This window comes from Diplotaxodon limnothrissa, linkage group LG7, assembly GCF_057381915.1.
Source record: "Diplotaxodon limnothrissa isolate DT_005_m linkage group LG7, D_limnothrissa_male_GT1.1, whole genome shotgun sequence".
In the NCBI taxonomy this organism is placed as follows: Eukaryota; Metazoa; Chordata; class Actinopteri; order Cichliformes; family Cichlidae; genus Diplotaxodon; species Diplotaxodon limnothrissa.
Genome location: NC_140602.1, coordinates 10,031,536 through 10,102,968, shown reverse-complemented (window position 1 = coordinate 10,102,968; position 71,433 = coordinate 10,031,536). Strand labels below are relative to the sequence as shown.

The following is a 71,433-nucleotide window of genomic DNA, read 5'->3' as shown; positions in this document are numbered from 1 at the left end:
GTGGTAGTAACAAGTGAGGTGCTTTTTAAGGCACTTTCAAGGCTTTGTGTAAAAATGTGTAAAAAGCAAAACTTCAGCAGCAGCAGTGTCAAGTAGTATTGCATTTTCTTCTGAGTGCACACAGCATGCTGTACTCATCAGCAGGAAATTGAAAATCGGACCAGCAGTTTAACCCTGAAGCTCATTCACATGAATCAACTGTTTTTTTAAAGCAAGGAACAAGTTTCTTTACTTGTAAATTACTGCAGGAAAAGTAAATGTCCAGTTTTAATTTAAAGTTAAATTAAGTTTCATCTAAAACTATGCTGATTTCCCCTCTTTTGTTTGTTCCGTGTGTTCAGCGCTGTCCACCAAATTAACTACTAAAATATTTTGTGTAACAATGATTAATCTCTTTATCACTCTAATGATTAGCCTTTTGTCTTTAACATGAGAAAATTTCCACCACCCTCTCTCCAGTAGCTCAAAATCTGAAATTTTATTTAGTATTTATTTATTTATTTATTGTCATTGTCAAGAACAATGAAATTGCGTTTGGGGCTTCCATACAACCCAAAAAAAAGAAGAAAATAATAAATACCCCTTAAAACCCAAGTGTACATATTTAACCCAGTGTGACTCCAATGCAATAAGACAATCCTTAGCAATAATGTTCGTAGAAATTCAGACAAAGACCTGAGAAACATGACAAAATACAACAATGCAACCCATTCAATATTATTGTACTGTGAGATATGATATCAGATATGATAGTTATCTATTTAAGAAAGAGGGGGGGGGGCAGGAGGGGGAAGAGAATAAAGATATGATGCACCAATGCAGACCAGTTCATTGCTATTAAGAAGTTGGATATGGTTATTGTCCGTGAGAGGGGGGCAGAGAGTTCAGGAGCCTCACAGCCTGTGGATACAGGCTGTTGGCCAGTCTGGATGTTCTGGCCTGTATAGACCTGTACCTTCTCCCTGAGGGCAGCAGATGGAAAAGGTGGCGCGCAGGGTGATGTTGGTCCCGCAGGATACTGTGCACCCTCCTCAGACAGCGAGTGGGGAAGATATTACTGATCTCTGGCAGACTTGTTCCAATAATTCTGCCAGCTTCTTTCACCACCCGCTGGAGTGCTTGCTGATCGGCCTTGGTGCAGCTGGGGAACCACACTAGAAATCCATACGTCAGAACGCTGCTGATGGCACAGTTGTAGAAGTTCAACATCAGAGATCTGGGAATGTGTGCGCTCCGCAGTCTCCTCAGGTAGTAGAGGCGCTGTTGGGCCTTCCGTACAACTGAGGTGATATGGTTGCCCCAGGACAGGTCCTCGGTCACAGTTACCCCCAAGAATTTAAAACTGCTCACCCTCTCCACCGCCTCACTGCCAATGAAGAGAGGCAGATGGTTGTTATGACCCCTCTTCCGGAAATCTACAATGATCTCCTTGGTCTTTTTGGTGTTTAAGACCAAGTTATTGTCGTGGCACCATGACTCTAGTTGTTGCACCTCTGTCCTATAGTTTGTCTCATCATTGTTGGATATAAGTCCGAGCACTGTAGTGTCATCTGCAAACTTAACAATGAGATTGGACGCGCAGGAGGAAATACAGTCATGGGTGAAGAGAGTGTATAGCAGAGGGCTCAGAACACACCCCTGAGGGGCACCGGTGTTGACCACAAGGGTGGAAGAGGTGTTCTTACCCACTCTGACACTCTGTCTACGGTTAGTGAGGAAGTCCACAATCCAGTTGCACAGAGAGGAGTTAAGTCCCAGTTGGTGGAGTTTGGGACGGAGTTTGTATGGCCGGATGGTATTAAAAGCCGAGCTGTAGTCTACAAAGAGGAGCCGTGCATAGGTGTTCCTGTGTTCCAAGTGCTTCAGTAATGTGTGCAGCACTGTGGCGATCGCATCCTCGGTTGACCGGTTCTCCCTGTATGCAAACTGGTGCGAGTCCAGGGATGGTGGAAAAGCAGCTCTGATGTGTTTAATGACCAGTCTCTCCAGGCATTTGGCGGGAATGGGGGTGAGTGCCACAGGTCTGAAATCGTTCAGACATGTGACATTTGACTGTTTTGGGATGGGAACGATGGTTGCTGCTTTGAAACAGGATGGTACCAGTGAACAGGACAGCGAGGTGTTATATATAGAGGTGAAGACGTCCGCCAGGTCCGCAGCACAGTCTTTTAGCACCCGGCCCAGCACTCCATCCGGCCCGGCCGCCTTCCTGGTGTTAATGCTCCGGAACACACGCCTCAGCTCATGAGTGCTCAGGACCGGAGCAGGGTCGGTTGAGGGGAGAGGGGACAGGACAGGGTCGGTGTTCTCCCTGTCAAAACGGGCATAAAAGAGATTTAGATCCTCAGCCAGAGTAGAACTGTCGGCTGAGGGTAGATATGCAACAAGTGATTGTATTTAAGCTGAACTCGTTAATGCAAGCACCAAAACACATGACTCCAAACATTAGACAGTAAAACCTCAAGCACACATCTTGACCTGTCGTGTTTCATAAATGGAAGCACTTTGAGCTTGCATGCTTGTGGTCATCGATGTTCACATCATTCTTTGGACTGTTTACATTTTGTCTCAAATATTTAAAAAAAAAAAAGAAGCAAAAAGCAAAGTTCACATTTGATTTGGAAATTGTATTTTTGAGCGGCAAAGAACAGTTAGGAACTTCAATGTATAACCCTCCATTTCCAAAGGCGTTGAGATGTTGTGCAAAATGTAATGATGTAATCATTTTTAAAGATATATAGTTAACTGAAAATGTCTGTAGGCACCAGTACATTAACAGTTCTGACAAACCATTATGTTGTAGTAAAATTATGCTGGTTCCACCATTTCAAATGAGAATATGTCCTGCACTTGTCTTCCCTTCCATGATTTAGTTAAAGTTAGTAGACAGTTGCTTGCCTAAAAGAAAAATGTCAGACTTTATATTTGTTTGTTAACTTTTAAGGGGCGACCGTGGCTCAGGGGGGTTGGGAAGCGTATCTGTAACCGGTAGGTCACCGGTTTGATCCCCAGCTCTCTCTGTCCTGGTCGTTGTGTCCTTGGGCAAGACACTTTACCGTCTACTGGTGTTGGCCAGAGGGGCTGATGCCACGATATGGCAGCCTTGCTTCTGTCAGTCTGCCCCAGGGCAGCTGTGGCTACAACTGTAGCTGCCTCCACCAGTGTGTGAATGTGAGAGTGAATTAATAGTGGAATTGTAAAGCGCTTTGGGTGTCTTGAAAAGCGCTATATAAATCCAATCCATTATTATTATTACTTTGGCGTACATGAACATTGTGATCCAAAGTGCATTTTATTCTTTATATGCTTTGCTTTAGTGTTTATGAAACTGTATGAACTAAACCCTGAGTACACTCGATCTTCATTCTGAATAAAACTGAACTGTTACTGTACCTTCATTACACATGCCAATTAGTGTAAAAATTCAAGATGTACTTTTACAGCTTAAACCATTTGAGGTTAATGCACAGTGAAGTTCCTCTTGCATTACATTGTTGGGATTTTACCTCATAACTTTGCCTTTAACGGGGTAAAACCAAGGGAACTGAGGAATATGCAAAGTGTGGACAGATATTCTTCTGGGTGTTTCTTAAGGTGGCCCGCGTGAATGGAATTGTCCCACTTCTTTTCTGTGACATCCATTCCACGCCTTCGCCAGTAACCGGCCAAGTCCGCCAAATTTCGTGGGTCACACAGTGGATCGTTGTTACAGTAGAACATCAGCACAGGAGCGGTGACGGGCGTATTCCAAAACACATCCAAGCCTATGTCAAAGTAGTCCACGGTGTGGCTTTTAAACTTGTCAAAGTAAAACATGGCTGTTTGCTTTACCAACCACTCACATTTTGGAAATACAGTTTTTCCCAAACCTGAGAAGAAAGAAGGAAAATAATTATCAATTTTGCAAGAAAAGGAAAACAAGAATTAGATAAAGTGTGAGTTAATGGTAACTCACCTATAGCCATGTGCTCAAGGGATCCTGCCACCATGCTATCATAAATCTGTCCTGTGATCCTTTTTGTGAATGCCTGATATTTATTTGTATCCTTCGACACATGCACAAGGAGCTGAGAGAAGGTATATCCACCGATTGAAAATGCATGAACAAGCAAGGGGCGGGACACGAAGCACTCGCTCTCCAGCAACTCCAGTAATGTCTTTCCATGTTCCAGACCCCAGCGGGGCCAAAGGAACCCTTGCACCTTTAAAAAAAAGGAGAAATTCAATCAGTCTTTCCGAAAATCATTTAAAAACATACACACACACTAAACTTTGAATATAAAACTGAGTGAATTCATTTTTCAAAGTAAGATCAATGCGCGACATTACAGTGCTCCCACAATGTCCTGGTGGGGTCCCCTCTACTGTTGCCTTTTTATGAGTTAGGTTTCCATTGCAATCTTAGTTTAATACAAACTTTCTTCACATTTATCTAATGCAGTTTCATTCTTATAGTGCTACTTCACAGATATAGACCTTAAAACACTTTACAGTTTAAAGAAAAGGAGCCTTTAATTTGACAATCTGAACGGTGATATTATGGCAACAGTTGTGGACGAAGAACTTCCTTTTAACAAGTTTAAACAACTTCCAACAGAGGGTGGGGGGAGTAATCTGATCACAAAAAGGGGGGACAAGGGGAGAGAGTAGGGAAAAGGAAATGATGTACAACAGTTTCATATAAATGCATCGTGAACAGAAAAGTGGGTATTATATCATGGGAAGTCCCCAACAGCTGAGCCTACAGCAGCATGATTTATGGATGATTCAGGGTCATCTGATCCACCCCAACTATAAACTTTTAAGCCTAATCTTCAAAGTACAGGTTGTCTCTCTCAACCTCAACCGCACAGAGGCTCGATAATGTAAGGCTCTGCCTTCTATTGTACTTTTAGTAATTCTGGGAAGCACAAGCTTGCACTCAGAGCACATACTTCTAGAAAGACTATTATTCATTAACTGCCCTGTGATGCATTTTAGCGATAAATACAAGAATAAAACACACGGTCATACTGTTTTAGCTGACTCAGAAGAGCAGCTATACAGTTAGTGTGAGAAACCGATTAAGTTTAACATATGCTCCAATTTCTCAGTCCCTGAATTCTTACCTCGCTCTCAAATACTAGCACGTCAAATCCTGTGTTGAAGTAGATGTCACAGTACTTAACCAGCGCTTGAGGACGTGAACCCAACCACGGTAACATCAGCAATAGAGGTTTGTGCCGTTCTGAGGTCCGGTTCTGGCATCCAGGGACTGCAAATGTTGCTTCATTCATGAAGAACGTGGCATTCTTACTTATGCGGTGGGCAGTAATGCCTCTGCTAAGAGCTACACTTGCAAACATGTCAGCAATTGTAGGGCTTTCATTTAAGAGAGAGAGGAGTATTCAAAAACGCAAGGCTACCTGGATAAAAGAGAAAGACACATGACACATGCATGAATTTGGAATAATAAAAAACAGAGAACCAGGAAGGTAGACACAGAAACCACAAAATAGGGAAAAACAAAGAAATACAAAGATCAAGAATAACTAAGAATGACAGAAATCAAAGCAATCATTTATAACCAATTCTGGTCCTATGTTTTGCCTATGGAAGTGTCCCTCCAGGGGGGCATGGACCCCTTAATGATCCTCTATCTAATCAAACGAGCCAAGGTGTGTAGGTCACAGTCAGCCAAGGTTTCAGGTGAATTCACTGTGAAACCCAGCCCCAACCTGTGATGTGATGTGATTTAGTGAGGTCAAGAAGACAGATGGTTTGAAAGAGGACTGAAAGAAGCCATGTCCACTGTGAACGATCATCTTTGAACAGAGGCGGTGGTTTATGACACCAACTGTCTGCCATCTATAATCCAGTTTTGAGATCCTTGCCCAGACGCCTTAACGCCCACTCACATCCTGGGCCTGTTGACCTCAGGAAATCACATGATAATGTGGGGCTAGTTTTCACAATGAGTTCACCCGAAACCTTGGCTGATTGTGACCAACACCCGTTTTTTACATCTTGGCTCGTGTGATTAGATCATTAGGGGTCAATGTCCCCCTGGGGGAATCTCCCATTGGGCTTAAGTCTGGGACTCTCCACCATTTGACCTTAGAACTGAAGAAGCTTCTCGGATGAGAGTTGAAACGTCTTCAAGCAAAAACATATTTATGTCACAACATATTTTTGCAAAGTATGTCTATAGGAAGGTCACAACCTCTCTGCAAGAGCATATGCACACAGCCACACACCATTAGCTGACAGGTTTTTTTATTTGCCAAAATTGGAGTACTTGGAGTACCTGTACATGTTTAGGCAAAATTTGAAAATATGAATATGTTAACTTTATATCTATATTATATATTATATTACATTTATATTAAATCTATACATATGTCATCAATTTCTTGATATATCACCAATGATGCTTCTATGCAGAAAAAAACAGTATAGGAATTTTATTTTTCTGCATTATATAGAATAAGTATAACTCCATATCAGACTTTAAAGGATCACTTATATTTTATCAACATGTAATAATGTTACTTATAATGTTATAAATCATATTGAACATGTTGGCACAAATTGTACAACTCTCCATAACTTATGAAAGCTGTTTCCCTGTTGTTTAGCTTGATTATTTCTTTCACTGAATCATGCAAAAGTTGCACACAAGTCAGGGATGTTATCTAGGACTGTTTTAGCCTATAGCAAGACGAAGCAAGGGAAATGGCGGAGACAGGAGTCCTATTTCACAATGTAATGGTAAATGGCCTGCATTTGTATAGCTCTTTTCTAGTCCCTAAGGACCCCAAAGCGCTTCACACTACATTCAGTCATTCACACACACATTCACACACTGGCGATGGCAAGCTACATTGTAGCCACAACTGCCCTGGTGCGCACTGACAGAGGCGAGGCTGCCGGACACTGGCGCCACCGGGCCCTCTGACCACCACCAGTAGGCAAACATGGGGTTAGTAAAATGTACTTTTGTATGATTATTTCTGTAGGAACCACCAAACTGAGGGGGCATGCCTCTAATCATGCATGCACATACATACTAAATGCAAAACAACTGCCCTACAACAAAATAAAGATTTTGTTACAATTTTCCTATCATTAATTGTAGCTGTTTTATTCCTCATGCATTAACTTGTGGTTAGCGATGGCTACTGATTATTCTGCTCAAAGTCGCAGGAAAACAAACATATACATGGATGCTTGCTTTGTGCTGGGGCCTGTTCTTCGTACCTCGCTAAGTAAGTTAGCTGGATTAGATTGTTGACGATTTCGCGTGATCTTGGATCGTTCGGTTCCCCGAAACTCATCCGGGACTTGCTGTCATAGCAACAGAGCCGTAAGCGTAAACCTGCTCGGGAGCAGGTTTACTTTATGTAAACAGGATTAGATCGCGGCCACGCAGGTATGTCCGCTTCATTTATACGAAAGCAACAGCGATATTCCACCACTGTTTCACCATAAATAAATAACATCAATGTAACTAAAGATAATGCAGCACTTGATCCTTTTATTGATGTCACACAGATACATACAGGTCATTTCCTAAAAAAGGGAAATGTACTATTAACATTCTATTACATGTATGTGATTATTACAGATGTAATTCATATTTCAGAGTAGTAATTGCAAATCACTTCGTGTAATCAAGATGAGAGACCACGGCTATAAAAGCGAAGGTGGATTTGGGAAGTCTGTCGCAGCCATGTCCTGTCCGTTTACGCGAGAAACCCATTGCGGAAGGTGCAAGATTGATAAGGAGAGTCCTCAGAATCCAGCGTATATTGCGGGACAGACAGGATCCTTTAGCTCAGCGCGACAGTGTGCTCATTGAGAGATATCGATATTCCCGTGAGGATATTATTTACTTAACCAACTTGTTGACGAGGGGGTGCAGGACCACCACCTGTCTTTTTTTTGCTCTGCCCTTTTCTTGGTTGCTGTTATGAACAAACAAATAGATTATTTCAGGGTCTCTTTCCAAGAGACGAAAAGCAATATAAGTGATAAATATTACCATTCTGTAGAATATTCTTATATTCCACTTTTACTTGTTCCCATGTTCTAGTGGGTCCTGTTGTGGCTCTAATGTGAAAGGGGATATAATATAACAATATAATATAATGTAATATAATATTGGATAATATAGTGTAATATAATAAATCTATGAATAAATAATAAAGTGACTGAATAGTGGTATTGTCATGCGCTTTGGGTGCCTTGAAAAGCGCTATATAAACCCACTCCATTATTATTGTTATTATTGAATTACTTACGAGTTTAATTTGTCAGCAACTTCCTGCCAGCCCTCTCTCCTTGCTTTTGCAGCCTTTGCAGTGTTCCCTTGCGTTTTAATTAAACTCTGAAACTCCTGAAATCCCTCAATCAAGAGTTCTTGCTCTGCTGCCGGAAAATACCGAGCGCGCCCCTTCGACATTTTCGCCGACCAATCAGCGGGTTGCCGATCAATGTTTCTACTATCGATGCGTAGCCCCTTTTACGACACCCAGTGATGTCACATTACTGCGTCCAGCTGTACTAATCGTCAACAACAGGTGTGTTCGGGGAACCGGATTAGCGAGCTCACGGTTAGCGCGATGGTTTGGTCTTGGATGTGTCATTTGATCTTGGATGTAGTGAGCGACGTACGAAGAACGGGCCCCTGTTCTTCAGCTGCAAAACAAACTTACTGGCAGCTCATACATTTTACCAGTTTAAGCTATTTCTCCTTGTAATTTTCCTTTTTATTTTTCTCAGAAAAAAGATTTCTCCGCTCACTGCTGCTACAAGAGCCGTTAAATTTGAGCTAAGCAAACAAAGCTAACTGTATAGAGCCCAAATGTCCCCAACCACCACCAAAACCCACCCACTCATTTGGCGTACAATTGTCTAGGTTTTTTTTGTTTGTTTTTTTAAATCCCCTTAAACATATGGGGTTAGCCTTTCTTTCACAGCCAGCTGAAACAAACAACAAACAAACAAATGCAATGCTAATTTAAGACCAAAATGAACTTACCGTCAAAGCATGGAAAGCTTTAGCTAGTTAAACCTAGTAGCTATTTTCTGTGGCAGAGTTACAAAAGTGCATCCAATTATATTGTAGTAATATGTAGTAGGTAAGAATAGGATGTTCCCAAACACCTAGTTTGCAACAAAAGATAAAAAAGAATAAATAAAAAAAAGTTAATATTAAGCTATATGGACATCTCCCAAGTGAGTCTGACGTGAGGACGGAATTGATCCCAGTGTGGGTATCTAAGTCCTCCTCTTAACTCCTCCTCCTTCTTCTTCGTGATTTTCTGTAACTGCATATTTTCCGCCACCTACTGTGCAGTCTGAAAATATCTGGACTGTCACCCACTGTAAATCATTCGCCTCTGCCTGTCTGAGCAATGTATTTCCAATATAACAACCCTATAGTAACTGAACTGCAAATTTACAGATTTAATTTGAGTGGTTCTTTTGCGACCTCCTGCGAACTGCGACCTGTTCAAGCATTTATGCAGTATTTTTGGTAAGTCCACCACCAAGTTCCAAGTTTTCCCCTTTTGTGAATAATACCAGGAAAATACTTATCCTGGAACCTGTGGATATCACTGATTAGTGGGCTTCCTGTATTTGGCTGATTTTTATATTTTTATAGCTGCTTCCATTTCGGCTTCTTCTGTCTTCCTTGACATAATCAATGAGCGAGTTTCACTCTTATTAAAAACCAGCCGATATATATATATATATATATATATATATATATATAATTTTTTTTTACTTTTATACACATCAGAATCAGAGAGACTTTATAATTACAAAGGGAACTTATTAATAAATTCCCTTTATGATTCCAGCTTTTCATGAAAAAAAATCTGTGCTTCCCTATGAACTTGAGTGACATCCCGTTCTTAATCCATGGAGTTTAATATGATTTTGGCACACCCTTTTCCCACAAGGTTTAAGAGTGTGTTTATGGGACTTTATGACCATTCTTCCAGAAACACATCTGTGAGGGCAGACAGGGATTTTGGATTTTGGCTCTAGTTGTTGACTGGAACACTGGAATTCAATTATTTAAATATAAATCATAGTATTTAGTATATCATTTAGTATATCATAGTATTTCCAAGGGACCTCTGACATTTTACACATCTTAATCAAATTTGTTCCACTGTTTCACGTTCAGAATTATTTTAAGATTTGTACTCATTTTAATGTATGTTTAATGAATGTTGGAGTTATTACAATTACAAAAACGAATGCTGAATAAACATTTCACTCAGTTCTTCTTTCAAAGACACTTGTGATGCCTGTCCTCAATGAACATGCTTTTAGATTTATGTTCTAAGAATTCACTTGAGTTTCCACAAAGGGATGCATGTGATTGTGGCATTGCCCTCATTACTTTGACCTCCTTTGTTGGTCCAATAACAGACAACTGAGGTGAAGTGTAAAGGTCATGTTTGTATACACATGTTAAGAGGGCATCACTGTATAATATTGTACTGTACATTTTGTCCCATCTTCATCTTTTTTTTAAAGTAAGGGAATTGCTTGCTTTTATCCTCCTCTTTGCTTGTGCAGCTTTGTTTATGAGTCTTGACATGACAGTCCTCATTCCCTGCAGGACCCCAGCCCCTGCTGACTTTGTCTTGTTGGAGGATGAGTTGTCTAAACAGAAACCAGTTGCTCAGTGAATTCAGATAGCGAGTGTGAGGCGGCAATCATTTGGCCATTACCCTTTCTGAGCTCATATGTTTGGCCTGTCATTGTTCCTTTCCAGCCCCTTTAGTCACGGCCGGGTTGATGCTTTCCTGTGTCCTCATCAGACACTGGGTTAATCACACCCCTGGGGAAGTTCCTATCTCCCATCTTTGACTGTCTAAATGATGTGGCATAGCCTTCGCTGTCATTCTGGCTGTACTTATCCAAGTGTAAACGCTTTATTATTATCTTTGGTGTTGCTAGTCACAGCCAGTGTGTGTGTCTTGGCACGTAGAACCATTATTTATGCCTTTGTGTTTTGTCCTAACGATATGTTTGGCGTATTTGTTTATGAGATGAAGTTAGGTTTGCATCCCAGCGACCAATCATTATGCATTTGGCAGAATTCCCATTCAATAGTAATGGTCAGTGAGAAGTTTATAAAACAGAAGTTTTGAGACGGCTGCAACATCTAGGCAAAGAGAGCATATAATGTGTGTCTGTGCCTCAAGCTTACTGTCCCCAAATATGTCCAAAGGTATGTGGATCAGTGTCTATTTTAGAAGCATCCATGGGAATTGAATTAGGCCATGAGGTTACTGGATTTCCCCCATTGGGTAAAAACAGCTCACGTGAACAATAAAAGGAGGAAAATAAAGGAATGTGAATAAGATAACACCATCACAGTTTCTCGCCGCAATAAGTGGTGGTAAAAATCCTTGGTCAAACAGTGCATGTACGAGATTCTCAGGTGTTCTGTGTTCGTATACAAGCAAGTAACTATGATCATGCGTTATAGATGTATGCTGTCAAAAAAGAATCTGCTTTTCAGTATATACTTTAGTTCAAATGTTTCTAGCTGAGCTGTTTACTTTTGCCACCAGTTGTAAATTACACACAAATCCATGTATTGATCTGCTCTGATATATTTTGCTTTTACATTTATTCTTCTCTTCTCCGAGGTTCTCACGTAACTAAAATAAAGGTGATATTCATAATGATGCAGCCTCAGATTTAGGAGAATCGAAGGCAGCAAACAGCCTCACTGTCAGATGAGTGCAGAAGCAGCGTGTGGGCATAGCGGGGGTTGTGTAGAGGAGGTGGGGTCTGTCCCGTGTGTCAGCAGCCCGATGGATAGAACAGGGGCATAGCAGAGTGAGTATGAAAGGACACGCCGTGCAATGCAGACAGAGACTGCAGACATGCAGCAGCACAGAGCGGCATATATGTTTAAAGAGGCTGCAGCAAAGAGGGCTATAGATGAGGTAAGGAAGCTAAAAAAGGAATGGCTGCCACACAGAGTTGCGTGGTCTAATGTCTCTTTTTTTAATGCTCTTGTTTAAGTGGGTTTTTGCATTTTAATGTTTGTACTGTGTGCACGTCACAAGACTTTATAGTCTAGCAGAGGGTTTCAGCACACCGCGTTCATATTCATCACACTGCCGTTATTTTCACCAACAATTTTTGATTTTCGCTGTGACCCACATGCAGCAGTTTAACTTTATCTATGTTAGAGATGTCCAAGACATATTTGAAGGCAGTTGGCATTACTTGTTTTTCCTACGTGTGATTGTTTTCTCCAGGTGTGTTAAGAATGACATCTTTGGAAACCTGATATTAGGGATTACTCAAACATGTGACTGCACAACAACTCCAAGTGACTCTGAGGTCAAGTTTGCCGACCCTCAACATGGTCTCTCTGTGGAATATTTATTTTCTCTTGCCTCTCTCTTTGCCTCACTCGCTTCGTGCCATAGCGTTAACTGGAGAAAATGTGAAAGAAACACAACAGCCAGACAGTGACAAGGCAGGGCAGTTTCTGAAACAGCTCTCGAGTAGACCTCATGTACCCGGTTCAGCACCAAGTGACCCCATGATTGCACCCGAGGATGATGACTTCCTGGGTTCCCCTTTAAGTTGGTCCTTATCATCATCTGAGGACACAGACAGACAAGGTGTGATTGGTGAATATGGCGATTTACTGGAGAGCGCTGAGACATCTCTTTTCTTTCCTAATGAGAAGGGACCCATACCCAGACCCACAAAGGGTGCTACAGTAGATACTGCCTCCACAGAGAGAATGCAAACAATGAAGTCCTCATCAGCAAGTGTACCACCCAAGCTTACCCATGAACAAACATTAAAGAATCAGCCAGCTGAGACCAACACCGCATCAGTTTTGTATCCTAGAGAGTCTGGAGAGAATCAGCCAACATTCCCAGGCTTTCAAAATCAGATGACTGATACTCACTTACCCTTTCTTCTCCCTGGCTCACTCCCATCACACACATCAGACCAGAACTCAACTTCATCACTGCCCACTGGACCGGGGCCAGACACTCTTGGATGGACCACAGGCATTTCTGTTACCACAAAGGGAAACAGAGATGGATTCATTGATATTACAGATCTTATTTTACAGAGAGAAACTGCCAGCATGGAGGCAAAAGAAGGTAAGAGTCCTTTAATTATTTACAGCATTCCTACTTTAAATCTAAAGCTGAAACTATGCCCTACAGTGCATTTCAGTTTCCTTGCATAACCTCCAAAAACTCAGAATCCACATGTCACTGCAGTGCTTATGATATGTATTCTGCTGGCAAACACAGTTCTTTTACATTCACAGAATGGGTTGCATCACTTTCTTCAAATGTCTCTCTTTGACTCAGTTCTCTGCCCTTGTCTTTCTCATTCAAGCCTTTTAGCACAGATTCTCCAGTTCAAACTTACACTCTCCTGTTAAAGTAAAACATTTTATTCACATTGCAGTCAGCCCGCACTCAAAGGTTACTGGATAATGCAGCATGCACACTATTTACTGTACACACACACAAATACTAGCATTTACTTGTCAAAGTAAATGTTGTGTCCACAAGCATATGAGGACTTGAAAGAAATTAATAAGGAATTTGCTTCCTCCTGTGTATGCATTTAACACCACACATTTTCAGTGTAACAACAAGTTTATTGAATAACTGCATCAAGATGGAGTACATATTAAATGTACTCTCATTTTTATTAGATTTCATAGACAGCAGAGCGAAAGCCCCGCACTTATAAGTGCTCTCTGTTCGCTGCATCTATACTGATTGCTTCACTACTAATGGAGGACCAGAAATAGGACACATTCCATTTATAACCAGTAGGTTCCCTGATTCCCTGATTGCCCTATACAGCTTATTTCATATACAGAATAAGAAACTCACATTTTTTGTTTGTTACAATGTTATCATCAGTCATAAACCTCTTTCGCATTCTTACAGATAACAACATCGCTTCACTAATGCAAATTTACTTATAGCCACACAAAATGAGAGCAGGCATGAGGTCAATACTGGCTAATCAGCACACATACAGTATCTCTCTTCCTCACTTTCACACAAACACATATGCACACAACCTACTGCTCATGCTCCCACTCTGTCTGTGACCCAGTTAGATTCCCAGTTACAAGCCCGTTCTGTTTTATTATGGATTAGCTTCACACACAGCAGATTACACCCTGCTCTCTTTTTAGAAAATGAAGATTGTGCGTAAAAATAAATTTGGCCTGTATCCAGAGGTTAGATTAGCACCAGTATGTTCATTTCTCGAGAAAAAAATGTCATTATTAAAGATAATATGACACATTACCACCACACAAAAAAATAATAAAAATACACAGGTGTATTAGGTGTGAAGCAAAGCCATGCTTTGAGCTTAATGCTAACACTAGCATTCTAACATGCTCATGATGACATGGATAAAGTGCTGATGACATTGACAGTATAAAACATGGATGTAGCTTACAGAGCATTAAACCTGCATTCTAATTAATGGCCACCAGAGGGCGGCCCTATAGAAGTCTATGGGAAAAACGACTCCTGACTTGACCTACCCTGCTGAGTTCACAGGCTCAGTCACTCATTTAGAGACATATTAAATTTTTAAAAACTAAGACATGTTTAATACTATGTTTTAAAAAACCATAGCGATGTCCATCTTTTACACTGTCTATGTATTACTATACCATCATATTTATGCAAGTTAGCATGTTTGCTCGTTTGCCAACGAAAAACTTTAAATTAAGTCTGTACTTAAATTTTCTACTTTTTGGTTTTCTTTTGACATAACCAATATGGTGTTCATGTGTTTTTTATATTCTTTACAGATGACTCCAAGAATGATTCAAAAGCCAGAAGCCCAAGCCGGCTAGATGGTAACATGGACACAATTGCCACAACCTGCAAAACATTAAATCATTCCTGGACACCTACCTACCCAGAGGATTTTACTCACAACAAGCCTCTGCACCCCTTTCTGGCTCTCACCCCTTCATTTTTGGTCCCTTTGTATTCAGACTGGAACTCTGCCCTGGCTACGTGGGGATTTGCATGGGAAGCACATATCTATGGCCTGGGCTCTGTCTTCACTGTATTTGGCCTAATCTCTGTAGTCTGCCTGTTAGGGCTGCCCCTGAGGTGTCCCCCAGGAAGCCCCTACTTCACAATGCTGCACTTGTTCATTTTGGCATTTGCAGGGATCCAAGCTTTCTGTTTGCTTTACGATGCTTACAGTTACCAAGATCGCCTTTCCCCTGTTGTCTCTCTGCTGCTCTCCGAACTGCCATTGCCATGTTTGATCTCAGCATTTTCCCTGGCCTTCCTCCTTCTTTCCTTTCGTTCATGCAAGCATCTTTCACTTTCACCTGTTATTTCTGCCTCCTTCTCAGCCTTGCCAAAGCCTTGCTTGTTGCTATGTTTGGCCCTGTTACATTTTATTATCTCTTTGGGATGTTTTGGGATTTTTCAGCTCTTTCACAGCCTCCCGACTGTCATCCTGCTCTTTCCTCAGGGTGTGTTCGTATGTCTCGCCACCTTTCTCTCATGCTCATACCTCATCTTCTACTGCTTGACACAAGTCAACAGTAGAAACATTTACAGGTTAAATGACAATGGAGAGAGTGGAGGATCTCCTGAGGTGATGCGACCTGCAATTTGCCCCTTTGCTAGTGTGAAGGACTGGGGTAGGGCAGCAGGAGCTGGAGTAGGAACTTCTTTGTGTTTGTTAGGGTGTGGAGGTCTTCAGCTTTATGGGATCCTGCATGCCCTTGGTTTGGGTGGGGTTGATGGCCATGGGTTTCAGCCTTGGCCATGGTGGGGCTACCAAGTAGGCTGCAGACTCTGTGAGATTGGGGTCTGCCTAGGTTTGTCTGTCATTGGCACACATCCTCTATTCTGTAGCAACTCTAACAAGACCATAGCACATCCTAGACCAGGATCTTGGTCCCGTCTATCCGGTGGCTCTCCTTCACGAATGCTCACCATAACCTCTCAGGATGGTGCAAATTCCCCCGTCCTTTCCCAGGGTAAGCAAGAAAAGCTGGTGGCCTGTGATGTTGTAGCCAAGGAGCAGTCAGAGGTTCTTCCTCTTTACTCAATTGTGGAATCTCCTGGAAATATACCAGACTGTGATCACAAACCTAGCCGAAGCAAAACTGTACTACCTCTCCCCACACCCCCAAACCCACCGCATAAACCTACAGCCTCACCTGAGACTCGCCTGTCATCACTGGATCATTTAAGTCTCGAGACTGACTCAACTGTGGATCTGCAGCCTCCATCTCCCATAGACTTGTCGCGCAGCATCGACCAAGCTCTGTTCAGCGAATCCCTGTTTTCTCATAGTATCTTTGGTTTCCCAAGACTCATACCTGTTTCCTCAAGCCTTTCCTTGAGCTCCCCAAGCCAAGGTACATCAAAGCAAGGGCCCAGCTCTGTGGGAAATACCCTTTACCGAACTTCTTCTTGTGGAGATGTAGATCAAGAGAACACCTTGTCCAACTCCAGGTATTCCCAACCTCAAGGCTGTATGACAGCTCGTAGAAATCAACCATTATCACCAGACCAATGTGATTGGAAAGGGAGTGTTACTGGTTCAACCCAGGGCCTTTGCAGCCATTCCAAAGAAACAGGAAAGCTGCGATCACATTCATGGGCCAACAGAGGGCAAAATTTTACTCAGAGCAGCCTCCCACGTGCAATCCCCCACCTGCCATACCACAGACGTTACCGAACCCTGAGCTTAGCTTGCCAGGACAGTCGGGGGTCTGACCGATTGGCAGGAACTAAACACCTGAGTGAAAGCAAACAGCTGGAATGGGATATGGCTGTACAAGCAGAGTTTGTCAGTGTGTGCAAACAAATTGATGCACTGAGTGTTTGCAGTGACACCATTGAATTGTAGAAAGCTAAAAAACAAAATAAAACTGGGTGTAACTGGAATACAAATTGTGTAGATTTAAGTCTATTCAGGTTAAATGGGGGAATTAAACCGTAGTCTATATGTCAAAAACGTTATATAGACCTAAAATATGAGCCAATATTTTTTGTAAATACTGTACTGTTGATATTGTATATTCAAACAAAAAAAAGTTTATAAGACTGTCTTCATTATGCTGTTTTCAGCAACCTATTTCTTCCTTGCAGTATTGCTTTATTTGAGCAACATTATAATTTTAGAATGTGTCCATTGAAATCATATGTAAAATCAAACATTTGTTTCTAAAAAAGGTAATATTTGTGGCAAAGAAGTTAGCCAAAAAGGAGTTCAAATTTTTTTTTTTTTGCTTTATTTTGTTTTAGTGAAAATCCAGGATTGTGTCGAGGAAATCTAGCAGCCATAGGACAAGCAAAAGTCACAAAAGTTAAAGTTTGCGTTGCTGATGCGTTCTGTGGTTTGTGAGACATACTTGAAAGGGCTTAACTTTCTCCGCTCCCCTTTCCCGATAGTGTGCTAAAAGAATTACAGTCTAAATATATAAACCTTCTGAGGTTTCTTTGAATTTTGAGTGTAAAAGCATTAATAGGGACAAGCTGGTGTTTTTTTGTTTTTCGTTTGTTTGTTTCCTTGAGTTGTTTCTGGGTGTTTTCTTTTAACAGTGGAATATCTTTGAAGAATGAAAACAACATCATTACATTGCATGAATTTAAAGTGGTAGCAAAACAGTTTTTAAATAGTATCAAACTGTTGTTTGAAAATTTTTCTTTATTCAAATACATATACATCCAGTATATGACACAAGTTACATTAAATGAAAGTTTGATTCCTAGGTTGACCAAAAAAAGATGTTATTTATGGCATTGTTTATAATTAAGATGTGTCAACTAGTAAGAAGTTTAATTAACTGGTGACAAATTGTTGGCAAAATTAAAAATTAATTGTTGATTTTTTTAAAAACTGAGTGATACATGTAATACGTCTCTAACCAAATATACTGAGTACCTCACAGAAAAAAGGAAAAATTAAATTCATTTAAAAGTGATATTTGTAAAGATCGTTAGAAATAAATAAATCAAAACTGGAATATTGGTTTTGTTCTACTGCAACACTAGATAATCCATCTACCTTTTTTTGTGCTTTATTATTATTTTTTTTAATACTGAGTCTGGGAAATAAAGACAAATAACCAACCATTCTATATCCTGCTGTGTTATTAATGATAACCTTTTGCAAAATAGCATTTTTGGAGAATACAGCATGTACTATAAAGCTAAGTGGAGCTTTGGTTGCATAGTGACAATAAAAATGAGAATGATGAAAGAAAACAGTGAATACTCTCCTTTAAATCAAGCAATAACATTAAAATAAGAGTAAAGTTCCAGGTGAGAGTGTAAATTGCTTTTTGAAGGCACTCCCTATTTGGAGTGCTCGTTTATAAATTAAGGCTGATGCTTTTCTTGTCCCTTCTATGACAGAGCAGCACAGAGCTCACCGACACGCATCAAAGAAATGACTTGAGTGACAAAGCTGTGCACTAAAAACATTATGAGAATTTTACTCTTCTGTGTTTATTAGCACACTTCACTTGTTATTGTTATATATATGAGAGAAAGAGAACTAAAAGTATGTGATTAAAGCTCTGTGCGCTGTTATTTACTTGATTTCCTGCAAAAAAAAAAGGGGGGGGGGAGTAAATGTAGTAAATGAGCAAGGAAATATATGGCTGTACTCTTCTCTATCAAGCTCGGCAGATATATCATGACAAGTTTGTTCCATACTTTTTCTTGTTGAAAGGGAACCACAGAATAGATAATAACAGGATTCCCTCTACACCTTGACCTGAGAGGGAGAACAACAGATTAAGAGTTTGTGACCATCCTCTAAAACTCTGTTCTTTGGCTCTATCCTTTTAGGCTCTTTGAACTTTAAGAGAGTTGTTTTGGGGTCAGAGCTGGGACACCAATGAACAGAAGGTCACAGAATAGTTTTGTTTAAACTTTAGAGTGTAGAAGTCACAGGAGCTTCATGCGTTGCATTCTGATCACATGCGCCCGGTGCATCTGCTCATAGCTGCTGGGGTCGGGACGTTGGGTCCCGATCGGGTGTTTCCTCTTCCACCTGTTTCAGTAAAACCGCTTCTCATGACTACATGTGGAATAGAAAAAAAAGAGGGAAAGCATAAACTTTACAGTTAGAAAAATAAATGAAGATGTTTTTTTTAAGAAAGGAGAAGATGGAGGTAATGATTACTTACATGGCACAAAAGAATATCTAATATGATAGCATGAGTAATAAAGAGAAAAAGATAAGAGAATTTTATACTGTTGAAGGTAAATTAATGGACACTTAACAATGAAGTATATCTAACAACAGCATGTTCACATACTGTCACTGGTATTAAAATGTTTAGACAACAGAAACAGGAAAAGAAAAAGACATACATGGAGAAAGAAGGGGTTGCAGCGGAGGGGTAAAGGTCACCTTAAACAAACAGTCAAACGTCAGACTTACGAGTGAAGCCCGTGGACGCCACCTTCCATCTGAGCCGACATGGTCCTCTTCTCAAACTTCAGTTCTCCAGAATACATCATTGACCTGGAGACAGATCACAGGAGGATACTTGGCGAAAGCCTTCACGTAACAAATCTCACACTAAACAGACGCACAGTTTGACACTTACCGTAAAATGGACAAACTTTTGGCTCCTATGTCCTGACAGCCATGTTGGATGCCAGCAATGAGGTAAGGAACAAACTTATGAATGGAGCCTTTGTCTTGTACTGACCCCGAAACACCTTGAGCTACCTTTACCTTATCTCCCTCACTGGGCACACAAACATAATTCACATGATTAACAAGGTAAGTTTTCCAGATTAAGTGTTTTCCAGTAAAAATCTCACCTAAAGTAGCGTTTCTGGCTGTTATTTTTCTCCATGGCATCTAAGGAGCCCATTCCTCTGTACTTTTTCAGGCGCACACCGTCGGAAAAGAAATATTCTCCTGGAGCTTCAGTAGTTGCCGCCAGCAATGATCCCATCATTACTGAGGAAGGAAAAAGACTGAATTGTTCAGTGACTAATCCAAGTATACACACAAATTTAATGCCTCCAGAAAATGAGAGAAAATTTCTTTCTTTTACCCGTAGATGCTCCCAGGGCAAGAGCTTTTACCACATGTCCAACAGTTTGAATGCCTCCATCAGCGATTACCGGCACTCCAAAACGTCTGGCATACTCCGCGACCTTGTACACTGATGTGCCCTGGGGCCGTCCACAGGCCATTACTGAGAAACAAGACCACAATGTGATGGTTGGGAGCAAAGTGTCCTCAATACAGTGAAATTCATACATTTTTATGTCCCATGATTAAGTATGATCGTACCTTCCTGTGTGATACAGATAGAGCCGCACCCCATTCCCACCCTCAGGGCATCCACACCGGCATCTATGAGGTTTTTGGCCTGAGCAGCTGTCACCACTAGAGAGAGACAGAGGCACAGAAAAGTGACAAAGAAAGGCACAAATGTAGAAGATGAATTCAAGAAGACAGTCCCGAGTAAAGAAATGGTGCTCACCATTTCCTCCAACCACTTGTAGTTCGGGATATTTATGCTTGATGTAGTTTATCGTGTTAATCTGATAGACTGAGTTTCCTTGAGAAGAGTCCTGTAATAATAATAATAATAAAACAAAATTATGGGAAAATGACTTAAGATCGGTCAAACACTCATACCAACTCTGTAGTTCCATTCATCCGGTGATTATTATGAGACCAATGACTTAGCTGACTATATGTGATCCAATAAAAAATTAGAATCAAATAACAGATCAAACAAAAGTTTAATTACAATACAATCAAAACTTACCAGGACAACAACATCGACTCCAGCCTGCACGAGGAGGTCCAGTCTGTATTTGTCGTCCTCCCTGGTACCGATGGCGGCTCCACACAGCAGCTGTTTACGAGAGTCCTTGGAAGCCAGAGGATAATCCCTGTTCTTCTTCAAGTCAGTCCTAGCGATAATGGCGACGAGCTCATCGTTGTCATTAACTATGGGGAGCTTACCTGGGAGAATGAGAAAGGAAAGGCCAAATATGCTACAATCACAATTATGATTGCTACCTATACGGCAGAGTTACTCTTTAAAGTTTTACCTTTTTTGCTACGTTGCAGTATATCGTTAGCTTCTTTTAGTGTGACTCCAGCTGGTGCAACAACTAGATCTTCTCTTTTTGTCATTGCCTGCATCAGAAAATAAACTGTGACCACACACACACTCGTTTGATATTATAATTCTTACTTTGAGTACTCCGGGAGAGTAGAAAAGTGTTATATAAGAATCAGTCCATTTACCGTTTACCAGATTATGTTCTCAAAAATATACAAATTCTTGCAGAATCGTCCACAACATTAATACACTCACTTCTTCAAGCGGTTGGTCATGGTCCTTCTCAGAAAGAAAATCGATATCCCTGGAGGTAACTATGCCGACCAGCTTGCTGCCCATCTTGCCAGTCTCTGTAATCGGGATCCCAGAGAAACCATGGCGTAACTTGGCCTCGAACACATCGCCTACTGTGTGACGGGGACTCATTACCACTGGATCTGTAATAAAGCCCTGCTCAAATTTCTAGCAAAAACAGAAACACGAATGTCGAGTGGGATTTAATTTCCATATCAGATGGCTGTTAGGGGCTTCATAGATCAAAAATGATTTCATCTGTTTAATTAGAGCACATGTGTGCAGTGACTTTTTCTGTCTCACCTTCACTTTGCGCACCTCATTGGCCTGGAACTCAGCAGTGGAGTTATGATGAATTATTCCAATCCCTCCCATCAGCTGAATCCAACCAATTAGAGACAGGAGTAAGTAAGTGAAGAAAAGCATCATTTGAGCAGTACCTACTCAGCTACTAAGTGTGATGTATATAACACTCTGCAGTGTTTGTACTCACTGCCATGGCGATGGCCATGGATGACTCCGTGACTGTATCCATAGGAGATGAAATGAGAGGCGTCTTCAGGGTAATCTTTCGTGTCAGGGCTGAAGTTAGATCCTTAAAAGTTCAATGCATTTGGAAACAAATTTATCACCTTATACTGCAACACTGAGGTCTACAACAAGCGTTTTAGCAAATTAAATAAGTATTTCTTAACTGGCTCATTTGCCCTGCAGTGAGCCAGTTTGGACGCATCAGAAGTGGAGTTGCTGTACTAACCGGGTGAGTGTTTAAAGGACCCAGGTGGCTTCCTCGAACACCTGCTCTCCAGCAATAACCCATGTGATCTAGTCATGAAATTAATTTAATGTTCCAGCAGAGTTCAAAAAGATGAACACAGTGCAAGTCAAATAAACAACCCCGTGCTCATGCACCTTTAACTAAGCAACACAACAAAGAGTTAGGGACTGATTACAGCAGCACCTTAATAACAGCAATATAAAATATAATGAGTTAAAGGACACTGTGTTTGAAGCACACTTAGCTCACTTTGCTCGTGGCAGTTTTCAAAGGAAACTATTCCTGTGTTGCCATTCACCAAAGCAGCAACCTCACAGGGATTATAGCAACTAGTGTTGTGACATAACCCATGTTGAAGAACCCTAATCCCAACTACATCACATCACATGAGCAGTACACTGAGAAAGTTTGAGCAGTAGGCTATGTTTAATATATTAGACAGTATGATGACACTTACCACCTCATCAGAAGTGAAATCTATGAAACCGGGGAGGATCAAGAAGTCACTGAAAGGGGAGAGGTGACAGAGAGATAAGATCATGACGACTATGAAGTACTGCACAAACTAAATTAGAAATCACTTTTCAGTGGGGTCACATCAGTCATTGCACTGGTCAGCGCGTCGATTTGATCTCAGCTCTCACTGATCACTACATCATCACATGAGTTGTTAGCACTCATGGGTTGGATGCCACCTATCTTCAAACTTGGCGCTCATTTTGATCTCAGCTACTCACCTGTAAAGTTTTGTGTGTGCATCTTCCACTGTTGCGATGCTACCGTGCTGACAAACTCAACACCACCTTTTTAGTGCTTCCTGCTATTGCAGGTGTCGCCAGGACCACTTTTTGCCATGAGGAAACACACAAAGACTTAACTGAAAAAACAAAACCAGCCTCACTGTGGCGACTGGTAAGCAGCATTTAATGTTAATAGTGACATTGACTGACCAGCAAAACACTTGTAAAGCTACCTCTTATAGTTGTGTATGTGAACTATATGTTTTGCAGTCACTCCTACACGGCAACATTTTATTTTATTTTATTAGCTGACAGTAAGCAGAAATAATCTGTCAGCAGCACACTGAAACGTTCTGCATTTATCCTCTGCACACTGATAAACCCTACACATAGGCCCCATTAAGGAAACTACCCTGACAGCCATTAAAGCACTGATATGTGCAGGACACACACACACACACACACACACACACACACACACACACACACACACACACACACACACACACACACACACACTCTGACAGACACTGCTTTTAATGTCTGTAGCACCACTCAAGACTCATCCTTGAAAGTAGTATTATGCGTAATAATCCCCCAAATAAAACCTGAGCAGATGTGTCATTGCTGATATTAATAAAGATTTAATGGAAGATATGACATAACAGTGTATATGTGTGTTTCTTTAGGTGCATGTGGATCTGTGTCAGCATGTAAGCAATGCCATGAATGTGTTTGTGTGTGTGAGGGTTGTTTTGGGGGTTTTGTTTTTTTCATTTTAAATTTAGCATTTCTTACTTGTACGTAAGTCCGTCACCGATAGCAAAAAGTTGTTGTGCTGTGAGTCCATCCTCAGGAACGTAACCCGTACCCCCGCTGATCAAGAAGTCAGCCATGCTGAAATTTAAAAACACACACACACTCATCGTGGAGCTGAGAATATGAGTTAGCCACCACCACATCTAAATACTGAGCGAAATACTGGTGTATCCCAATGAAAAGACAACAGCATTATAGACATATATATAGCTTTAAATTTACAATAATTTGTTCTTGTTGCAGATTTTATACACTTAAGTGAATATTTTATTATTCTGTCCATCACTTTAGCTGATTGAAAAAGGTGCACCTAAATTAGGAGAAAGTGTATTTTTACTAAAAATAAAGGTATGGTTGGTTAGTCAGCAGTTAAATTCTGAATCCATTTCAAAAAGCATGTGGCTCATCTGTCTCTGTTTCTTACAAACATACTGTAACTAGATCCTATTACAAATGTTGGAGAGAAGACAGGAAACGCAAACAAAAGAGAATCCGTCCTTGTCAATGGAAACTCCTTCTATACACCTATGACGGCAGTACAGTAGGTAAGAGGATTTGGTAGGCTGCCCAGGTAGCTGATAAATGAGCTTGTAATGAGCACAGCCAATGCAACTAGAAAGTGAAAACAGCTCAGTTGCTACTGGAAGTGTAATGTTTACAAGTTATACGGCTTCATATATCACATCTGCACATAGAAGCTTGTGATGTTGCAGCGTGCGAAGATTGCTAAGAGAGTGTGACACTGACCTCTCTGGTTCATACCCAGCTTGAATACGCGTAGCGCTGTATCGCTGGGCTGCTGTCTCATATCCATGTCCATGTAGCACAGGGTGGGCATATCCCCCATACGGGTGAGGTTGCTCCCCATCTCTGTTTGAGGGCCGTGCTGGTTCCATGTCTCCAACAATCCTTCGGTAGTCAATGAGGTAGCTGTCCCTTTCTCCATCTCCAAAGCGGTCATAAGCATGACCTTCCATCTCTATTAAATCCAGGGCTCTGACCTCCACGGTGCCCGACCACCTATCACGCACTCTTTAAGCACTTGTGACTTGTTTCATACACACAAATACAATCACACCTTCACGCTGCAAGTAAACAGTGGCCTCAGCAAACCCCGGGAGACACACTCTAACGCAGTCAATGCTTTGAGTGCATGTTCACACAAACACCTTTCAGACACACCTGATATGGGAGTAAGCTATCGTGCCGCTCGAGACTTGCAGATGACAAACCTGTAGGAAATAGAAGAAACAGCAACAAAAGATCCTAAACAAATTGTCCAAGGCTGAGTTTGTATTCCAGTTAGTTATCACTTATCCATGGAGGCCATTAAGGCCCTCAGACAGTGGATAGTCTTTTTTTGCCCACCTGTTGATGAAGGTCGCTATCGTGGCACAGCAAATTTAGATCTCCTGTATTCTCCCCAGCAAAAGGAACAAGCAGCCCCCGGGGAGGAGAGTCAAGCCTTGCGTAGGCAGCAGAGATTCATGCCCCTGGAGGTCCAAACTTGCTTGGTTATCCCTACGGCTGGGAGCTTCTCTCTACTCTATTCTCCTGATGCCTGCTGAGCTTAACTCTGTTTCTGACAGCAGACGTCACTCTCCCACAAAGAGGATTGGGAGCATTAATGCAGAATGGGGTGGGGTGAGATGGGTGTTGGGTGGAGTGTAGGTAGTAGTACCGAGGAAGAGAAGGATGGGTCAAGATGACACTTGAAAACACTTTCCTCACAGGAGATTACCATGTTGTGACGGTCTGTGTTCGTGTGTGTGTGTGTAGACAGAGCTGTGAATGAGACAAGGTCGAACCCCAGGATACGTACAAACTTCCTGTCTTTGAGAAATGAGACAGAGAATAACTTTTAAAGACGTAATGCTGTCTAATTAGTTTGTCACACTTAAATTTAGGAGTGGCTTGTATACCGTGGCACTATTATTTATCATGGCAGTATAACAACAGAGTTCTATAAATACTTTCTTATATTATGACGTTTTAATTAATAAAATTTAGCAGATCAACATCTTTGAAATGTCTGTTCTGGCTGCTGTGGGAGCTTTTTAATCTTAAATCGTTAAACTGTTTGGACTGTTCATTGAGAAACAGTAGGAACTTTGCTACCTACAGTGCTTTCAGTAACATCATCTACAGGTGACTGACTGACTGACTGCTTGTGACAGTTACAGAGGGATTGAACTAGAAAAGCCTCTTAGAATCTCTCTCTCTCTCTCTCTATCTATCTATCTATCTATCTACTGCAAGTCTCTCATTATCTCGCAGTTGCTCCCATTCTCCCACCAGATAAAGGAAAAAACAAACCCTCCAATGTATAATGAATGCAACAGAAATGTTGAAAAGCTAAGAAGCAAAACTTATTTTGCACAGAGATTTTTATTAAGCCTCATATTCATGACTTGTTCTTAAATTAGTATGGTTTAACAAAATGTCAATAAATGATATATGGACCAAAACATATGCATATAAGATATTTCTATATTAACTATCCAAAGCCTGAACCATGAAATAACTCCCAGAGAATACTGGTTTTTAAAAAAAAGGGACTGTTTATTGACAAATTATAAAACAATAAGAAGAAATTGGCACATTTGATTTTAAATTGTATCATATTTGCTAATTCTGTCATTTTTTTAGCAGTTAGTTTAGAAATTTTGGGTGCAGTCTATTTAGGTCTTTAGGGGGAAAAAAACACACTAATGAGGTTTCAAAAACTCAAAAAAATTCATGTATCAAATATAATACCAGTACATATTTTTCACAAAAGATTCAAGTTTGGTTTTAAAAGGGCAGGAAAGGTCTTTGACGCTTCTGTCCAAAAGATGCAGGAATGCAAAAGCTGCTTTGGAACTAGCCATCTATAGAAAATAAAAGAGAAACTATTAACTTGTTATACATGTTAAACCATATTTGACCTTTTTAATAAGAGCAAATCATACCAAGCCGCTCCACTAGTTCTGGATGATGTTTTTCAAGGGCATCAAAGAAGGCTGCTTTGACCTTCACCCCTCCTGAACGCAGTGTTCTTTCAAAGAGCTCCCTCATTTTATCTTGACTTGCCGGTTTAGCTCGAATCTTTGAATAGGCTTCAGGATGGACCAGGTCTCCAAGCTCTTCTGCTATCGCCAGCACTTCAGAAACTTCTTGGATTAACTGTGCCCTGTTTCTATCAACAAAGTCTGCTGCTTGTAAATGAAGAAAATGAAAGCATGTATTTAAAAATCATAGAATAAAAATTGTGAACGTGACTGTGAAATAATAAATAATACACACCTTTTTCATGTTCATTCATTTTTGTAGCAAAACTGCTGATATAATTCTGTTGGCAAAGGGAAATAAAACATACTTTTAGTTGTCAAAGGAGCTTGCAAAGAAAAGCGTCTGGACTTCTTTAAGTTGCTTGAAGACGTTTCACCTCTCATCCGAGAAGCTTCTTCAGTTCTAAGGTCAAATGGTGGAGAGTCCCAGATATAAACCTAGTGGGAGTGACCCCCCACAGAGGGACAAAAGGACCCCCTGATGATCCTCTAATCGCCTGAGCCAAGGTGTGAAACTGGGTGTGGGTCCCAATCAGCCAGAGTTTCGGGTGAGTTCATTGTGAAAACCTGCGAATAGCGGCCCCGCGGCCCCACCTTATTCGCATAAGGTGCCCCCCCCCCACCACCACCACCTTATGCAAATAAGGTGGGGCCACAGCATAAGGTGTGGCCACCTCAGGTTTCACAATGAACTCACCCGAAACTCTGGCTGATTGGGACCCACACCCAGTTTCACACCTTGGCTCAGGCGATTAGAGGATCATCAGGGGGTCCTTTTGTCCCTCTGTGGGGGGTCACTCCCACTAGGTTTATATCTGGGACTCTCCACCATTTGACCTTAGAACTGAAAAGCTTCTCGGATGAGAGGTGAAACGTCTTCAAGCAACTTAAAGAAGTCCAGACGCTTTTCTTTGCAAACTCCTTTGACTAGATGACCTGGATGACTGAGAACCTTCACAGACATACTTTTAGTTTATACTCAATAACTACAGCAGTACCATGATACGTTTTTAAAACAGAGTAGAAAGACATGCACAAATATTTGGCTGTTTAGAAATATTAATCCAACGACCATTAAGCAAAGAATACAGAATAAAACACGAGTGACAAACAAACAGTACACTGACTGCTAATGCGTAGTGAACATGTGTAGATGGAGTCCAGGCGGTTCTCATATTTCCTCTTTTTTCCGAGGTCGTCATTTAGGAACGTGGTGGGTAGCCGAAAACGTAATATGGTGACGATTTGTCACCTAGCGTAAAATGTTACGCTTTGGGAGTGAGAACATGTTGGAATCCCAGAACAGAGAGGTATAAAGTGCGCAGGACGTCTGATAAAACTGTTATTATGTATCAAAGGGAACCGTAAGGGCTCAGTTACAAGCACAGATTATCAAAGATGAGCAAACTAACTAGACTATCAGTACACTAACAAACTGATGCAAATCCCTGGGCATTTTCTTCCATGCGTTTTTTTTTAGCAGGGAACGAACCAGAGCAAGCTACATCTACTGCTTCCTCTTTCACTGGCAGGCTGCCCAGATAGCAAGGAAACATTGAAACAATGTTGAGTCAATATCAGGCGATGTCATTGAATCAACGTTGAAGTGTGACGTTGACCTAACGTCACTCTTGCACCCTTTTTTAACGTTGCCCTCGTGTTTATCGTGCAGACTCCTCCATGTTCACAACTTTTGCATAGATTATTCATAAGTTATATATTCTTGTCTTGTCTGCATTTTAACATGAACGTCTGTGCAACCGCGGTTCTGTGCAGGGTCCTCCATGTTCACAAACTGTTTGAAATCTTTTCCGATTTCAGAGATCACAGTCTCTAAATATCTTTTAGATTACTCATACTCGCTCTTCTGAGACCACAAATACAAATGCAACCCAAACTTCCTCAAGTTGTAGACAATCATGCGTCATTTTCTTTGTCATGTTCCTACGTGTGGGGGTTTTTAAAGGGAAAATGGCTTATGTTTTAAAAACGAAAAATGTATTAAAATGCTTGCGGCTACTCACCTTTTTGTCAAGATGTTCCACTTCCAGATTTGAAAGTTCAAACCAAAGCGGTGGCCAAGCTATGGACTTTCTAGCTTTCACTTTCCCATCTTTACTTACTGAGCAAGAGGGAGGATGGGGCGGGGCGAGGTTGGCAGCTTGGAAGGAAAATGTGTTTTTGTCTGCAGTAATTAAAGTGATAACTAAACTTCCTGACTGAACCTTAATTTCCAAAAAAGAGAGAAGCCTCTCGATACCACTGTCACTCCTTACAAAAGAAGCATAATGGTATAGTCCGCTCTAACTTTACAGCACCGTTAATTAATTCTGTATAGATGACTTAGTGCCACCATGTGGAAAAAGAAAGGAAATAAAAACAATGGAGAAAAAGGAAACTGTGAACTTATTTCTTTCAAACGAAAATTAAACAGAACAAAGCTTTTGCAGACCGGGATTGTCTGGCACATTACACAGCACTGTGGGATTCTGTTAACAGCTCACCATTTAACCTGGCAAGCTTCCCATTTTGCAATGGTCAGTTTGTGGAAAACACACAAGCCTTTAAATAGAGGAAGTATTTTGTAGGTTTTGTGAGTCAGAGTAAATTTTCATGTTGGTGGTGGTGGGGTGTTTTTGTATTGAAAGCTCACACAATGTTAGTGAGTTAAATAAATAGATGCTTATTAAAAACTGAAGGTAATATAAATGTGTTTGCTTGTTGCAAAATGATTTGTTTCGACATACACCAATAGCTGACTCAAAAATGTATGGCTTCTATGTGTTGTCTGTCAAAAGTGTTCTCACAAAGATTGTACCTCTGGCAATCCCGGCTACACATTTGTCATGACTGAGTTGTGTGATTCTGAGTGAGGCACAGGGTTGCTAGATCTTAAAATGAAAAATTTCCTTACCTGGATGATCGAGCATGCATCAAGACCTTTAAAAAATATAGGCAACTTCTGGCCTTTTGTAATAATATTAATTATGCATCAGTTCAAAGTACAGTCAGAAAGTGTGGAATCTATTGTTTTTGTGGATTTAATGAAAGCTACATTCTTAAAACACAGTAAATTTCTTAATTTCATTGCTCATACATACAATGATTCACAGTAATTATCACTGGTGAAATACACTTGGCATTGTGTGGTGTTCATTTCTAAACTTACTGATGTCTCTACCTGAAAAGAATTATAAATATTATAAATTTAGAAATTACAGATTTTTTTTAAAATCGTTTTTTTATTTTATTTTTACTGGAACCCCACTGATAACTACAGGGGCATCCAGAGTGTCATTAATGGCGAGTCAGAAATGTTCATGTAGTTGATGTAAAGACTCCTTCACGCTTGAGCTGCACCCTCACACACTCCTGTGATGGGTATTGTCAATACTCCCCTGGCGGATGGCGTGGTGACCCAAGTTTTCTGAATGCAATAACTCAAAAACGAGGTGGCATAATATTTTGAAATTCAAACTATAGTTGCAGCTACTAAAAATCTTGGAAGAGTTCTAATTTCAGTGACCTCGATGTCAAGGTCAGAGGTCAAGTTTTCTCATTCATACTATAATTTCACCAACCAAAAGTTCAAATCTAAGTAACTTTGAATGTGATGTCAAGGTCAGAGGTCAAATTTTCCAAAATCTTGTGAATCGGACCTGGAACATGTACATCTACTAGGAGGTTGATGGGTAGCACGAGTTTATTATCATTAACAGAGAGACAGATGATCATTTAAAGTAAAATCAGCAGAACATCTGTGTATAGAGTACAAAATAAGCAATTCTACTGAGTAGGCAAATACATATCAATTTTAGTTTTTATGTCTAAACATGTTGATAAAATACAGGTCCTTGTAAGAAGGTTTAACAGTAAAATATTAAAAAGCCCAATTAAAATGTTTTTTTAATGCAGACTATTAACGTCCAACACAATCCTTTGAAAGCACAAAGAACTAGTGCTTGCAAAGCACAATAGGACAATGATCTGTGTCACGCATTAAGCAAACCCCTTTCTTTAAGTAAACTGAGGAATATTCACTCATATCCCATGATGGCTTGCTGTTTCAGCTGGTGTTAATAGGTGTGGTGTGTTCTTGCTTGCTGGATTTTTATTTGTCTCTCACATCCCTCTTTCTTTTAGAGTGAAGATTCTTAGTAACAGGACAACAAAGACAGTCTGTCTAGGAAACCGGTGTCATTCACTTTGTATACAAATCTGTACAAAGGATCCTGATAAGGCTGTCCAACTCATCCCTAATAAATGGGATGATTATAGGATTGACACCATTGTCTCTTCTTTTTCTTCCTTCTTTCCTCTTTCTCTTCCTTTGAACTAGCCACCTACAGAAAATAAAGGAGAAACTATTAACTTGTTATACATGTTAAACCATATTTGACCTTTTTAATAAGAGCAAATCATACCAAGCCTCTCCACTAGTTCTGGATGATTTTTTTTAAGGGCATCAAAGAAGGCTGCTTTGACCCTCCACCCTCCTGAACGCAGTGTTCTTTGAAAGAGCTCCCTCATTTTATCTTGACTTGTCGGTTTAGCTCGAATATTTGAATAGGCTTCAGGATGGACCAGGTTTCCAAGCTCTTCTGCTATCGCCAGCACTTCAGAAACTTCTTTGATTAACGTTGCCCTGTTTTTATCAACAAAGTCTGCTGCTTATAAATGAAGAAAAAAGAAAGCATGTATTTAAAAATCATGAAATAAAAATTGTGAACGTGACTGTGAAATAATATATAATACACACCTTTTTCATTTTCAGTCAGATTTCTAGCAGAACTGCTCACATTATTCTGCTGCCAAAAGAAAAGAAAATTTATGTAGTCTCTTTTTTTTAACCATATCAGCACACAAACATCTGATTTGACTGTGAATCCTTTTGATTGTTTAGGATGATTTTTTTTATGTTTTATCTTTTTAATTTGACACAGCTTTTGGTTTGCCTACTTTGTTTCTGAGGGAGGTAAAAATTGGAAACATCCATCCTCTTTAGCACAAAATTTATTACATGTATTTATACATAACAATATTTACGTACAAATGTTTAAGTTGGTTTTGTTGTTCTCAAGTATCTTCTGATCAAAATGAGACTTGATTAAATGAAGTCACCCTGAGAACTGAGAGGCAAAGGACAAAGTCCAAATAAAAAATACCTGCAATGGGATGTCCACAGTATCATTTGATGCTGGCGGTCCTGAAAAAGAAAAATATATATGTCTGATGTTTCTTGTTAATAAGAAAGAAATGTGTATGAGAATAAACTAGGGCTGTCAGCGTTAACGCGTTAAAAAGGGATTTATCCGCATTAACGCATTAACCCTAACCCTAATCTGCGTTAAACCCTAGAATAAACATAAGTGACAAACCTGGCATCTCAGCAGTGAAACCAGATGGACGTGACATGTTGGAATCTTGATGACCAAGTTGCATATTCTAGACCAGAGAGATAAACAGAACGCAGAGAAGTCTGATAAAAGTCTTCACCATTAATTGCTATTATCAAGTTTTACTCTTGAACTAAAGCTTTACACTAATATCTATTTTTACAGTACATTGTGATTGTGAATCCTTCCTACTTGTGTCCAAGTGACATGTGGCATAATGTGAAAATCAACTAATAAGATCATTCATTCTGTCTAATGATGCAAAGTGTAATTAAAATGATCAAGAAACACTTGAGAAAGACTTGATAACATTTCTTTTCACTTTGTGAGAGGTAGATTTGTGAGTGCATATTAAATACCTGCATTTCAGTTCTTCCATCAACTTTATCATTTGACTCTGACTGTCCTGAAAAAAAAGAGAAATATCTGTATGATGTTCATTGTTAATAAGAAAGGAATAAGTCTGAGAATAAAGTGACAAACCGTACTGAAGAATCTACCTGGCATCTCATGATTAACACCGAGTGGACCACATGTGTCAGGATATTGATTACCATGTTGTGAATCCTAGGAAAGTAAACAGTACCCAAAGAAGTCTGATAAAAGTGCTCCCTCCAAAATTGAAATTGTTGACTACTTTATTAGTTCATTTCTGAAATTATAAATTGAGTTGCACCAATTTTTTCATGACTTGTCCGACTGCCTGGTGAATCCCCGCCCTGTGCTTTGAGAACACATCCTTAGTGATTTCATCACACTCTGAAACAAAACCATGGTCCATGTTTAAAAGGCATAATGTACGAAAAGTAGAGAGTTCATTAATTGTTAGTGGTTTCGTGCACATATAAAAATGGTCTGTTTAATACAGAGTGTTTAATACAGGTAGTGAACACATACCTCCAAAGTCTGGCCTCTGGGATGGATCTCCATCCCAGCACCTCTTCATGAGGCCAACCAGCTCTCTCAGCCCTTCTGCCTTTGTCTGGTCTATTTCTTTACAGGAAGGTCTGTCCCCCTTTGGGATCTTCAGTGCCAAAAGAGCTAGAGTAGCATCTGTGTGAAATACAATAAAGACTTTCATTAAAAAACATGAGCACAAACGAGAGAATGTTTTTATGGAAGTGCCTCACATTGTATTGATAATAGTTATATTAAATGTAAAACATAAAATATAAATGAATTTTTTTTTTTTTTTTTTTAAAGAAGGGCAAATATTTGACCAATAAACTGGAAACTTATAAGGAAAAACAAACATACAAACAAAGACAAATATATGGAAAATGATAAGTAACTGAAATCCATTCATTGTACCTGGAAAAGGCTTTTTCCCGCAAATAATAGACCACAGAAGAATACCATAGCTTTACAAGATAAAGAAAGAGAAGGAATTAACACAATGTGTTTAAGGTAAAATCTATAATCATACATAAATCCCCACAACTATTCTTTTAATGTTTACCTGTATATGTCGAATTTACGAACAGGCTTATATGATGGATCAAAAGACTCTGGAGGCATGTACTGACATGTGCCTCCTTTCACTGTGGACATTTCTTCAGAGCTCATCAGAGCACTGGTGGAAACCCTGGACAGACCAAAATCTGCCAGCTGCAAAATAATCAAGGAAAAAAATAAAATAACACAATTACATCAGTATAAACTAATGAGTTGAGTGGATAGCACTTTACCTTGGCATGAAGGTCACCATCCAGCAGTACATTGCTTGGCTTTAGGTCATGGTGCAAAATGTTCTTCTCATGGAGGAAGTTCATTCCTTGAGCGATTTCGTAGGCCAAGCGGAAGGCCAGAGGCCATGGTGGTGGACCTGACAAAGTCTCCAGCAGGGTCTGAACAGATCCTCTATCCATGAGCTCCATAACAATTCCCAACTGAATGTTCTGCCCTCCATTTGGTGGACATCCCCTATATATTCCATAAAGCCTCAGCACAGAACTGTGTAAGGAGACTTTGGCCATATGATTTGCCTCCTCACACAGTTCTATGTCCCTAGTGCTGGAAGGAAAATGCAAAAGGCTTTAGGAAAGGACTAGTTCATGTACTTGGAAGTATAAAAATTAAGAAATAGTTCTGTTCAAATTTTACCCAGCAGCATGTTGAAGTAGCTTAATGGCCACGTCACACCTCCACTTCTTGTGTCTAGCCTTGAAGACTTGACCAAATCCACCAGAGTCAATTAACTGCCAGTTCTCCAAGCTTTCGTTTCCAACTGATTCAATGTCAGGTCTCTGCAGTTCCATCACCTGCTGAACTCAGGTACAAAACCTTAAAACATAATAAAATGACACAGAGAAACTTTTATGAGTATTTTTACAACACCTTAGAAGTCTTTGTTGTTGCACTAACATGAAAGCAGCTGGAAGCAAGACACTGACACACATTTTCCACTTTCTAATAATACTGGTGCACTTCTCACAACATTTTTGAAATTGTGTATTCTGAATTTGCAGAAGCTAGAAAGAAAAAAAACTAGACTACACTGTTAGACTTTTCATCTCCACTTTAAGGCAACATACTGGCGTCACTGTTGCCAGCGTCATACCATGACGCCATGTTACAGTAGGTTACCGTTCTGCAGGATGATACCGTTTTTTGCTGTTGTGGTATAATACTCTTGGACAAATTATGGTAACGCACTGTAGCCTTTTTTACGGTATCTCACTGGCGACAGTGATGCCAGTGAGATACCGTTATGTCGTAAATTATGTCAACAAAGTAACATCATACTGTGATAAGAAATTGGTATTTCTTATCACAGAAATTGGTATTGGTGTATTGGTATAAACGGTACAGTGACATACTGTTTATTCACGATATGTCACTGTAAGCACGCTGCAAGGTAATAAACTGCAATATATTTACCAGTAACTTACCGTTATCACGCATCATCACATCAGTACCAAAAATATACATCTAGAGGATACCGTGTTCCTACAGGCAGTCATTTACTGTTTAACAGGTCGTAATTTACCGTAATTTCAGGAAACAGTAACATATTGTAAGAGACTGTTTAAAAAAAATAAAAAATGCATATATATATATATATATATATATATATATATATATATATATATATATATATATATACATATATATATATATATATATATATATATATATATATATATATATATATATATATATATATATAGAAAGCTCCTTACCATGCATGGAGGGTTTCACCCCAAGTCCAGCACCCTGAGGCTGTACGCTAAGCGGAAGGAAGGGGGCCGGGGACTGGTGAGTGTCAGCACCACAGTCCAGGATGAGACAACGAACATCCAAGAATACATTGGGAAGATGGCCCCAACTGACCGAGTGCTCAGTGAATACCTCAGGCAGCAGAAACCCAAGAAAGAGGAGGGAGACGAGGAACCATCATGGAAGGACAGAGCCCTGCACGGTATGTACCACCGGCAGATAGAGGAGGTGGCTGATATCCAGAAATCCTACCAGTGGCTGGACAAAGCTGGACTGAAAGACAGCACAGAGGCACTAATCATGGCAGCACAAGAACAAGCTCTGAGCACAAGATCCATAGAGGCTGGGGTCTATCACACCAGGCAAGACCCCAGGTGCAGGCTGTGTAAAGATGCCCCAGAGACAATCCAGCACATAACAGCAGGGTGCAAGATGCTAGCAGGCAAGGCATACATGGAACGCCATAACCAAGTGGCCGGCATAGTGTACAGGAACATCTGTGCGGAGTATAACCTGGAAGTCCCGAGGTCAAAATGGGAGATGCCCCCAAGGGTGGTGGAGAATGACCGAGCTAAGATCCTGTGGGACTTCCAGATACAGACGGACAAAATGGTGGTGGCTAACCAACCGGACATAGTGGTGGTAGACAAACAGAAGAAGACGGCCGTAGTGATCGATGTAGCGGTTCCGAATGACAGCAATATCAGGAAGAAGGAACACGAGAAGCTGGAGAAATACCAAGGGCTCAGAGAAGAGCTCGAGAGGATGTGGAGGGTGAAGGTAACGGTGGTCCCCGTGGTAATCGGAGCACTAGGTGCGGTGACTCCCAAGATAGGCGAGTGGCTCCAGCAGATCCCGGGAATAACATCGGAGATCTCTGTCCAGAAGAGCGCAGTCCTGGGAACAGCTAAGATACTGCGCAGGACCCTCAAGCTCCCAGGCCTCTGGTAGAGGACCCGAGCTTGAAGGATAAACCGCCCGCAGGGGCGTGCTGGGTGTTTTTTTTTTTTTTTTATATATACATATATCTATATACATAGATATATACATAGATATAGATATATAGATATAGGAAGCTGGCATTTCCCCCTCAACTGGCTGCCAATTAATATATTTGTGTCATACACACACACACACACACACACACACACACACACAGACAAAATATAATTCATGTGCTTTACATCACTTTTTATTTCAGGTCTGATTTTCCTCTGCAGAAATACACATTTCCAAAATCAAAAACTGAAAAGAACTGAAAACATATTTTGATTGAGGAAGCACTTGTTTTTACTAAACCATCTAACCCATGTATTTTCTTAGATGGTTGTACAAACAATAACGATATTATGTCATATCCATTTCATAACAGACGACATATGCTCAAGTGATGAGTTTTCTTAGTTATATTTTGTAGGGTCTTAAACCTACACTGTGAAGTGCCTTGGCAATCATTTTGTTGCCACCATACAAATAAACTAAATTGAAATGAATAGAACATCAAGCCCCACACTTCTGCCTCTATATACACTTTGTCCAAAATACTGGCTCACACCACCAAATCAATGTACAAAGCAGGGTCCACAAGGACATGGATGAGCATGTGTGATGTGAGGGAACTTGACTGACCTGCACTGAACCCTGACCTTGCTTTGTGGACTGAGGTCATTGATTTGTAGGGTGAGCCAATACGTGTGACAATAAAAGTGTAAGTAGCTGAAATAAATTTTAACAAATGGGTAAAAGAAGGAAAAAAAAAATCAAAACTGTTGCAAGATGACGAAAGAGCTTGTCTTCATTGTTGTTCGCCTCGTGTAGATTTCCAGAAAGCATGGGCCATGGATCGTCTGTGGAGACACAGGTAGCAACACATTGTTCACTTAAATTATACAAGAAATTAACTATAAATGGCAACAACAGTTACCTAATTTGAAGTTTTCCACTCAAATTCAGTAAGCCGCTGGAGGAAAGTTGTGACTGTTGAATGTTGAAGTTCTGGTAAGTGAAGGTGAGGTGTCTATGACGTGTTCAGCAGTCTGATGGCCTAGTCCGTTTTACCATATTATAATTGTACATAATTGGGAATTATTCTGCACATTAAACACACCTAACAAAGAGTCAGCCCAATTAAATTACCGGAGTTCCATCAACTGTATGGTTATTTTGGAGTTTATAGTTTGTGCTGCTGTTAAACTTTACAATATTGACTTCAGTATTTCTGCTGTTAGTGTAGCTAGACTACCATGTTGATCAGTAATATGTAATGTGAAATTTGATATTGTTACTTTGCTGGATTCACCGAGACGCATGTCCAACAACCTTGGTTTATAAAGGAAATTACATAAATGTGAGCTAAATAAACAGAGACTGGATACCTGTGTCCACGAAAAGCTCCTGTGCCAAACAGAAATTGTAATATGGTCTAATCAGCTCTATTTCATAAATGACTTCTTACCAAGCATAATCAGCCTTGGAGTGCCTGGCAGGTTGCTCTCTGCTACAAGGGACATACTGGTAGATGTTTCCTGCCAGATAAAGGACCAAGACATTTTATGTAACGGAAAAAAAACAGGACAGCAAGCAACAGCATTAAACCTAGAGCTGTATGAAAAAAGCTTACATCTGCTAAGACAAAGAGGGAGTCTTCATTTTCCTTTTAATACTTCATCATGACAAGTATGGCTGCTGTGCCAACCTTGTTGTTGGTCAAAACTTCCTCACTTTCTATCTGCTGGATGAGTGTCCTTATTCCAAGGTTCAATCTGAGCTTCTGGGTGGAGAAATAGTTAACAATCCTTCTGCCTTTGGTTATGAGGGCCTGACTTAAGCGCTCACTGATATCAATACCTGTGAGTTTGTGAAAGTGGTTCGAAAGACCTTTCTGAGTAAACAAGAATGGCCACTGCTCCTGAATTTCAGCTACTGAAAGTGAGGGACAACTGTTGATAAGCTGCCGCTGAGAAATATATGTGAGGCACATGAAGTCATCCACATCAGGTCTCTCCACAGCTCCAGGTACTTGTGAATTAAAAATTGTTAACACGATGTCTTTCTTTTCCTCTAAAAAGCTGACGTTTCCCCCTCAGGAAGTTCAACTGGCTGCCAATGAATACAGCCATAGCTATCCACAAGGCATCTAACTTTTTTAGGTGAGGTTGCATTACTGTTGGGACTGCAGTCTTCCTCATTCCTGGTTCTCTTTGTTTGACGAAGTCTATGTGTTGTATTATCTCGATTAACATGTTCAACTCTAGATTTGATGCTTCTTAGTAGTGAATAATGTCCACAATGATCTTAGCAACCTTTCACAAGATGCACGTTTAAGGTCTGTTGCCATCTGAAAAAAGAGAGATCATTGGAAAAGCTACTTTATATGGCTATTTCAACAAATATGTCCTCACTAAAAGATGAACCCTGCAGAATACCGACATCCAGGAACTTGACAGCTGAGGTAACCAGTGAACTTACAGAAGTTCTCCTCAGTGGTCTCCCTTCTTGTTCTGTGATTCCTAGGCATATGTGAATGAAAGGCAGAAAATGTTCTGAAAGTGGCAGGACAGTTCTCAGCTACACAAGAAAACCTATAGTTACCTACATGTTTGTGGCTTTTAACATGCAAACTGAACAATATAAATTTGTGTGCACGGAAGCCACAAAATTTACAAATACACATAGTTGCAAAAAGTTCAAAGACCAATTATCTTGACGCTTAAACTGGTTTAGCCTGACTAAGTCAGCACCCCGCACCGTACAGGTAGTACAAGCACACCTGAAAACACCGACCAGCTATCAGCTTTAAGCATTTGGGCGCAACCTCTGTAGTTTTTATCAAGTCTCATAAATCCATCGACAACTATTAACTAACTAGTCTTTTGAGTCTTCACAGTCATAACTATTGACATTTTGTTTTAGCACTTGAATGAAAATATCCTGGCAGGGTAGCTTAAAAGTCAAAACAAACAGTAATAATAATAATAATAATAATAATGCATTTATAATGCAATAAGAACGCATTTCTGACTTCTCTCGAATAAGTGAAAAAAACACTTACCTTCAGACTGATTAGCTGGTGTCAATCCAACTTTAATGTGTCCCATGTCAGTCAGTTTTAGGGAAAAAGTGTTAAGTTTAGATGTTTCATTTACTTTTGCGATACTCCCGCATGGACGAGAAATTTGGAGTCTAGCAGAGTTGTCACAAATAGCATACTATCTTCAGTTATAATTCCAATCAACGGTGCATTTAACCTGACTGAACTCCATCCAATTACCTCTGACTACTTCTAATGCGTCACATTGTACGTCAGGTGAAGGTGTGGTGTTGGCTATCACTCTCCCATTGAGATGTGTAACAAGTGCTACACACACCTGTCGCATAAAAACGCTTTAAAAACGTAACAATCGCTTTAAAAACACAACCCAACGCGCTAAACATGAACAAACATAAACACCCGTGTTACATTATCATGTATATCCAGGACATCTCTTTTGAACCAAGTGGTGCTACAAAGGAATTATTTCTTTAGGAGAGTGCATTTAATAGCAATCTGGCCTGCCATAAAATGCACCGCTAAAAATACAGTTTCTGCTTGTCCCAGAATTTATCAATTTTGAGAGTGAAGTTGTAGGACTGATGCTGGTTAGTGGTCTAGGTTTCATGGATGTGACACCTGAACTTGTGTAAAATGACCACCAGAGCATATTCAGAGACTTTTGGTTAGTTCACTAGAGGTGTCTTAAAAAGTACCACCTTATACAAAACAAACGAAGTTCCAGTATGAGAAAGAATAAGAAGAGAAAAAAGCAACACCCTGATACATGAAGTCATTTTTAAACATTACTCTAAATGTAACAATTAGTCTTTGTTTCTAGCCATACAAAAAATAAGTATACTTTAAGTTCATATCATGAAGTATACTTCAAGTATATTTCCCAAGTATACGTTACCTAGTACGTATACTACTAATGCTTCTTGGGACTATATTGGCCCCCGTTTTAGTACATAAAAGTATACTTGAAATTAACTTTTAGATGTACTTTTTGTTCACCATAAATGTACTATAATGTCCTTTCCAGTCTATAAGAGTATACTTAAAATATACTCTATTCTAGCACAATACTTACGTTACAAGTATACTATTAATTTACTTTTTAGTTTATATTTGAGATACTTCTGATTGAAACAGTAACTAAAAGGCAGTTGAAACTTATTTTTTTCACATGTAATAAAGCCCTTCATTCCTCAAACAGTCAGATAACAGCTCCAACTATCAGAAGGCTTCCTCTGCAGAGAACTACACTCATAGCTCAAGTACCAGAACTATATTGTAAACAGGTAAGAAAATGATTGGAGAGTTGAGGTTTATTCGCTATTGACACTTTTCACTCACGGTTTGAACAATTTCATTTTTTACCCCACTTACTCTGTTCAAAAGGTAAAAGACATTACACAACAATCTTTGACAGATTCTTGTTTTAAAACATCAATCATTTGTTTCATAGTTTTAATTTCACAGTTAAAGCACTGCAATGCATGCTGGGTATTTATTTGTACTTCAGGTATACTTCAGGTAAACTACATACTACATAGTATACTACTAGCACTACTATACTACAAGTATAGAATAAGTGTACTTATACTTTTCTGTATACTTCTAACTGTACTTAAAGTATGCTTAAATGTAATTTGGTCTAAAAAAATCAAGAAAATACATACAAAGTAAACGAAAGGTATACTTGCTTGTTTTCTAGTTTTTAAAATATACTTATAATATACTTGAATACTCTTTTTTGTAACAGTGAGACTGGTTGTTTGATGCAAGTGGAATGTAATAACATTTCACATTGTTTGAATAAACAAATACATTTATTATAATATGAGGTTCAATTCAAGAAATTCCATTTTAGTGTAGCTGCAACTTAATCCTTAAGTTAAAAATAATGCTGTATATTGTAGTTTATATACTCTCACAATGAATTGCATTTTATACACTCTGAATGAGGTTTTAAGTAATGACTCTTAGATCTACAGTAGAAAAGAACAGAAATCCAGATGGTGTAATAGTATAATTTCAGTAACATCACCAATTGTTACATTTGCTGTATTTTACAGCTGTTTCCATGAGTACAGTGAGTACCATAAAAATAATGTAATCTCATTGAATTTTCTCACAATGACATGCAAATTACAGTACTAAACTGCTAACATCCTTTAGAGTTTTTACTGTTGATTTTGCAGTACTACGCTATGGAAATTACTGCAAAGGCTAACAGTGTACACTCAGTTCTTCCAAACCTTTCATTCATTTGTCAAAATGACTTTTTTTCGTAAATACTCCAAAAAAGACAAAATTAATTGTGTTAATTGTGTAAACCAAATTGATAACAATGTTTAAATGTTTTATCAAGATACGAGAGGTATCTAGAAGTATAATCCTCATCTCTTCAAGTTTTCTGCATCTTGTCACTTACTTTAAATGTCTACTGTAGCATTTAAAGCACACCGTAAATGTAAAAGAAAATAACAATTACACAGAAAAGCACAAAACTAAAGTATGTAAATAGACTGTGAGTACAAAAAAAGATGTACTCTACAGACTATAACGGTGATAATCACTAGGCACTAGGAAGAAGAAGCGGGAGGGGGGGGGGCTGCTTCTACCCTCGGCAATCTTCTGTGTGTTCCTCTTCCTACTTCTCTGACAGACCGCTGTCCCCTCCACAAATTGTTTTAATTCCCTTCCGCTTTATCTTTTACAGTACCCATTTACATCGTTGATAATTAGTGTGTCTATTCCGCAAATGACGACAGTGAAATCATGTTAGCAAAAAGACCACAAAAACAAACGCAACTAAAACTTGTTCCAACTTCTAAACTGTAGGCACTCGTTTTCCAAAATGGCCATTTTTTTTTCAAACGTACTTTTTTTTTTTTTCAAACGTACGTTTGAAAAAAAAAATGCTTGGAATGAAATGACACCAATATTAATGAGCAATGAGAAATGCTCTTCCTGTTGTGAACAAGTTAAAAAAAATGTTCTGAAAAACTTTTCATTGCAAACTGGAGCTATCGTTTGATTTGGAGTTAAAGCATCTGTGAGGAAAGAGGATGAAAAGTAAAACGCTGGCTGCTACTCACCTCAAGCTGCTCCACACGCAGATCTAAGAAAAGCCAAAGCCTTGGTAAAAACGAAAAAAACAAACTTTCATTTTCATATCCTGGCACGCCCCGAACTGTAGTGAAGGGGCGGGGCTTACACGAAACATAATGAGCGAGCATTGACAGTATTACTGGTATGAACAGTTGCTTATAACTTTTTTGAGAGACAATATTTTGCTGAAAAAATGCTTTCTTTCGCCAAAAACAAAACAAAAACGCATGCACGTCTTTACACGTAAAGAAATCATGACCTTTAAGGCTTCAAACCACCGAAATAAAAAGTGTTTAAGTATTAAGTATTAGATTAAAGTTTCCATCATTACAAACTTTCCTTTTCTGGCATTGAATACAAACGGGAACTGCTTAAGCTTTCAGTTCCTATTTTAAGTGTTGCATACCTCAGTTTCCTGCAAAGAAGTAGTCCAAAGATACCCTCTTTTTTCCCAGTGTGAAAATGCAGAGTATCAGAGATTCCAAATATGGCAAGAATCGATCAGTCCTCTGACCGAGTATTTGAGGTGCGTTTATGGTGCTTTCTATACGATATGAAGAAGTAAGTAAAGTTTAGTGAGATACAATACTGTGCAAAAGCCTTTATATTTCTTTATATTTTGCTTCCAAGGAGCCAGACTTGAAGAGCTTTCAGACTTCTTAGGACATTAGGTCTTCTCCCTGACCATTTACAAGGACTTTTTCTACAATTCATTCAAGAATAACAAATACATGTTGCTATTGTGCAACATTTTTACACAAGTTAAAATGTTGTGTAAAAATCCAGGTCATTTTAGTAAGTTTAAATAATTAAATGGTATTAAGTATCTACTATTATAATAAAGTTAACTATTCGTAAAGATTTGGGATTACTATTGTTAAAAAAAAAAAGTTCTTAGTTCAAAAATTTAATCATGATGTTATTTATATAAATTAACAGTTAATTAATTAGCAATTAAAAATAGATGCATCCATCTGCAAAACACCCAGTAAAACAAGCAACTCACAATGGAGACATAATCAGAATCATAATATCTGAAGCTGTGCTGAAGCTAAATCTTGAGCTCATCAGTTGAATGATTACATGATTTATGACCTTCTTCTAATAAGCTCTCTCTGCCTCTCTTTTTCATCTTCTCTGCAGACAAAGCCAAAGCCAGATGAAGATGTTTTATTCATGGCTATTATTAATGTCAAACACAGTCCTGTAAAGGTGCAAAACAAACCATTGTTCTGCATCTGGAGCAATGGTGCTTGTGAACATGACACTACGGCTCTATGTCTGGTTTGCATATTCAGTCGTGTACACTCCCCCGTTTTTTTAAGAGAGCTGAGGAGTATTCACTCGCATCCCATGCTGCCTTGCTGTTTCAGCCGGCGTCGATAGGCGCGGTCTGTTCCTGCTCTCTGCATTTCCATCCCTCACTCCCCTCCCTCTTCCCCACCCACCTTCATTTACACTCATCTCAGTGAGGACCTCTCTCACCAGGGGCTGCTCTCTACGCTACATCTCTCCTCCTATCTGCATTTTCCTTCATTCTCTACCCTTGTAGAGACTGTCTATAACATCCTCCTTCTTTTGCATCCCTCTTTGCCCTTGTCTCATGCTGATGACATATGAGGCTGGGGATTAATGTAAAGGGAAGCCCTCTGCGCTGGATCCGAGAGCTGAGGTGAACGTCTGTTTTTCCATCACAGTGGAAGAGTGCTATAGACTGGGGAGCATCACTTATGCCAGCAGGTTACATCCCCTGGAGCAGCAACGGGACAGCCTCGGGAGAAAACAGCTGCACTGAAGCCCCACGTGCATGGCTGGATGTGCTTTGTGTTGATAGATAGTACACTGAAAAAGGTAGGAAGAGGGCAGCAACAGAGGGGAGAGTAGTATTTAGCAAGACGCAAACCTCCAAATAACGGTTTTGGGGGAGGTGGGTGTGGGATTCACGGGGAGTGTTTTAAATGTGAAAGGAGGAGTTGGGGTCTGCTCTACTCTGCTCTCAGCTCAAAGAACTGGAAGAAGGAGGACCGCACAGACTGAAGAGTCAGAGCGAGAGAGAGAGAGAGAGAGAGACTGGAGAGACTCCAGTCTCCAGAGACCACAGAATTGCAATTGAAGAGACTGTCTGCAGCACAGGGGGGGTGGTTATAAGGACACAAAGTGAGGGAACCAATCAAAGGTCTTCAGATCTTCATTTGGACAGTGTGAGCTTACTTTGTGAGTGAAGACTCAGATTAAGAGGACATCGAAGCAGGTCCCTTTAGGAAATTGGAGGCATTCCCTTTGCGCACAAATCTATAGGAGGATCCAAATATGGCTGTCCAACTCATCCCTGAATCAGCCGTGTGTTTGCTTATGGTGAGTCTCAGAGGAGTACGGGACTGACACCACTGTCTATTCTTTATTCCTTTTGCTGTTTTCTCTTTCTTTCACTGGCATGCTTTCTCTCACCATTCTCCTCATGGCGCGTGCCCATGCTGCCACTGCCATCTCATTAAAAAGGACGCTGCTTGTTTGCCCCTCCCCTTTACTACCATCTACGGTCCTTTTATCATTTGATAACTTCCTTGTGAGAGGCATAGCTCACTAAAGAAATGTGTGTATTTTCCACCCAAGTGAGAAAACTCTCGCTTTTGTCCTCCACGTGTTCCACTACTGCACTGGTCAAGTGTGGGAGAAATGGCTCACACACTGCAGATGTGAGGGTGCGGTGTTGATCGTGGTGCCTCTGGATGTTGGAGACAGTTTAATTTAGTATATATATGTGTCCTATGATTAAGCCCGCGAGCAACGACCTAAGGTTTATGCCTTCAGTGCAAGCAGATAAGTTGCTAAACTGAAGTGTTTTCTGTTTTGTGCAAGGTCAGCATGTGAACACTGCCAGTATACAACACTGAATCAAATCAATTTCATATTATAGAGCGAACAGTTTTGCTGCAACCCATGGGATTTCTAGGATCTTGTTAGTGTTGAACCCAGTCTTTTATTGGCATGAAACAGACTGGCTTGGTTCACGTGGTTCAGATCTGGCCATAGAGAGTGATGCAATAGAAATACATAACATAAGCTAAAAATCCAGTAAACTCCATTTGGTCCTCTGTCCAGCCTAACTGTGAAACAATGGCGCTGCAGCTTTGCTGCATGTGTTCATCCTATGATAACCACCAATGAATGACCGTAAAATCTGTATGGAGGGTGACTTCTTATAAAAGAGTCTGTTCTGCTCATTTTCATTCTATAGTGTTGGCATTCTGCAGTCCCAGGGGGAGTCATGCATCGCTGCACTACCTGCTATCTCCACCTGTCATGGCTGTCTGTTACTATGGCAATAGGCCATGCAGTCCACTTGAAAGAGAGGTGGTCGTAAAAAAGGACGAGGGCAGGAGGAAAGTGCAAAATATGATGGACAGGCAAAGGATGGAAGGGGCAAAGCATGAGGATTTGAAAAGAAGATGAAACAAATTAGCCATGGAAAAGTCAAAGTAAGCGATATACTGCAAGAAATATAATTACCCTGATGATGGTTTCCATCAAAATGGGATTTGGGGCTTTGGGGACATAACTTCAGGCATCATCAGATCTGAAGCAGAGAATTTGTGTCCTTTGACTCCACATTTTACGCTATTTTGCTGCAAGTATGCATTAGCATAGAAGGTGTTCCATTATAAGTGTTCCTGCTGTCATAAATGACAGGCACAAAAAGCGTTGCTGCCATCCCAGTTTCACAGCCTCTCTCACATTTGTCCTTGATGTCCTACATCCACAGTCTTCTCACCTTTTAGATCTACTCCCCACAAGCTTACCAAAATAAGCTCACCTTGACATGTATACCACTTGCTCTTTTGGCATTTTCTTTGAAAAATATTTATTGATGACTGTAAAGCTGATCAAACATATGGACTAACGTGTCTTAACTCTGATATTTGAAATTTTCCTATATCTCATTTCAGAGCTCAGTTCACAAAATCTGTGACATTTGCATTCATGCTGTGAACCCATCTTATTTATTAATGGGAGTTTAGCAGCTATGTGTGTGTCTGCATGCTCTTGTGTGGCGTGAGCCGAAATATTAATATTGATCATGCTTCCTGGCTCTCTGTGTATTAATATTTTAGGTGGTTAGGTGATTATCTGCTGCAGTAATTACTGGCAATGCTGTAAATTATTTCCACAGACAGCACAACAAACAAGTCACATCAGAAACAGCAAAGTCAGACAGATCCAATAGATTGACTGAATTAAATCTATAAAATGTTATGGCTAGGAGGAGAAATGTGCAGGGCTTCATCTTCTTGGTTTGTTTTATAAATATAGAACTAAACTCTGGGATATCTTTTACTAGATGCATGTATGTGCATAGACAGTGCTTGCTTCTAATGAGCATTAGTTTTAGAGTAGAATGAAAAGAATCAATGGCATGACTGATTCCAGCTAAGATATCCAGAGAAATGCTGCCAACTAGTACTGGAATAGGTCATAAACTACATTGTATGTAAAGGCATTAACAGGAATTTGTCTGTGAGCTTCATTCCTAGCCTAAATGGGAAATACTGGTTCACAAAGCTAGTTACTATTTTGAGCCCACACGTGCACATGTTCTTACGCTTCCCAGTAATGTGTTTATCCACAACTGCACGCTTGTTTTTGTACTTTAAATCAGAATTGGCACAAGCACTAGTCTTTGCCACAACACATACACTGAGCTGATTAGCTCTGCTCTGGCTCTCTCGCTCAGAGAACCCCCCACCCCCCAGCCCCTCCAAGCTCTCGGAGATGATGGAGAGGTGCAGAATTAAATCCGAAATAGAATCAAACAACTATAGTGTTGCCTTTTAATTAGCGTAGGAGAAAAATAAGAGCAATAATTAAAGACTAAATCCACCCTCATCGTAAGCGCCAGTCTCAAGGTTTAGGTTTTGATGCAGCTAATCCCGGATTTATCATAAATTCCATGTGATAAAGTGTCACATGGAATTTTACTTCATGAAGAAAATGAGGCTGACAAAAATGGGAGCACAGTTTGCCCCAGTGTGTTCTGCTCTGATTCATTCATTTTAATTTTAGAGCTCTCCCGAAAGAGTGGTTGTCTTTTTCCATATGCAGGGGCAGCTGATCAATATGCATGTTGCTATCTGTTACACTGGACCTCACAAAACCCAGCAGCAAGAAACCAGGGCAAACTAGTATCTTGACACACAGACAACCTAAATGGATTATCTTCCTAATGCTGGAGGGGTCTGCTCTGCATACAGTGAGGAAACAGCAGATCACTTTTTTTCAATGTCCACAGCTGCATATATGTGTTAGAGGTTTTCTGATTCTTGCAGGGGACAGTAAACATCTATAAAAGCTGCACATCTGTTTTTTAAACGGTAAATTCATGTTGATAACTTCATAATGCAGCTTTTATTTATAGTCAGGTAAGTGTCTAACTAGGGACCTGTAGCTACACAAAAAGAGAAACTCCAAAGCACAGACCTCATGTCGCCCTTCATGTTGGTGCCCATGTGTCTTCATTACTGTCCTTCATTCAATTATCCTCTCACTGAGGATGGAGGCCAGATGACCTAGTGTGATCAAGCCAGGGGATTCATTCAGCAATAATCAAATCACTGCTCGATGATGTGATGTATCAAGTGGGTGTGTGTACGTGCAGTTTAACTGCAGTGTCCATTCAATATAATTATTTATCCCTGCAAAAACCTGCAATTAAACGCGTGTACACTGTGGGTTTTTGGAAATTATTTTTCCCAGCACTGGATTACTAGGTCGCACTTTCCATTTTTGACGCAGGCAACAACAGAAGAGCAAGTGTACAAATGGAGGAGGGCTGAAGAGCATGGGGGAGGGTTAGCAGAATGACATCATACTGAGATAATTGATTACTGCCCTGCAACAAAGGCAGAGGGGCATAACATTTGGTGTGTGTATGTGTGTTTCTGTATGTGGCCAAAATGTCAACACAACTGCTTGTATCTCTGGTACACCTGGTTGGGAAATGCACAATAGTTAGCAGTTAATGAAGTACAATTCTGCAGTTTCTGTGCATTTTGTAAGAAAATAAGCTTGACATAATTTTAAAACTACCTACAATCCACACAAAGGTGCTTGTTTGTAAAAGCACACATAACTATAAACCACACAAAGACACATACTGTCATAATGCTGCGAAGACAGAAAGTAATGTCCCAATGAACAAATTTATAACCTGCACAGATTTGAAGTTCTTATTGGTGATTAGTATGAACAAGAGGCAGAGGCACAGATGGCATCCCATTACTGCTATTCTTTTTTATTGATGCCTCACTATCTTCCACTTTATATTCCTGTCTGCACGCTGTAGGCTACTCTTGCCTACTTTTCCTGCACCACTTTATTTTTGCTTATTTGTTTAGTTCTAGTTTGTCTGTAATAATATAAGAATTTGTCCTTTTACAGCCGCAGTCTGGCTGCAGAACAGTCATGCTTGAGTGATGTTAGGAACCAGTACTGCTGATGTCAGCTAACTAAATCTCTGGAGTTGCTGCAGGAAACACTGCAAGAAACAGTTTTACTCTAAGTTGGATCAAAAAGCCCCTTTCAAACCTCTTTACACCACTGGTGCTACTTTTCGCTGTATTTATACTTATTATTCTTTTGGAAGTGCAAACACTGGATTAAAGTTGGTTGTTTTAAAAGCCTATTTTGCCCGTAAATAAATGTAAGCAAATCATTTGTGCACAAAATTTGATGATCATAAAACTGCAGTTTGTTGATAAGTGTCATCACCATAAACACCATCAACATATGACAAATTACTTAATTAATTTTGGACTTAGCCAATGTTTCATTTCTTCAGAGCAAATCATCTTAAACTGGAATACAATTTGACATTTTGTAACATATTTAACTTCCAATTAAAAATAAAATAAACTTCAATAATAAAGACAGGAACAATTTCAATTCACTATTTTTTTTTCTTATAAGTAAAATGACCAGAATTAAAGTGTGTGTATCTCTTCCTCATATGCACAGAGGTACACAGTAAGCACAAGGTTTTCAGGTAGTTTGTGGCCTTAAGATTACACTTAGCCTTCAGTGCCCAACATGAAGTAGTAAAAAGTGAGCAAATCTGATGGAGTGGAAGAAAAATACCATCCAAGAGGAGAAATGTTTCTTAAAAATGTAAGTCCAACAATCACATTTTGGGTTAACCTAGGTTTATTGTCCTCTGATGAAGGTATTTATTTATTAATTTTATTATTTGTTGTCTTTAGCCAACTGCTTTACTTACATTAGCGGCTAACATGAGTTACAAGCTAACTATCCTTTTGTTGCTGGGTAAGCAGGATAATCTGTTTTGAGTGTATCTGTCAAAAACAGCTGTTAAAAAAGATAAGATTAAACTATAGAAGAGTTAAATATGCAGTAAACTAAACTGGTACTGCGTGGAGCTTTGAATTTATACTGTGCAACTAATCACAGTATTGGCTGATTAAGATCAAAAGAGCATCAGAAATGTCTTCTTCAGAGTGGATTTGGCTGTGATCTTTGTGGAATAATTAATTTTCAGATGTGTTTTCCCCCCCCCTTTTTTGGGTTTGCTTATTTTTGCTTTACTTACTAGCTAAGAATTTAATTATTGTAGAATGAGAAAAGGGGGAGGGTAGAGAGAAGCAAACAAGAGAAACAGTTCAAATCTCAGAACATGCATAAATGTATAAAGGTTGGTGTTTGTGTGCCAGTGGCTAAAGCGTGTAATTAAATCTTCTGAACTGTTTACAGTCTCTTTAAGGACTATTGATGAGCTGCAGAAATTAACTGACTTCGCCATAGTTTCAATTAGCATTAGTAGTGGTCTTTGTTTCTAGCCAGAGGAAGGTCTCAGGTGTGACTGTTGGAAGTGTTTGCAGTAACAGCGTGGTGTTTGCACTGCATCTTAATGTATGCTGCAGCCTCTCAGTGATGTGTGACCGCATTTCTTGAGAACCTAATGGCTGCCAGGTTATCAGCTGAGCTTAGCTGGTGCAGGTAATGTGAGTGAGGGGTTAAGGAAACTGCCATTAATGAGCACCAGCATGCACCCGGCAGATGCTCATCACAGTCTGCCAATCCTTCCCTGTGCTGTGGCTCCCTGCCTTCACCCTGATGCTTGTTAAAGCTCTCTGTCTCGTTGTCAGGCTACCTCTTCAGGTGCATATCTGTGCAGTGAAATTATCCAGGCTTTCTAATTATGGGTTACTGCAGTGCATAGAACGAATATGGGATGAAACGTGTACATTGATTTATATACTCACTCATGACATAACATGTGGTCTCTTGAATAAATATTTAAGAGCAAACAAAATGCTTAGATCCTGCATCAGTTTTAAGAGATTCCCCTTTTGGCTATTGTTGACTTGCAGGATATTGCTTTCAGTAAAGTGCATATAAGATATCCATCTGATGGCTGCCCTCCTTTAAGAGGTCAGGATGCTGTGGAAAAGATCAGGGCAGATAAATGAGAGATTTCTGTTTGTACTGGTGCATCGAGACACAATAAGCTCAGTATGGAGCGTAGGGCGTGAACCGTGAGATAAAGGTAAAGTGAGCTGGATTTGAATGTTTCATTTTTTGCTTATTTGCATGTCAGTTTCAATAAAGTGAATGCATAAATAATTTTCCAGGGCAGTGGCAGTGTCACATTCACAAGGTGCCACCTGTCATGTGAGCCAGGATGCAGGTTTAGGGGAGGGGCAGCAGGATGGCACAAGAGGCGGGGAGTAACAGAGGCACCAGGCGGTCTGATTGGCTCACCATCTGTCTCTGGGACCGAGCAGATGTCTGACTAGAAAGACCAATCTCGATTTGCTTCCAAGTTCACTTTCTCTCCCTTTGTGTGGGTGTGTGTGTGTCTGCTGCTGTGAATGTGACTGCCGTGGGTCATGGATGTGTATATTTGTGTGTGTGTGTGTGTGTGTGTGTGTGTGTGTGTGTGTGTGTGTGTGTGTGCTACAACGTGCATGCATCTGACATTTCACACTCTGGTTGACACAGGTCCCAGAGGGGCTGATTGTCTTCCATATGGAGTGAGTTAACATAGAACAGGCCCTTGTCATAATGAAGAGCTGTCCTGTTAGCAGCACTTACAAGGTAGGCATGAAGAGAAAATATGACGGGTGAGTCACTTTGTCATACATGTGCAAAGTAACTCACCTGTCACATTTTCTCATCGTGCCTACCTTGTACGTGCAAGGTTATGTTAGGTAAACTCAGGGAATATTTTTGCAGCTTCCTTTTTTCTGCTCCAAAAGATAAGGAATCATTTGAAGAGCCCTTTGTGTAAAATGAGAGATATATCGTCTTCATCTGGGTCAAATTATACATGCCAATCCTATGGAAAGTCAGCAAAACACCCTACATTAATAAAGCAACAACCCTGAAGAAGGCAGGGTTTAGCTACTATAGAACAGTGATGGTTGTTGGGCAGGACACAGATCAGAATTGTTCTAAAAACCACACTTAGTCATGGTTTCAGTATATTTATTTATAACAAAAAGCAGTTGTCTACCAGTGAAGTCCTTCAATTATATTCAGTTGATCCAGTAATAACAGAAGGCTTGATTAGCTCCATTTTTGTACTCAGCAGCCAGGTTTATCTCATAATTCTCTTCTGTCCGTTGTTGCCGTGATACATCGGTTGCAGCAATATTGGAAACAGAGATACTGGTCCATCGTTTATAGAGATAAAGTCGCAAGGTTTGTCATCCAGGAGACTGAATTGTGTTCTGTTTGACACTGTGTTTCCACTCACTTGCAACTTTTTCTCACTGGTTTAGTTTAAACACCAAAAACCTCTCGGTTAAATTTAGGAAAAGGTGCATGGGCATTTAAAAAGTTTTAAAATGCTCCTGCACCTCATTAGCACAGCATGTTGGTCCTTGCATGTTTGTGTGTTTAAATGCGTTGCAAAGGGTTGTGCACTTTAAAAGTGTCCATACAAGCGTTCTGGTGACCATGTCAAGAACGTGTTTTGGGTAACTGTGAGACTTCTTTGGCAAAATGGCTGTATTTGCTGCCTAAAACTGGTTGTTTTTGCATACCAGGAAACAGTTAATTCACAGTTTCACTAACAAATCAACTTTTTTCTTTGTACCTCTTAAATTTCTCTCTTAATGTCAGAGTGCCTCTTATTTGAGGTTTTTTTTTTACCGTTCTTCTGGGTCCTCTCCATCTTTTAGCCATGTCTTGACCCACTTAGCCCACCTGAACCGCATCAACATTTCTAACAAAATGTGGCATGACAATGTTACTGAAAAGCAGTGACTTTAAAATAATCAACGACAGCATCTGTTTGCTTTTTAATGTAAAACGTTAACTGTTTGGTTGTGTATATGCCAAACTTCATGTTGCCCATGATGAACTCACAGTAGCTGTGGAGATGTTTGTCTCCTTGTTTAATAATATTTTCCTGCTGGCTGCTCAAATTGGCGAATGGTAGCTGCGGTCCTCCTGGCCTACTGCTTTAACTTTGCTTTAAAGAAAAGAAAAAAAAAGAAAAAAATGGGTGTATGGGCAGTGAAACCAGGAACAAATCACCAACATCCTGTTTTCAGCAAGAAATAGAAGACTTTCTGAGACTTGAGAAACTCTTTGCTTTGTGTGTACTGCAGTTTATCTATGTGTCAGTGTTCAGTTCTTAAAATATTCCATGACAGTCAGATGTAACTGAATCAGCACACCCCATCAGACTGACTTTGCTGCGTCTTTCTTTTTTGTCTCTCGCTTCCACAGACATATGACCTTGGTTGTCCTAGCAACAGTCATCTTATCCAACGCTTTTTGAAAAAAATCTTTATTTCTCTACGATTAATTTCCAGTGGAGATGTTTGTGATGTAGAATATATTCAAAACAAAACCTATGTAAACTTGAGGATCATGTTTATGTTTCATGTCAAGGCTTACCCAGTATAGCAGGGTAACAAACAGGATATCCATTTAAGGCACCATTAACAATGACTGGTCTCATTTGAGTGGGTATTTGAATAAGGTTTTGAATGTGTTTCAGACGGTTTAATTATAAGGTGGGAAGTTGAAATGCGAAATGTCATTTCTTCCCGCCGTGCATTTATTGCAATATGTTGAAATATGTTAATGTTAAAAAATATGTTATGTTAAAATGCTCAGTGCCACCAGGTATGTGTTCTTGCTTTTCTGTGAGGAGCAACTGCATGTGTAGTTCAGTTAAGAGAAGTAACGGAACAGCTATAGAAAAGCAGAAAGTGCAATTTCAGTGCATGATCTTCCTGTGTGAAAAATGATGTAAACTGCAGAACTAGGTGTTGAGAAATATTAGCAGAAGAACAAACACACATGCTGCAACAAAATTAGTCAAGACTGTGTTACAGAGTTTCACATATGACCGACAAAATCTTTGATTTAACTCCCTGTGACCCTTAGAAATGTCATGATTTAGGTGTGATGTTCATTAACTCACTGGGTGTTTTTTTTTTGTAATGATATGGTAATAGCTTACAGTACAAAAAGTGCCTGTGTGTATATGTGTCTGTATGGCTTTAACTCTTAAACAATGAAAGCAAGACTTTTGTTTAACCCACTGAGTTAAAGCTGAAAGTCTGCACGTCAATAACATTTTGATTGTGTGATTTCATATCCACTGTGGTCGTTTAAAGAGGCAAGATTGTCAATTTATCCAGATATTTATGGACCTGAATGCATTTTACAGCTAATTCTCCATGGAGCAGGGGTAAAATGAAAAAGATGAAATAGCAGAGCAGAGCAAGACAAAGAGGGCCAAGCTATAAACCTTTCGTTTTTCTGCCTCTAGAGGGAGATAAAGACATGATAAAGCCTGTTTGAAAGTCTCACCTTTACTCCAACGTACCTCATGTCATTGTTGCCAAATAGCTCAGTGTTTGTCTTATCTGTCCATAAAACTTGCATGCATTTTGTATGCATTTGACATGTCCATGTGGGCATCTGCAGATTTCTGCATATTGATGTATATTTCACTTAACTGTGGACAGTGACCCTGGTGTTCATGCACTAGTTCCAGTTCAAGGCAGGTATGAGCCTTAGTGGTTCCAGGGTTCTTCCTGAAGATCCTAACCAATTCCCGCTCATCGGAGGGTAACAGTTTAGGTCTTCTTCCAGGCCTTGGCAAAATGATGGCTTCTACTTACATATAGTGTTTTTAACTGATGATCTTGTATAAATCTGTGAGTTTCCTTGTTAGATCCTCACTGAGTTCCTTGGACTTTCCAATTGTTCCGAGTGTTAGTCAGTCTAATGAGTGCTGTCAAACAAAACCATTTTATGTTGGCAAAAAGGACCTACCAGCTGTAGTCAATCATGATCACTAATGAGAAGTTAATAGGTTCAGCAACAATTATTAAATGTTTTTAATGAAGTTAACATATTCAGGTATGAAAACCATTGAAGATGTATGCTGTACAATCATTTCCACCCTGGCCAAATGCAAAGTTATGACCACAACTATATATCTAATATAAGATCTATGATCATTTGTGCTTTTAAAATTGTACCGTGCATTTTGCAGTTCTTAATGCATCCAGGAGCCTGCAGGAAGTGTTGTATTCTGGTCATTTGAGCACACCTGTCATTACATGCAAATTCAGCCGGTCAGAGAGCATTAAGTCAATAGTAACGTTTTATTATTGCAAATTATTGTAAAAGGTGTGTACCCATGAGCTAGTTCATGTTTGTGCGCACACACAAAGAGAGTAAAAACAGTGTATAAATGAGGTTCATAATAGGCTGTCATTCTGCTATGGCTAAATCAGGATTATGTAAGCAAGTTACAAAAATATGAAACTATAATAAACTAAACTTACAAGATGTGTAATTAGATTATGATTACACTGTTAATGACTGTCTTTGTAAGGGAAATTTTATTTGACCAACAGAGGATGCATTTTATTTGCTTAAACAATTTGCATAAAGGAAACAAGAGTATTTTTGAAATTTAAAAAATTGTGGCTGCATCCATTTTTAAGTGAACATTTATTTATGTTTATCTGTTTTGTAATTTAGTTAATTACGGTTCTTATTACAACGATGTCCGGTAATTTGTATTCAGTTCATTTCAAACTAATGCACAATTTCCACCCAGAGCTATTAGCTGAAAACTTAAGACCCAGTCCTGCTGATCAGTGACTGATATCAACACTGACTGACGTTAACCAGCCTAATTCCCTCAGTCATGTATAATATTTAATACATATATATATTATTTAGTACTGAGGGAATGTATTACCCAACAGGCACACTGATGACGGGGTGAAGGATGAATTTACTTACTGTATGGATTCCTAATGGTTGTAAAATAGTGTATTAGTAGTAGTGTATGTGCAGTATATGTAAATTCTTACATTCATCTTAAAAGTTGTCAGACTTGCCAGAAACCTGCTCCAAACTTTGTTCGTTAAAGGTCGACATACACATTAACATATATAGTATAGGAATCTTTCTCCCTGAGGAAAGATATGTAATTTTTTACTTTAATCATGATTACAGCTTTAGCAGTAATAAACTTTTTCAAACAGTTTGCTATTTGATGTGTCATCAAATACAAGCCTAATGCTTAGCTTTCAACCTCTTTTTATAAAGAGGGCGCATTTTATTTGAATATAGGAACTGCCAGCATGTTTTATTAGAGTTTCTTCAGTAGAGGGCAGTGTTTGATTGCAGGTGAATAATGCATCACTCCTGGTACCTGCTATACTGAGTTTCTGGCCATGCTTTGGGCATGTGTTTGAGTGTACAGCGTGTGTCAGGAATATCGAAATAGGTCACATTTCTGTGAGTGTCTTTGCCTGCAAAAGGAGTCATCATGGCAAAACTGCAAAGCCGCACACTTCCTCTGAATAAGAAAAGGCTTTTCATGAACCGGTATGAGTAATGGTGACACATGAATGTAGATGATGAGTCTGTATAAGCAAAGCCTGACACACAAACACCAAATTAACTGCGGTCAACTCTCCACCATGCTGTCACTCTCTGTGTATCTCTCGCTCTCTCTGCAAGGCTCGGTGTGCTGTCTGCAGAGAATGCTGGTTGCCCGTGACGACGGTTGCTAGGAAACCGTTTTGGAATGACTTCATAGCATCGGGCATGCTCATGCCATGGCTCACGATGAATAAAATCAATTCACTTTCCTTCTTACCCAAATGTGCATTTAAATAAGGGGGAAATATTGTTTGGCACCGATAACACTTCATCAGCACGCACATATGTGGTGGATAGAAAGTGTTTTCACATTAGCACATCTATGGAGGAGAAGATTCTAGGCTCCTGTGAGATGTCTTGTGGAAAAAAACGTGAATATAGTCCAGCTGATGCCTATGTTGTTCTTGTACAACACATTTCCAATCAGTGGTCCCACAGAAGCTGCTTTTTTTTCCGTGCATAAAACTTGGAGAAATGAGGCTGATTGAATATTTTCACCCTCTTTGTCTCTCGCTGCTATTCTCTTATGCCCACACTCCCTCAATCCCGTATGTCCTTCGCCTACAAACCCCTGCTCACATTACCCTCTCCCATCCATCTTTCTCCCTCCTAATTCTCTGTCTCTCTGCAGTAGTGAGATAAGATGTTCGTCCCTCTGAGCTGTGGTGAGGTGTGAGAGAAGAGAAGGGGTTTCCCCCTCTTCCTTTAACTACCTCCAAGGACTGCAGGCCAATGAGGGCAACCACACATATCAAATGTATGCGTCTGTGCATGTTGGTGCAGGGTAGTTTCTGTTTGTGTGTGGGTGTGGGTGACTGCGGATATGTGTGTGTAAGGGCATATCAATGTGCAAGTGCAGCATGTTTCTAGGGATTGCTGTTTAATGAACTTTAGATTAGATGTCAGACATATTCCCTCTGGCAACAATCAACCTGGCGCTCTTAAACATGGCCAGAACCCTTGGCACACCCCAATATATAACAGTAAATCTCAACCTTGGCCATGACTGGTGACTCTAAATAGCAAAAACCAATTGCACTAACATCTTGTTGAAAGCAGAGACTAACGCCTCAGTTCTCAGATGTAAAGTGTGTATGAGTGCGTGTGTTTTGTGATGATTTTACTCTATTTCAATGCTTAAATAATTCCTGGACTAATCCTTTTACACCAAACGTTTACCAAGAGTGAACAGTTTAAATATTTAATGATGATTATGTGGTTAGTAGATTAATGCAGTAATCAACACTTCATTGGCTTACTATTTTAATCCCTCAGACACATACCACATAGATTTGTCAATATTAATTTACGAGATTGCTTTTTTGCCTCTTTTGAGGCTTAATGTGGAGGCAGAAATAAGAGTGGAAGGGTAAAATTCAAGGGATGATACTGATTTTTCTATCCTAGGATTATCAAGCATAGAAGCTGTTGACTGAAATTTACACCCAACATGTGAAAACCTGGAGCAGCGGGTCCCAGTCTGCCAGTTTTTCCATCAGACCTCCCACAGTATTGACAGTGATTGTTAACAGGGACACATCTTATCTCTCCAACTCCCTACTGAGCCGATTCTGTTAGTCTGTGTAGACAAGAAGTCCCTGTCCACCTTATGAGAGTCAGCAGCAGCTTACTCTCTTTTGGCATTGATTTAGCTGTTGTTGTGTGACAGGGTCACACATTGACTTATAGGGTCTTCTGTTGTCAGCCAGATGCCCGGACACACAGTGAATAATGATAAATATGACTCCTTTTTTCTTTCCTTCCACTGTTTCTCTCTGTTTTGTTGTCCCATTCTGCCATGGGGCTGCCAGTCTCTTGTTTAGTGTAGTCACCTGGCTTGCTGTACCAGATAGGTTTTGATATATCCTACTATGCAAAAGTCTTGGCTCATCCTTCATTTCTTATATCTTGTTTTCTTCCAAGCAGCCAGACTTTCTTGTAATCTTTTAAAGTGGTCTTGAGCAATAGTTTTCTTCTCTGAAGGTCTTGCAAAGTTTTTTCCTGGCCACTGGCTGTTTTGTTTTTTTTAATATTTATTTAATTTAGTCCAGTCCTCAGACCTGACCATTTTCACAGTATTGTGATCTTTGTTTGCTGAGTCACTTAACACTGACCTATGAATCTCGCAAGTATATAAAAGGCATCTAACCAAAGAGATGAAACTGTGTTGTGTCTACACATAGCAGAGAAAAGAATATTTTAAATGGAATCTTCAGGCACTTCGTTCCTAGCAGCCTGATGCAAAAATCTGTTCCCACTGAATACATAAAAACAGATATAAAGTAGTATTTTTGCACCAACAAGATAATTCCAAAAGAGCTATTAGCTGAAAGCTGCTTGCTGGGCAGTGTGTATTTAAAAAATATGAGGTAAATGGACAATTTGAGGACAAAAGAAGAAGTGCCCTGTGTAAAAAGCTCTCTGCAGCAGATTAACGGTATCTAAAAGCCACATTCTCAAGAAATAGGCAGAAATCCAGTAAAGACCTGGTAGTTGAGCTGAGAGATACAGCTAAAGCTTCAGTTAATTCATCTACTGTTTGCTTAAGTCTCATCGCAAATGGTCTCAGTGGAAGGGTGGCTGTCAAAAAGCAATTCTTAAGGAAAAGAAACAGGTATAAAAGGTACAGGTAGTGGATCTTATCAAAACGGATGGCATTGTGAATGCAGAAAAGTGTTTTTGCTGCACTTGCGGAAAAGTATCTGATTATGTGCTACCATGAAATACCTTCTAGAAAGTGTCTGATTGGCATTGGGTTCATTTTAAAGCATGGCAGTGAACGTTAGATTATATGTTGATGCAGTAAAAGCATACCTTGATGAAAACACACACCGAGACAATGAAACGCTATCATTCATAGATTGGCCTTTTCAGAGCCCGGACTTCAACATTACTGAAGAAGTGCTGTCATGCCATCAGGGAACAGAGCAATAAGCAGCCAACGTCCAAAGAAGAGCTCTGAATGTCCTTCAAGAAGCCTGGAGAACTATTCCTGAAGACTACTTAAATAAATGAGGTTACCTAAGAGAGTTTAGGCTATATTGCATAATAAAGGTGTTCATATTAAATACACACTGCGGGTCTCAATAAAGTGCTGCACTTTGTGAAAGGTGACTCAAGTCACCTTTGCACAGTGCTGTAGTTCTGCAGATATTCCCTGGTTGAATTTCCACTATTGGATATTTTAAAAAAATCAAACTAAATAATCAAACTAAAAAAGTGGTGTCTGGCTAATTTATCAGAAGAGCACTGAAACGTCCAGAGTGGCAGATGGAACAACAGATTAAACGACAAAAAAGACATCAGGTTGAAGCATGAGTTGGAGAGCCTCTACAAGGAAAAAAACTCAATAAAAAAAACCAAACCTCGTTTATGCTTTCTTTTTCTTTTTTCTTTTCTTTGTTTTGATGTAGTTTAATTGGTAATCATTGCAATTAATTCCTTTGTTTCCCCATGAAGTTACAGTCTCTAATTACCTCAGCCGATTGGCCGTCTGCTTTTTGCAGTGTAATTGCAGCTCTCAATAGAAACACAAACAGCCAGAAGAAAATTACACACCATTTTCACATTTGTCCATGATGTGACCCTCATATGTTCACTCAGTGGAAATGCTGTTGTCTGTACTGGAAAGTGTGAAATTTACAACGAGGGTTAAACGCAGAAGAATATAAAAAAGCAAGCGTGCGAGAACCTAGAGGCGCCAGAACAATAAAGCTGCACACTCGGACCAAAGTGTGTCTGCTCACATCAGAGTGATGGAAAAAGTCACCAGGGATTAATTTTGGGGTTCAGCTGGGGCGACGGGGACAGGAGTGAAGTGGAGGAGAGGAGAGTAGATGAAGGGGGATGGGGAAAGGATGGAGGCAGTGGGGATGGGTTTAAGGAAAGTGTGCATTATTGAAATGTGCAATACCCTGTGTAGTATTGTCCTGTGATTGCGATGTTTATCACCCCCTATATTCCACCCATTCTATTCTTTATGTCCTGTAGAGGTGTAATAGTGAGTGGGATGACGAGGTGTGTGTGTGTGTGTAGGATTTGCTGACAGGTTAACATTCACTGTCAGCAGTAATGTGTGATGGTGATATATGGGTATGACAGCACATATAGTCTGGTTAAAAAAAAAAATAGCACTTCGACCTTATGCCTCGATGAATTTTTATGTTTGTCCCCTCAAAAAAAATGTTTTATTTAGCCAGAGTAGTAATATATATTTAATAAAGAGAAACAGAAACTGTGAAAATTTGCTGTGAAAATAAAATAATTTTCAGGCGCAAATGCGCTCTAGATTTATGTATAAACTTACATTTAAGAGCCTGCTGTGAGGTCAGAGGTCATCTTATTAATGCAATTTGAGCTCCTCTCTTTGCCTCCCTATAGAGACCTCTGTGGCGCCTGACAATTTTCACCTCATCAATAAGCTGGTGTTTTACAGAACTAGGGATTGATACAGTGTGTGTCTGCACTGTCTGTTTATGTTTATTCATCTGTGTCTGTTTCATGTCACTGAGGCGTGTGAATTTGTTAGCACGTGCAGCGATACAGTCGCGTGGTGTCATGGCGATGTTCCGTGTGAAGTAGTAAATTGTCTTATGTTAAGTGAACCGAGGAGTGTTTTCCCGAGGGAAATCTTTTGTTTATATATGCGTCATTAATGAAATTCATGACTTTGAATGCTATCCCTTTTTAATTAGATGGTTAGTAGCTCAGTGGCTGTAAATATTGCATAAATTTCAACCTTATGGATCCCCGAGCAGTGCTTTTATTAAGCATACATTCATGTTTGTGATGGCGTAGTCCAGAGAAGACTCTTGTGCAACCTCAGTCTTTGCATTAACGATAAAATCAGTTTGACAATGCTTGTTGTTCATACATGAACATAATAGGACCACATTGGTGATCATGTCCATGCATTGCTGTGCTTAAATGTCTGCGCCGTCCAGGCAAGGCTGCGATCAATGCTGAACTTTGACAGCAGATTCCAGTTTATCTGCTTTTTCATCGGTGCAGTGGATATCTGATGGTGTAGTGGTCACAGCAGGATTTCAGCTTGTCGACACAAATCAATCACTTGGCCATTGATTAACTGCTGCTGGGATGTAAACGTACCTGAAGACACACATATTGATGCACTTTGACCAAATCATGTTACGGAAGAGAGCAGTGGATGCTTTTTGCGCAGCCTGATGTGTTAAAGTTAGACGTAATAAATGGAATTATTCCTCTTAATCTCCACTTCAGCACACATTAAGAGTGTTTAGAACCATTTGTTTAACACGCTTTTCCTTGGCTTTTCTCTGTTGGCCCTCTGTGTGTTTCAGAATTGATTCTGGGATTTTACTGACCAATTTTAAAGCAGATTTGGGTCAAAAATGCCGATGTGCCCGTATGAACCAGTTCACAGCCTTTTAATTTGAGGTGCTCAGGGCTTAAATCTAAAGATGACTGATTTTGCCATCAGGGCTCCTCAGCTTTGGAACAGCCTGCCTGAGGAGATAACGCTCACAACATCAGTGATGTCCTTTAGGTCAATTTAAATACTCTTAGGGCAATTTGAATACTTTTGCTTTCATTTAAAAAATTTACTTTACTTTTAATTTTTTATGGTCCTTAATCGGCTGTCTAATCATCTAGGATTTTTCAGTTGCCGTGTTTTTATTCATTTCATTCGTTTATTGATAGTTTTTAATATTGACATTTTGTCAGTATAATATAATGTGTCATTTTATTGTTAATTTTAAACAGCCTCTCCATTCATCATTTTGTGTTGGATTTCTGTTTGGCTTTCTTTATTTAATTTACAAGCAGATTCCTCTTTTTCCTCACTTCTTTTACAGCACTTTCCAAAGTCTGTTGTTAATGGTGGTATACATAAAAAGTTATTACTGTTCTCTTACTGTTTTTATCAGAAGGACATTGTAAATTTAAAGGTTAGGACTGTGGAGGGGCAAGGATATGTTATGCTGTAGACAAAAGCTAATCAGGAATCCTCAAAGATAAATTATATAGCAATCATCTGAGTTAATTTGATTCTTTTTTGGGCCTATCTGGGTCAATTACAAGAAGCAAGGATAAGAAACAGGAGAGGCAGAGTGCTTCAATTGCATTCCAGGTATAAAGGCTTGTTGAAGTCAGCGGGCAGCCATTTGAACCACTGATGTCTTCTAAGTGCATAGTTTGATCCAGCTGCTGTGACTGAGGAAAGACAGCAGGCACAGGAGTGATTTACTTATCTATTTATTTATTCCATGTATTTATTTATTTATTTAGAATTATCCCACCGCCTCTGCGTGCGCCCACCCTAACGGACATTGTTGCCATGGCAACGGCGAGATGCAACTCAGAGCAGAGGTGATGATTTGTTCACATTTTCATCCATTTATAACGGGGAATAACGCTGTAATGCTGTAATAGAGCAACAACAGACTGAATCTAAGAATCTAACATCACAGCACCAAAGCGCTGCTGTAACACAATATACCGGATGACCTGTCACATGCTATGAATATATACTGTGGGCTTTGGTGCAGGTGTAGCTGTGTAAGCGTGGGCATGCCAGGAAAGGAGGGACAGGGTTTGTGTGTGTACTTGTGTGTCTAGAGAGTGACTCATGCCTTGTCTGTTAAGAGAAAAGAGGCTGATCAGGTTGCTAGGCGATTAAGAGCCACTATTGTCTGTAGGGACAATAGGAGACCCAGGAGTGCCCTCTTGTCGCTTTCTTTTCTCTCTCTCTTTTTTTAATCCTTTTTTTTTTACACGTACTACAAATGTACATTTTGTCTGACCCACCCCCCCAGCTTGGGCGGGAACACAGAGTTGACAGTCAGCAGGAAGATCGACAAAAGGGCATTATGGGAGATGGGGGGGGGGGATGTCCAAGGTAGCAAAACAGGCGGACAGAGAGATCAGAGTGCAAGCAGAGGGAGAGCACTGCCAGGAGAGCTGTGCCATAGAGAGAGAGCGAGAAAAAAACCTGCAATCATTTGCCACATTGAAGGGAACAAATGTAGCTGGAGGCACTGAGGGAGAGGGAGAGAGAAGAGGACAGGCAGAGAGAGAGAGAGAGAGCGGGAGAGGGAGAGAGAGGGGGAGAACGAAAGCCAAGGAGAAAGGGAGAGAGTTAGAGAGAGACAGAAAGAGAGGGCAACCTTCCGTGGACATTGCACGTTAAAGCCACACTGTTTTGTACGGGAAGATCCACACCAACTGACAGGTTGGCGGAAGGAGGAGAAGCACTGGGAGTTTGGCACTGCCCTCTCTCCTGCTGCCTCCCTCTGTGTGTGTGTGTGTGTGTGTGTGTGTGTGTGTGTGTGTGTGTGTGTGTGTGTGTGTGTCTATATGCTTGCACTCACACACATACAGACACTGGCTCTCTCTGTGAGCCTGTCAGAGCGCTGGGCTCTCTGGGTGGGTAGGGAGCAGTGTTGTAGAAGAGATGTTCGCTCTGAGGATGAGACAGCGTTTCTAACAGGATCTATTTGCGGACTGGAATAATACGGTGACACAATCGAGAGGGGCCCGAGCCCACTGGAACCAACCTCATCAACTATGGAGGGACTGCTGTCTCCAATGAGGACGCGGGTAAGTCACCATGGGGATTGCAGAGCATCCCACACGCTGTTTCTTCCACAGGAATCCATCACCAGAATAGCATAGAGTGAGATGGCGTGCCCTAAAAGCTGCATGATTGCTGAAATAAATCAGAAATTGTAGGCAGGATGCAGGGAGAGAGTGGGAGGCGCACGTCTCAGTTTGGTGTGTAGGTAAAAATGTTAAACCTGAAATTTAGTTTCAGCTTGCATGCAGTCTGTGTGCGTGCGTGTGTGTGTGTGTGTGTGTGTGTGTGTGTGTGTGTGTGTGTGTGTGTGTGTGTGTGTGTGTGTGTGTGAACAGATTAACAAGGGATTGCTTTGAAAGAATGACTCAGTGTTTTCAAAGTGGTGCCCATCTCCATTCAGCACAAACCACTGGCCTTTTGATTTATGGTAGAGAAGGAGCACAGAAAGAGGTGCAAGGGAGGAGCCGTGCAGTGAATTGGATGAATATCTGAAAGTGGCCTTTCACTATTGTTCCCGTTAAACATGACCTTTTGTATTAGTTGCTCATGTCCCTGTCCGGCATAGTTGACTATAGGCTGTACCCTGTACTCAGCATCTGTTGGACAGTGATTGAGCCTGAAGCACACAGAAAAGGCTTGTGAGAGAAGTAAATTATATGTGTCTGTCTGTGTTAGCGATTGTGTGTTACTTTAGAACGTACAGTACCAGGGAGTTTATTCAGCACCAATGTGAGGACAGTAATCGAGACTGAGAGGTGTCATTCCTTGTACGTTTTGACCCTGCTGCTTCTTCTGGATGGCAGTTTGTGTTACTAAATACATACAGTATATATTGATGTTTATAAAAGCATTACTGCATTATTTTTGCAGGAGATGGGAATGATTTTGTAGAAGTTTCTCAGCAGCCATTAATCCAACACCAAATCAGGCGCAGGAAATAAATAACTTATTAGCTGGACCCTCTGTTACTATTTTACCTGCTTCCCCCTTCCTGGGAGGACAAAGATGATTTAGCAGCACTCATTTTATCACCACTGGTACCGACCCGTGCAGCATAAAATAAATTCCCATACATATGAGAATTTGCATACATTTTAATAGGCTGTTTATTTCTGTTGTAACCTGCAGGTATAGTTCATACACACAAGCTTCGATGTGCGAAGATGCTGAAAGGTTTGAGACACTGGGATGACCTGATGGGATTGTCACACATGAGTACCCCCGTCTGCTCACCTTCCCTCTCTCGCCTTTACAACTCACACTCCTTCTCTTCTTTTCAGTGGGAGTTTTGACCCTTTTTTTCTTTTCCCGTGTGCATTTGGATTCGCCCAAATTCTTCTGGTGTTTTAAGCCAGATCTTTCTTGCTTCTCCATCCTTTTTGTCTGCCCACCTGTCCGTCTGCCTGTCTGTCTGCCCCTTGTCGTGTATTTGGCAGTTAATGCGAGCGATGTAATTGGTATTTGCAGATCGGCCCGTGCTTTAATCCAAAGGGGAGTGTTAGCGGGCTGTTTGGAGATAGACTTGGCTTCAGAGATATGGCGCCGAATCAAGTCTGCTATATCTGTGCTGTCTGCCACCCTGGACAGATTTGCCACAGAGCTGTTGGAATCATTTTCAATAACTAAATGACTTTTTGCATTTATCTTCATCAGCCACATTGAGCTTCACATGCCCCACAGTTGATGTGGGTATCTCTGTTTTGGCATCAAAGTCACTTTCAGTGGATTTATGAATCACAGCGTGATGAACCAGTGCAGGAGTCTGTCAAAGTTTATGCTGCATAATCTCATCTTAATACACTTACTCTCATCCTCTGAGATAAAAGGGCGTATGTAGTGAAAGCAGGAGTTTTGATTTGTGGCTTTCAGGAACAGTACGGAAGGTAATAAATCCCAGATATTTGTTTTCAGAAGCAGCGTAATGCTGTGTTGTTTCTCAACAGAAGTGGAGCCATCTACTCTCACAGCAAATACTGCACCTGAAGTAAATAAAAGAAACTGAAAAGAAAAAATGCTATCCCATTTAGGACCATTTTAGCCACTAAATAGTTCATTCTTTCTGAATCTTACTCCAAGGGTGTGCAAAAAGATGTTCAACACCTACTAAGAGATTGAACCAGCTATAGCCTGTAAAAGCTCCACTATTCCTAATCCTCAGCTCACTAAAATGGGGAAATTGTGCTGAGAGGGCCGTGTCAGCTATCGAGTGGCCTTTAGAAGAGCTGTAGTCATATCTCCCCAAAGCTCCTGTTCTCTCTACTTCAATCCAGCAAGTTTTTTTCCATGTGCACTCTCTTTCTTTATTTGGATGACAGTAAAGGCCACTGATGCAGGAAAATGAAAATAAGCATCAGTGAGCTGTGCGTCTGTGTTGCCTGTGCATAGTTACATACAGCAGAAAAACAGGTCAACACGCACACACACACACACACACACACACATTGCATACAGGATGCAGTAAGCAAAGTAATCCTGAGGGGAATCTGAAAAAAAGTAGCTAGTTTGTTAGTAGCCAGTCCATAAACTTTGCTCACATGTACCCCTTGCTATTATATTTTCTCTGTGTCTTTCAATGTGTTCTTACAGTTGCAGTTTATTTTAGTCAGGACAAATATCTCACTGCACTTAATTTCCAAACTTTATCTTAACTCTGCGCACTGTCCTCTTCTTGTTTTTTTTTGTTTTTTTGTAAACGAGAGACTTGAGGGTACATCCAGATTCTGTTGGCCCTTGCAAACCCGAAAGATGCGCTCACAGACTCCTAAAAAGAAAAATAGAGTTCCCTGTAGGTTTCCCCTTCTTGTGTCTAATATATGCATATAGGTCAGTAGAACAAGGAGCTCAAACTTCATAGAAATCTTTCTCTGGAGACCGTGTGTGCTTTTATAGGGCACGCTTTGTGCACACAGTACGGCGTAAATGTGCGGGTGTGTGTCTTGTGTATCCTCTCTCCAATCAGCTCCTCCTGTATGTTAGTGGATCAATGAGGAGTAGTTATCTAGAGATTAACCCTGTCAATGCTCTGTCAGTCTAACCAGAGAGACTCCTCTGCTCTTCCTCTCTCACTCGTGTTGTTTAGTTCGCTTTCTCTTTCAGCACTATGTCACTGCCTCTCTCATCTCCAGGCTCTTTCCTCAACTGGTTGTATTTCTTCACATGAGAATTTGTGCGTGTGTGTGTGAGCGTATGCTCTTTGATAATTAAAAAACATTTGTTTTTTTATCATGCTTGCATTAAAATGCAGAGCAATTAATGTTTTCATAGGATCTCATCGCAATGTCTCAAAAATCCAAAAAGTAACAAATGTGGTCACATGGTGAATACAGACGTGCACCATTTTACTAAAAATCCAAAAAGGACTGCAATAGCATTGAAGAAAATCAGAATTTGATATTTCCCTGAATCCTTCAGCCCTAATGTGTGTGTGTGTGTGTGTGTGTGTGTGTGTGTGTGTGTGTGTGTGTGTGTGTGTGTGTTTGTCCAGATGCCCATGACAGATGGTGCCATTAGAAAAATGGCCATGGGCTTGCACATGCACACACACTCTTCTGCAAACATGCACTTAGTCCATTAAAGAATACCCAGTTTAAATAACACACACACATCCACACACCTCCCTCCCTGAGGATGCACTGCACCCCCCCCCCCCCCCCCCCCCCCCCAAAAAAAAAAAATCCCAAATTGTTGTGTTCTCCATACGTGCATGCCTGAAGCCGACCTCGCTGTCTGGATTAATATAATTACGAGTGAAAGGCCAGGATGGTGGGCTTCAGATTTGCAGCAAAAGGTGGGGCTGCATTTGGCAGCCTGCTCAGTCCTCTCTCTCTCTCTCCCTCTCTCTCTCTCTCTCTCACAATGAACAGCAGGTTAGCTGGCAGCATTTAAAGGCCAAAGTACGCAGCAGAGGGATGTCTGGTTGCTGAAACCACATGGGGCAAATGCAAACAAACACACATGCTGGGGTTCTGAGGCACAGACACACACATGAACACACATACTCAAACACACACACAGTTACATGTACACTGAATGTAGAGCCACATCTCCCAGCTGTCATCATCTTAGCCTAATAAATGCACTGTCAAGGGAAATCTCCGTTATGGGCTGCATTGGATTTTATGTTGTGATTATAGTTTTTTGCTGAAGTACAAACAGCTGCGCTGCTGCCCTATGATATCATGGGACTGTGTATAAATGGCACACCTCTTCAGCCACATTTCTATTGTTATGTTTGTGCATTTTAATGTTCTTAAATGTCATTTTACAATGTTGAATGATGTAGAATACAATCACAGGTAATGTTAGAGTGCAACTACTTGCTGTGTTATTCCTGTACTGAAACGTTGTCCCATTTGGACAAAAGGTACACAACAGCTCTGATAGTTGTATAAGGCGCATATGATATTGTATATGCTTTGCCTCACACATCTGTATATGGTGATAATACTTTAAAGATTATTGTTGATATTATTATATATATTCCCCACTCGCCCCTACGGGTGGTCAATCCTTCAAGCTCAGGTCCTCTACCAGAGGCCTGGGAGCTTGAGGGTCCTGCGCAGTATCTTAGTTGTTCCTAGGACTGTGCTCTTCTGGACAGAGATCTCCGATGTTGTTCCTGGGATCTGCTGGAGCCACTCGCCTAATTTGGAAGTCACCGCACCTAGTGCTCCGATAATATATATATATAATATATATGAACTTTATTAGCTATATATTATCCTTATTAGCGTCTGTTAATTCACAAAAATTCACAAACCCACCTGCAACACCCGTGCACTGATGACATGCAGAGAGGCAGATTAAGATAAAAAGAGGCTCAACTCTTGCTCTGCAGAGTAAGATTAGATCGGCGGGATGCCATGTTGAGAGAGTCCTCCTCCCACAGTTCCCTGTTTGAAGCGTTTCCTCTCTGCTGAACGTCTCTTTCCCCATTTTTGAAGACGCAGCCCAGCGGCCATGCACCACCTCTGGTCGTGTAAATGTGTGTGCATTTGAGCGTACCCTTTGGTGTCAAGCATGTCAAATGGGCTCTTGTCCCCTTGAAGAGTTCCAAACGATGAGATCAATCAGGGCGCAATTGAACAACTGGAGAAGCAAACCAAGCACTTGATGTTGTCATGGAAACGCGGGGTGCAGATTTTCCACTTCATTGGCTGTCATTAGTCTTGAGGCGTTTTAAAATAATTTCACAGAAAGCAATTGAAAGATGGGAGGGCAGAATTAGTCTTCACATAGATAGGTAGAGCACATAACACGAGAACCGTCGTAAAGATAATTTCGCTATAGCGTGGTGCATTTATTTCTGTCAGTGTTTAAACCCTATCTTTTAAAATAAAAAAGCCTGCAGCAGTCCCATTATTAGATATTGACTCTATCTATGTACTTATATAGAATAGCGTCTCAAGAGACATTGACTGCACTGCCGTAAGCCTTTAGACAATCCAAATGGCAAATGTAATGCTATATTTCCTGTATTAGAATGTAATCACCACTGCTCAACCACACAAGTATCTCTAATGAACCTACAGAGGATTAGTAGTGTCAGAATTCCTACAGTGGGTGACACTGGCTCTAAGAGGTATCATACATCACCCTATCTGTTCAGCTATGTTGCACAGATGAATTTTATAAATACACAAATACTCATGCATACTCTTACCCAGGAAATAAGAGTTTTCTTTTTTTTTTTCCCCTGAAACCATAAATCATTTTCTTATCTCCTCTAGTCATCCACACTTAAGCACTTCTTCCACCATTTACTCTGTCATTTTTCCCCTCTGCACCATCATAGACTCACCATTTCTAGCCCATTACACCCATACTTTAAGCCACCCTATATGTCTTCCCCTGGGCTCTGAACTGTGACCTTTTATAGATGAAGAGAGTAAGCTTGCAGCGGTTACTAGCAGGTCTACTCAGATTTGATTGGCTGACCATATAACTGCCCTGAGGTGAGAGGTAGAGAGAGAAAAGAGGCATACTTATTTGTATTTGTAATGGTGTTAAGAAATAAATAAATCACAGTTGCACCATTCTGACCCATTCGCATGCACTGAGGAATTCCAGCTTTATTAGAAAGTTGCAATCACTCCACCACCACCGCCACGAGTCTCAATTTCAGCCTGTGGCTGTGGAGTTTCTGGCTTCTAACCTGGATAAGCTTAATTGTCAAAGCAGCAAATGTGAAGCTGCAAAGGATTTTATTGCTGTGCTGATGGCTGTTTGCTTGGGTATCCATTTAGCATATTGCCTCATGGTGAATTTTTTTCTAACAGATAAAAAGAAGAAACTGAACCCACTCGACTCGATGCGTGTTAACATCAACAAAAACTGCAGAGCACACCAAATGTGCCCGTACGAATTTTTAAAAAAAAAAGAAGAAAAAAAAGGATGATAAACACTAATACAAAAAACAACAACGAAACAAACATTGTCTTTTTCAAATTCAGGTACCATAAAACAGTATTTAGGTCTGTTGACCAAAATACAGTTTTGCACTTTATGAAGATTTCTAGTAGAATTTTAAGTTCAATTGTTTCCTTTTAGGTTTAGTGAGGCTTCCTTCTTGTTTTTTTCCCAAATGTCTTTAATCAAACAGCATTTAACAGTTTTACATTTGCGGTTTTTACGCTCTAATGCGCTAATGGCTAATTCATGATTTATGTACATGGCTGCTCAAGGAGACAAAGACATTGAGCGCTTTTGCATACAGATGCATTGTAGACTCAAAATGTGCACATCCCCAAACACACGCATGCACACTGGTCAATTTGCATGCTCCATAACATCTATGTGTACAGCCCCAGACATATGGACCCATGCGGTGCCACTAGACAGCTTAATTGATGTTGGCTTGTCAGTTTCCTAGCAGTGGGGCTGGGAGGAGTGGGTTCAGGACTGCTTAGAAAAACTGATAGATAGGAGGATGAATGGATGGAGAAAAAGAAGAAAAGATGTAACGTTGGCGGGATAAAGGAGGGGAAAGAATCTGCTTATAGTCAAAGACTGGACTTGGAGGGGGTAGGGGGTTCTTTAAGACACCTTGACAATTCTCAGTTAGGACTAAGACATAAAACCTTTGAGTTCCCTTATATAAATAGCATGCATTTTACTGCTTATTGCATAAGCGATCTAAATGCTGGGTGTTTTATTTTACATTTCTATTCTTTCCACCAATCCTTTTCAATCTGTGGACTCTGTGCAGTGTTTGCCAGGTATCCTATTACCTCTCTTCTCCCCTGTGTAGACAGCTGCCATTACGCTGAATTAAACCAAAATATGAAATCAGCATTGCCAGATTGATGCTCATCCATCCTCCTAGGAATATTTACATCATCCTAAGTGTCTCTCTGACC

The 71,433-nt window shown here is 40.2% G+C and overlaps 4 protein-coding genes across 4 annotated transcripts; 1 reads left to right on the top strand and 3 right to left on the bottom strand.

Moving 5' to 3' along the window:
- Positions 1 to 1,960: 1,960 nt before the first annotated feature.
- On the bottom strand, positions 1,961 to 9,239 carry LOC146627792 (transmembrane protein 53). Its single transcript, XM_085357360.1, has 5 exons — positions 9,023 to 9,239; positions 5,109 to 5,405; positions 3,956 to 4,202; positions 3,507 to 3,869; positions 1,961 to 2,311 (listed from the first exon to the last, which is right to left on the bottom strand). The coding sequence occupies exons 2-4, from the start codon at positions 5,343 to 5,345 to the stop codon at positions 3,508 to 3,510; spliced, it is 846 nt and encodes a 281-aa protein (XP_085213486.1). The 5' UTR covers positions 5,346 to 5,405; positions 9,023 to 9,239; the 3' UTR covers positions 1,961 to 2,311; position 3,507.
- Positions 9,240 to 12,388: 3,149 nt separating this feature from the next.
- On the top strand, positions 12,389 to 16,923 carry prrt4a (proline rich transmembrane protein 4a). The gene is made up of 2 exons (XM_085357359.1): positions 12,389 to 13,151; positions 14,849 to 16,923. The coding sequence occupies exons 1-2, from the start codon at positions 12,389 to 12,391 to the stop codon at positions 16,921 to 16,923; spliced, it is 2,838 nt and encodes a 945-aa protein (XP_085213485.1).
- A 2,077-nt stretch (positions 16,924 to 19,000) lies between these two features.
- Positions 19,001 to 24,735, bottom strand: impdh1a (IMP (inosine 5'-monophosphate) dehydrogenase 1a). The gene is made up of 16 exons (XM_085357358.1): positions 24,506 to 24,735; positions 23,738 to 23,836; positions 22,657 to 22,705; positions 21,915 to 22,016; positions 21,725 to 21,799; positions 21,383 to 21,589; positions 21,114 to 21,201; positions 20,825 to 21,024; positions 20,534 to 20,624; positions 20,341 to 20,436; positions 20,099 to 20,242; positions 19,860 to 20,001; positions 19,640 to 19,783; positions 19,471 to 19,554; positions 19,214 to 19,230; positions 19,001 to 19,104 (listed from the first exon to the last, which is right to left on the bottom strand). The coding sequence occupies exons 1-16, from the start codon at positions 24,733 to 24,735 to the stop codon at positions 19,001 to 19,003; spliced, it is 1,872 nt and encodes a 623-aa protein (XP_085213484.1).
- A 1,853-nt stretch (positions 24,736 to 26,588) lies between these two features.
- On the bottom strand, positions 26,589 to 42,625 carry LOC146627789 (receptor-interacting serine/threonine-protein kinase 3-like). The gene is made up of 15 exons (XM_085358994.1): positions 42,561 to 42,625; positions 34,308 to 34,487; positions 33,893 to 34,217; positions 33,664 to 33,812; positions 33,516 to 33,565; positions 33,102 to 33,257; positions 32,881 to 32,963; positions 32,705 to 32,771; positions 32,564 to 32,610; positions 32,187 to 32,253; positions 31,974 to 32,014; positions 31,568 to 31,616; positions 31,233 to 31,478; positions 26,710 to 26,955; positions 26,589 to 26,628 (listed from the first exon to the last, which is right to left on the bottom strand). The coding sequence occupies exons 2-15, from the start codon at positions 34,460 to 34,462 to the stop codon at positions 26,621 to 26,623; spliced, it is 1,689 nt and encodes a 562-aa protein (XP_085215120.1). The 5' UTR covers positions 34,463 to 34,487; positions 42,561 to 42,625; the 3' UTR covers positions 26,589 to 26,620.
- Between the last annotated feature and the right edge of the window lie 28,808 nt (positions 42,626 to 71,433).

What these genes read in the sequence shown, in the direction of transcription:
- LOC146627789 (XM_085358994.1), bottom strand. Translation starts at nt 34,462, where the DNA reads ATGGAACTGCAGAGACCTGACATTGAATCAGTTGGAAACGAAAGCTTG. An exon ending in CCAGAGGCCAGACTTTGGAG is followed by an intron (nt 32,964 to 33,101) that starts GTATGTGTTCAC and finishes GTTTTGTTTCAG; the next exon opens with AGTGTGATGAAATCACTAAG. An exon ending in AGAACTAGTGGAGAGGCTTG is followed by an intron (nt 26,956 to 31,232) that starts GTATGATTTGCT and finishes TTCATTTACAAG; the next exon opens with CAGCAGACTTTGTTGATAGA.
- LOC146627792 (XM_085357360.1), bottom strand. Translation starts at nt 5,345, where the DNA reads ATGTTTGCAAGTGTAGCTCTTAGCAGAGGCATTACTGCCCACCGCATA. An exon ending in TGCTAGTATTTGAGAGCGAG is followed by an intron (nt 4,203 to 5,108) that starts GTAAGAATTCAG and finishes TTTTTTTTAAAG; the next exon opens with GTGCAAGGGTTCCTTTGGCC. An exon ending in CCTTGAGCACATGGCTATAG is followed by an intron (nt 3,870 to 3,955) that starts GTGAGTTACCAT and finishes CTTTCTTCTCAG; the next exon opens with GTTTGGGAAAAACTGTATTT.
- impdh1a (XM_085357358.1), bottom strand. Translation starts at nt 24,735, where the DNA reads ATGGAAGGTCATGCTTATGACCGCTTTGGAGATGGAGAAAGGGACAGC. An exon ending in GGTGACGGACTTACGTACAA is followed by an intron (nt 22,706 to 23,737) that starts GTAAGAAATGCT and finishes CTCCCCTTTCAG; the next exon opens with TGACTTCTTGATCCTCCCCG. An exon ending in TGCCCTGGGAGCATCTACGG is followed by an intron (nt 20,002 to 20,098) that starts GTAAAAGAAAGA and finishes TTCCTTCCTCAG; the next exon opens with TAATGATGGGATCATTGCTG.
- prrt4a (XM_085357359.1), top strand. Translation starts at nt 12,389, where the DNA reads ATGGTCTCTCTGTGGAATATTTATTTTCTCTTGCCTCTCTCTTTGCCT. An exon ending in CAGCATGGAGGCAAAAGAAG is followed by an intron (nt 13,152 to 14,848) that starts GTAAGAGTCCTT and finishes TATTCTTTACAG; the next exon opens with ATGACTCCAAGAATGATTCA.